This window comes from Melopsittacus undulatus, chromosome 5 (assembly GCF_012275295.1).
Source record: "Melopsittacus undulatus isolate bMelUnd1 chromosome 5, bMelUnd1.mat.Z, whole genome shotgun sequence".
NCBI lineage: Eukaryota > Metazoa > Chordata > Aves > Psittaciformes > Psittaculidae > Melopsittacus > Melopsittacus undulatus.
In genome coordinates, this window is record NC_047531.1 from 45629619 (window position 1) to 45690349 (window position 60731).

General features: G+C 50.3%; 3 protein-coding genes and 1 non-coding gene across 6 annotated transcripts; 2 read left to right on the top strand and 2 right to left on the bottom strand.

The window, feature by feature from the left end:
* Window positions 1-6628: 6628 nt before the first annotated feature.
* Window positions 6629-15416, bottom strand: TAB1 (TGF-beta activated kinase 1 (MAP3K7) binding protein 1). Its single transcript, XM_034063294.1, has 11 exons — window positions 15312-15416; window positions 14389-14525; window positions 14052-14205; window positions 13339-13425; window positions 12636-12774; window positions 12044-12157; window positions 9620-9731; window positions 9367-9511; window positions 8783-9005; window positions 8340-8496; window positions 6629-7297 (listed from the first exon to the last, which is right to left on the bottom strand). The coding sequence occupies exons 1-11, from the start codon at window positions 15342-15344 to the stop codon at window positions 7090-7092; spliced, it is 1509 nt and encodes a 502-aa protein (XP_033919185.1). The 5' UTR covers window positions 15345-15416; the 3' UTR covers window positions 6629-7089.
* Window positions 15417-20831: 5415 nt separating this feature from the next.
* On the bottom strand, window positions 20832-39856 carry SYNGR1 (synaptogyrin 1). Of its 3 annotated transcripts, none has more exons than XM_005150341.4 (4): window positions 39645-39856; window positions 29156-29393; window positions 27575-27720; window positions 20832-25096 (listed from the first exon to the last, which is right to left on the bottom strand). In XM_005150341.4, exons 1-4 carry the CDS (start codon window positions 39741-39743, stop codon window positions 24944-24946), a joined length of 636 nt encoding a protein of 211 aa, XP_005150398.1. In that variant the 5' UTR covers window positions 39744-39856; the 3' UTR covers window positions 20832-24943. The 3 variants fall into 3 exon arrangements, with proteins under 3 accessions (XP_005150398.1, XP_005150397.1, XP_030906004.2); XM_005150340.4 differs by having other exon boundaries at window positions 20832-25162; XM_031050144.2 differs by having other exon boundaries at window positions 25022-26395.
* A 4590-nt stretch (window positions 39857-44446) lies between these two features.
* On the top strand, window positions 44447-51989 carry RPL3 (ribosomal protein L3). The gene is made up of 10 exons (XM_005150342.2): window positions 44447-44512; window positions 45806-45998; window positions 46452-46620; window positions 47518-47653; window positions 48846-49032; window positions 49430-49590; window positions 49850-49951; window positions 50460-50555; window positions 51038-51157; window positions 51879-51989. The coding sequence occupies exons 1-10, from the start codon at window positions 44510-44512 to the stop codon at window positions 51921-51923; spliced, it is 1212 nt and encodes a 403-aa protein (XP_005150399.1). The 5' UTR covers window positions 44447-44509; the 3' UTR covers window positions 51924-51989.
* LOC115946738 (small nucleolar RNA U83B) lies at window positions 49133-49224 on the top strand. The gene has a single exon (XR_004080779.1). It is a non-coding gene; the product is annotated as a small nucleolar RNA U83B (small nucleolar RNA).
* Window positions 51990-60731: the final 8742 nt, after the last annotated feature.

The window sequence follows — 60731 nt, forward strand, 5'->3', positions numbered from 1 at the left end:
TTCCCCCTCCAGACATTTGCAATCGCTCTTTTCATTCCCATCACACCTTTAGCGAGCAGTAAGCCAGTCTGTGTTTTGTTGCTCTTATCTCTTCTCTGAAAGCTTTTATTGACTGCATGTTGGTTTTGTCTCCTCACCTTTTCCATTTCCCATCTAGCCTTTTTCTTGTGTGTGTGCTGTTGCTGTTTCAAGGCTTCAGATCTCAGAGAAGTCCCTTGTGGAGCTGTTTTGGATATTTCTCACGGCAGCAGCTGAGAAATCCTGGAAGAGGTAATGACAGGAGCAATAAGGAAAAGCAGAATTGGCTCCAAAATATATTCGGATTAGAAAGGGGAGCTCAGTAAATTATTGAACTACCTGGATGACGAATTCATATCCAAAAGCTATTTTGCCTTAGTGCCTGACTCACATTTACATTTAAGCTCAAAGTGTTTTGGGGATGAGCTCTGAAGCTCACAGAAAACAGAGAAGAAATATGCTTCTTTGCATATTTCTCACTCCAAACAGAGGGAAGAGCCTCTTCCCTTTCCATACAGCATGTGGCTGCATTTGGAAAATTCTGTGGGTCATGGGAGGGCTGGCTGGGGCCAGCCCCCAGGCTGAAAGGATCAGCAGTGCCGGGCAAGCCCATTCAGAGATGAGTTTTAATTTCTTACCCTCACATATGCATGCAGCTGGCACCCACACAGCAAACCTTTAACTGAGGCTAAAATGGGTGACCTGTCCAGTTCGCTTTGCTTTTCCTATAACTAGGCTCAGAGGCACCCCTTTGCTGAAGCAGGAGGTTGGTGCCCCTTGCACAGGGATTGCACAGTGTGTCTGCGGCAGAGATCTGGTTGAGACAAGGCACCTGAGCTCTTCCCCTCCTCATATGGTCCCTGTCTGCATGATGGTGATGTGAAAGAACCCTCCCCTTGGTCACGGGACGGGGACTGTGCCCAGCTGCCTTGGAGGTGATGGAGGCACCAGGGTTTGGCTGTTTTGCTGAGCAGATTTGCAGCAAGGACAGGGGTCAAGCAGCTCAGGCACCAACGAGGGCAGAGGAGGCCGCAACACGCAGGCAAGCCAGAGGCTACCTGCTCTGCTTTGACTGCCAGCTGCTGTTGGCTGGAGCAAGGGACTTTCCAAATCGCTGATGCATGAAACCACTAACAGCTCAGCTTTGATCCTGAACTTTGAAAGGAGTCCTGAATTTTCCGAAGCAACCACTCTCATCAGAGGTCAGAGGCAGCCGTGTTTGCCCAATTTCGCTTCGGTTGGGAGCCCTGCTCTGCATGTTCGGAAATGCCCAACTACCTCCAGGAAGCTCAGTTTTGGATGAGTGGACTTGTGGCTGCCTTTGGAAACAAACCTCAGTGGCTTCCTGAGATGTTTTGGTGGCTGTTAGCCAGATTAGTTGGCCCCAAGAGCTTTGTGCAGAAGTGTTTCTGTAGGTTCTACACAGGGAGGTGTAAGGTTGGCCAACCTTCTACACCCTCTGGCTCTCCAAGCCTTGCCTTTCCTTACTATGAGTACTTTGGACGTCAAGGCATCTGGTTTGTTGAGGACTTTGCTCCACTGAAAGGGACTGGTGTTGCTCTGTACTGTCACTTGTTTTTTGTAAGGCAGAGAGAAGCTCTTTGCCCAGCTCAGGCAAAGCCAGCAGAAGAAATGCAGTTTCTAGGTCACGCTGTTCTTAGCGGAGGAGGCGAAGAGAGAAAACAGGTTAGGAGACTATAAACACCTAGCAGGGAGAGGGCCAACGCCCAAGCATTGCACAGCTTGGAAGATCAAGTCCTCTCTCACACACCTTGGAGACACCTTCTCTGACCTGCCTCCAGATGTGTCCAGCAGGTCCCTTCTCACAGGGCTCTTGCTGTTTGCAGCCCAACGAGCCTGAGGTTAAGCTGTTACCTGTTTCAGGGAAGTGGTGAGGGGAGGATTCACCTCCAAGCAAGAAGCTGTACCACTGCATCCGTCCTATCTGCTCTGGCTCTCCGGAGCATTCCCAGGCTTTTTCTTTCCATGCTCCACTGGAGTCTAATCCTGCATGCAGAAAATTCCTCATGCTTTTTGCTGTTATTCCTCCAGGGTATCTGTTTTCTCTTCCATTCTGTCTGGCTGTTCAACAGCCTGAACTCAGTTACTCTAATCCCTCCATCTTCAGTGATGTTCTCAGCTCCACATAATAAATATTAACAGCTTACAATGTATCTTGGGGTTCTTATGCAAGGACTCCAAATAGCTTTATGGTTCATATGCACATGGGGCTCACTTTATTCGCCAGCAAAACACAGCCACCGATGAGACAGCAGTTGTTTAGCAACCTACAGCGACAACACACAATAGTTAAGACGGGAAGTGAAGATAAATATCGTATCCATTTGAAACTCCAGGAGGGGATTGGAGTTGGCAGAATAAAAGTACTTGTGCTGAATTTTAGCCAGAATACTCCAAATAGCATTCCTATGCTTACAGAAAGAGCAATAGGATTTAAAATACCTAACCCATCCCTGGTGGTTTATTTGCAACTCACGTTAACAGCACTGACATTTTAGGATGCCAGCAATGCTCTTAACCAGAGAAAGGCAATTCAGTTGAGTAATGAACTATACAGGATTACTCTAAAGCCCTTCCTCAGAATTTCTAGGAAAGAAAAAATCAGACTATTATATATAAAAAACTATTAGCCATCACATTAAAAAAATTATCTATTTTAGGCAGCATCACCCTTCAACTATGGCTGTTTCCATCCCACAGCAACAGGAAGGCAACTGTAGCATCTTTTTCCATGGTGCCACAAACTCTGCTGCTATCTCCTAGCACTCTCCATACCTTAATGTCATGGGGAAAAAAAAGGAGAGGGGAGAGGACATATTCCTCTCTCTTCAGAGCATGGCAGGTGAGGGGGCAGAGACTCTGCTCGAGGATGCTGTATTTCCCCTGCATGGTCCAGGAACCATTGGTGGCACAGAGTGGCATTCACTCACCATGTTCCTCTTCCCTATCGAAAAGTCCAGGTGAGCCGAAAGCAACAAAGTGTTAAGAGGTAAATGGGAACAAACCAGCCTAGTTTAGCTTTCTGTATTGTGGTGGTACTGCTGCCACTCCAAGTAGAGATTTATCTTAAGCATGTTCCTGTAATTTTTCATCAGCTTTCTTTTTAGCCATTTATGTATATATCATCTGGACAACGAAAATAGCTTTGAGCAATAGATTATCTGACGTACAAGGGAATGTATTGATAGGACAGGGGCTAATGGCTTTAAACTGACAGAGGGCAGATTTAGATTTAGATGTTGGGAATTTCCTCCCTGCGAGGGTGCTGAGGCCCTGGCACAGGTTGCCCAGAGAAGCTGTGGCTGCCCCATCCCTGGCAGTGTTCAAGGCCAGGTTGGATGGGACTTGGAGCAACCTGGTCTAGTGGAAGGTGTCCCTGCCCATGGCAAGGGGTTGGGACTGGATGAGCTTTAAGGTCTGGGACTCTGTGTTAGTTTCAGCTGATGCCTCAGCTGCTGGAGAAAACCCAAGCCCTGCATGACTTGCCCACAGACCATGTACCAGCGCTGAGCACTAACTGCTCAGCTCATGCTAATGGCCATGACCCTGCCTGGCTCTCCTTCCACTATTTAAAGATTTTGTTATAAATGGATGTGCTGCTTGGCTAATGGAGAGCTTAAAATAAAAGAGTGCCTGGTGATCCTTCAGTGGCAGAGATGCCCTCAGTTTTAGGTGGCATTGAAGAGCACCCCAGGACTGCAGAACCCCATACCCCAAGGCAGTCTGGGGTTTTTCAGCTCTCTCTCTGATGTCTCACTTCCAGCCCAGCTTGGGGTGGACATGACCCTGCCAAGCATTTTTTGGAAACCATGCTTTTACAGTGCTGCAGAGGCCACCCCGCTTTTCCTGGGACCACAGGGTAGATGGATACGTCTTCAGCTCTGCACTGAAAGCAGCCACAACATGGCCTCCTCTTTTGGTCAGCTCTTTCTGGGGATCCTCAAAGGCAGCAGGGAGTCTACAAAGCCTGTTCCAGTTTTTGTTGGGTTTTCTCCACACCCCTGCCATGCAGGGGGGTGCATATGGCTTTGGTCCTCCCCAGGAGGACATATCGAGTCTTTGCACCGTCTTCATCCCTGCTAAATCCTCAGCACACTGCTTCAGCTTGGTTGCCCACTCACCTCGCTGCCTGTGCATGAGCATGGGGACTGGTACCTTCTTCTTCTCTGTCACACCAGCCACGGCCTGAGCACCTCTAGCAACCTTCAGCCAGTACCTGAAGATGGGCCGCATGGAGCATCCCTGCTGTTCCTGTTCCAGGGACAGGGCTTCTCATTTCTAACCTTGTCTCACATGGGATAACTCTTGAAAAATAAGATTAGCTGCCTTTACAGCAGACTTACTCTGCATATCCAGATCTTAATTTGCCAGCTCCCCTCCAGCAGTCTCATGGTGCAGAGCTGCACTGTTTTTCTTTCTTTCTGACTAGGACTTTATGTTTCGAGTGGTTTTGAATTTCACCACACTGCAAAAAGGCCCCTGCTCTTGTTTCTCCAGATCACTCTGGTTCTGTCCTCTCCCATCCACTCCTTCATTTTAAAGAGGCAGGGGAGAGGAGGTTTTTCCACTGTTGTTATAGCCTGCATCTTCCCATTGCTCCCTAAGGACAATATTAAATACTGACATTCACTTATGAGCCTCCTCCCCCCATACACAATGTTCTGTTTGTTTCTTTGACCTGGACTCCTAAGCCACAGCTTACATTGCATGTACAGAAAACCTATTTTCCTTGTCTTTTTTCCCAGTGGCCATGAAGACACAGCTTAGCATGATCCACCCGCTCCTACCCACTTTATTTTCTTGTACTTCATAAACTGGTAAGTATGCCAAAGGAGAAGTTTGTTTTGCGTGTTCTGCTTTATATAAGTGCGTTTGGCAATTCTTAAACTTTTATCTGGAGTATCCACAGGCTGGAATATTTCCCATTGGAACTGTTCTCAGTATAAGTTAGCAAATACCATAGATAAATGGGATAGGGGAATAAGCAAGAAAGACTTGTTTATACAGCTATTGAAATCTGTGCCAGGTTAGGGAGCACAGAAGAGGATTAAACAGCTTCAACTCCATTTTAGTCCATACCATGCTCCAACCATCCCATTAAATAGCCATACAACAACCTGGAGAAGAGGATAGGATCCCCAGGTCAAACAACATTTCAGAGCAGTCCTGGACAGCAAGGCCAGGCTGAGGTCAGATATCTGAATTCGCTGCTGCTCACAAGGCAGAGGACATGGGTAAGGGTCTGCCAGCCCCTGCCTTGGTCAGCCTCAGGGACAAGACACCAAACCTCACAAAACTCTGCTGCCCTCCACCCTACAGAACGCCACTTCCCTTGCAGAGTCGGAAGGGTCTCAATGGTAGGTGCCCCTGCTGGCACGCTCAGCACACTCAGCTTGCCTGGGACTACAAGAGGGCAGGGAAATGTGAGCCTCTGCAGGCAGCCCAAAAGCCCCACACAATTCACAGGAAACCCTGCAGGGCAGGACTGTGCCAGCAGGACGTGGAGGGGGCAGTGGCAGAGCCACCCCTTTACGTGCAAGGGATCTCTGCTGTGCCTTCTGAGGAAGCAAGCGTTTCTCGCTGCTCTGATCCTGCCCCATATTTCTCAGTGAACTCAGATCCTGCCTCGGGACACTCAGTGCTGTTTGATTTATCCAAAGGGATAAATCTCCATCTTCTCCTTTCTAAGCTGGCACACCACAAGCACCTTGAACCTGCACACACCAGTGCTTTGCTACACACTGGCCTCCAAGTAGCATCCTCTGCTACTTCATCCTCACCCCTTCCCCTCCCTTTCTCCTTCCTAAGGTGACCAGCCTGGAAGCAAAAACATATCCAGGCAGGAATGCACACCAGGTTCCTCACTTGCCTTTCCTGCAGTAGTCGCTCTAGCCCTCTCTTGGTTTGCCTAGTGCCTTGTCGTAACTCCCCGCGGAGGTACCGGGCTCTGCGGCATCCCCGTGTTTGCTGGGGAAAGGCTCCTTCCCCTGAGAGGCAGTGGGGCAGACAGAGGGGAATGGCTGCAGCGGGAAGAGGCTCGCTTGCCGCCTGCCGTCAGAAGCCTGAACTGAAGAGGAAGCTCCGTTCCGCCTGCTAGCCCAGGCCTCCGCGGACGCGATGCAAAAGCAGCAGGACCTGTCCTCTCCTCGCTGCCCAGCTCAGGGTGCACATCTGCATCTTCAAGGCAGCCGCATCCCTACAGAGTTTTCATTCTGTCCACCTATAACTTTCTGCTGTGCACCACCAGAAGCCTGTACAGGAAAACCCTGTTACAAACTCCACCTGACCCTGCAACTTTCCAGATGGCCTAAATGTGCATTTTACCTACAAAAAAAAAACAATAATCTGAATTTATAGTTTAACTGCAAGCAATAATCCAGTGCCAAAGCTCAGCAAACAAATAAATATGGGACAAAGACTTTACCCTCTAAGTCACCTGCAGGGGCTCAGGCCACTTCTACAACAGAAGCTTGCCTGGCACGAGGTACAATCCCCTGTTCTGGGGGAACAGAGGGTTTCACCAGGAAGAGCTGTCACACCCACACACAACTCTGTAAGGAAGAGAGCAAGCCACAGAGGCATCAACGAGTGTAGCTATAAGTTATTTATTCTGCAAAATAGAGGTATCTTCTATGGAGTTGAACACTGGAATCACAGCATTATGAAATCGAGTTGTGGAAACATTATGACAGCTCACATACACACAGGCACACACATGCACACCTCCACACGCACGCACACAGCCTTTGTACAGGCCCCTACTCTTGCATTATCCAGAGGAAGCCCTCTCTGCATCTTTATTTGCATTCAAGACCCCTTCCCCTATTCACAGGGCTCCTGAGGGAACGAGGTTGGTCAGGACTGGGTGCCTGGCACAGGCAACATGTGTGTGGAGAGCCCTGCACACGCTCTCCAGCCCAGTGTTCAGCACATCCTGGGTAGGAGTTAACTCTCAGCAGAACACAGCCCTCAATGGAGCGCTCCCAGTCTTGCCTCAGTCTTTGCTCACGCAGCTGAGCGCAGGGTGGCTGCAAGAGGCAGATTTCCACCTTAGGACACAGTCAGTGCTCCCTGCTCACCATGGTCCATGTTCCAAAGCCGGTAAAACTCTGCAAAATCCACATAGGGCTCCACACGCCCATCTTCGTCTGGCTGGAGGGAGTGGGTGGGCCGGGAGCGGAAGAGACCCCCATCTGAACTTGAGCTGCTGCTCTGCGTGTGAGTATTAGTTGACTGGAGAGTCACAGTTGGGCTTTGGCTATGGAGAGAGAGAGAGAGAGAGAGAGAGAGAAAACACAAGCGTCTTTATTTTCTCCATCTAATGCTTTGGACAAGAAAAGAATGAGAACAAGTGCCAGCTTCTTCACAGATCGAGCTATCCTTAGCAAACTGCAACTTTTTAGCTGTCTCTTGCACTATCAGAGCACTAGAAATGTTGAGAACTGCTTGAAATTGATAAACACCAAAAGACATCCAATTCATATTTATCTGGAAAGCCTTAAGGACAACCAGGCATCCAAGGAACAGAGGACAGACAGCAGGAAAAGTAACTGGGAGGAAGAGGCATGCACTCTGCTGGCCTCTCCATACCCATACAGTGAGGTTTACGGGAAGAGTCTGGCAGCAAGGAAAGCTATTCTTGCGTGACCTGTGTTGCAGCCAAAACAACTCTAGTGCGTCAGCCTCATTGTTTCTGGAGCTACCAGAACACAATAACCAGAGGCTTTCTTCACTTTGCAGCATGTACACACACCACCCTGAGCCAAAGGCTGAACCTAAACCAGAACTGCTAACTAGCATGATCCCACAAAGTGGACCCAAACCCAGTTCTAACCTTTATCCTTTTCATTTGCCCCAGCTTCTGCCTGTGAGCAAGCCAACTGTGCAGTGCAGCCTCTCCAGCCGCCTTACAGGTGATCTGCATAGCCCTTCTTCCTTATTAAAACAGAGGGCACCCACACTCCCTCCACACAGAGCACCCAACATGGCACATAAGATCCATAGAGAACAGCTGCTCGCTGATAGAGTGCCCTCCACGAACAGCAGCAGATGATGCTCCCCAGGGCATGCTGCCAGGGCTGGCTTCAGAGCTGCTTGCTTTACTCATTCCCACTCCTCACACAACTGCTTTCCAGCTAACACATTATGCTGGCTGTCAATACTGCAGTCATGAGGGCCACCCTCTCCAGATAAGGGAATGATTGACAGGTAACTGACAGGTCTCTCTCTGCCTTTCAATCACTTTACAAGGTGTGAGGCACAAGGAAGAACTGCAGGTAGCAAGAGAGAAGGACTTTTACTTAGTGAGGGTGGGGGTGGCTTCATCCAGCGTTGAGCTGCTGTGAGCACCATTGACCATCTGGCCCTGGGAAGGCATGACAAGAGAGAGTGTGACACTCGTCTTGCTTGTGCTTTGGGAGCTGGAATACGGCACAGAGACTGGGTAGACACGGCCTCCTAAGAGAGAAAACAAGAGTCATAAAATGTGGCTGAGACATGAATGACTGGGGGTGTAAATGGCAAAGAAAGGCCAAAGAACCCAAGAATTTATATTAAGCTGCCTTTCTTAGATGCTGTATTCTGTCAAATTGTCACAGACTAGGTCTCAGAAGCCAATAATCCCTTTAATAAGAAAATTCCTTATACACCAAGTATCTCCTCTCCTGATGTTAGGTTAGTGCTGGATGGATCAAGAGACCTTATCTTCCACCCTCCATTTTGTTCCATTATCCCCCCAGCATACCTTGTGTTGGCGTCAGCGTGGGCTGGCTCATCTCACCCAGGGGGTACCCAAAATTCCTCACAAGCAGCGTCATGTCTTCATGCCGGGGACAGAACTTGGACCGTTCCCCACCACTGGCAAAAGTGTCACAGTGGATCCTCTTAACCCGGTCCACTACTGCTTGTGCCACAGCATCCAGTGATGTCTGCTTGGCAAACTCTGTGGCTATCATGGCTGCAATCTCCTGAACACAGAAGAGGAAAAAAAAACACAAGAGGAAGGATGTTTGAGAGATTTTGCAGGAAACCTTTTCCGGCCATCTGATCTAGGAGTTTTGGTGGCAACTCATATGACTGAGATGCTTCCCAGTCTCTCCTGCCCTTGTGCCTTGAATCATCACATTCCCATGAAGGGCCACTCCTAAGGGACAGGCAGCTGCTCAGAAGAACTGGCTTGGCTAAGCAGCTCCATATTATGGAATGGGATGGCACACAGGTGTTCAACCTGGCCAGCACTCACAGGGCAGGTAAGGAGCAAGGTGTGTACAAGAGAAGCTGACACCACTGGAGCGAGTCCATAGCCAAGGGAACGTTTCCCACGCTCACCTGGTTGGCCTGCCCAGGCCCATGAGCTGCCTCCAGTGCCTTGTAGAGCCCTTCAGACATGAGCACCAAGAAGCCAGTCACCCCCTCCAGTGAGTGCCCTCCATGGATTTCAGGCTCTGCTATGATGGGCTTTGATTTAGCAGCACTGGAAAGATACAGTGTTATTTAGTATTTAATGGTAACATAGTAGGTAAGAATGGAGGGATCACAAAGAAAAGCAAGGCTTGAAACCACAAAGTTGAGTTTTTCTGACCTGAGCAGTTCAATATCAGTATAGCCGTATTTGACTTTGTAATCTCCAATTCGCCGAGTGCTTTCCTGTCCACGAATAGTTCCCACTTGTTTTATTTTTCCTGCATCCAAGCCTGCCAGATTGAAAACAAAAAGATTTAATTGACTTTGGGAAACTTGCAGGACTTCCTTTGCTTATACTGTCAGGAATGAGAAAAGAAGTATCCACAGCTAGAGCAACTTGTAAGACAAAACGAGATGCCAGAGAATCATCAGGAGCCCAACAGGGAGAAAAGGAAGTGGAGTTTGCTGTGTTCCAAGGGACACCTTTTCATCAGTTGTTATCTGGGAAGGAAAGAGAAAGAGGGAGATGCACACAGCCCAGCATGCACATTCTGAATGCAGGGGCTGGCCCTGAGACAAAGCCCACATCCTGGTCCAAAGCCACCAGTGGGAGCTGGTCTGGGTGCACAGGCATATGCTGAAAAGGCAGGGGAACACCTGCTCCTGCCTGTTCTGGACTGTAATGGAAGAAGGCAGGAAGGGAAAAAAAAGGTATGTGAAGGATTCTGCTTTTATTTCTGCCTCTTACTGATCCCTGCTCCTAAACTCCGCATGACAGTTTCATCAGTACACTAAACTGCAGAGGGAGAAAAGGAGGACTACCTACAAGAGGCACTGAATTTTCTCAGGTGCTGAAACTGATGAGGGCTACTCCTAAAATAAGGACAACAACCAAACAAGTACTTATTTAAATAAATTTAAGGGGATATACTTCTGGCAGGGGCTAAGAAGGAATCCCACCTCAAAGAAGGTTCTAACAGGAATCATCTGGATGCAGCTACTATTTGAGGCAGGACTCAGAGCAGATAAGCCACTTACCTGGGCTGTTCTGCAATTCCCCTTCCCTGGTTATACCTAGAGCTAACAGGCAGAAAGTGTTATTTTGAGGTTTTATCTAGGGATGACTGTCCTCGGGACAAGGTGAAGGCAGGGGTCCAGCTGAAACTCTCCCCCTGAGTCAAACCAAGCCTCACTGCACAGATGGCTCCACACCTACCCCAGAAGTAAGACACAACTCTGCCATCTGCTGCAGACCAAAGCTGACTCATCAACATGGCCTGGCTCATTTGCCAGCTCCTGGCAGGGGCATACATGCTGTCGACAGACACAAACACAGGGAGGCTTTCAGAATGCCAGAGAGGTTGTGTCTAAATCACAGCAGCACTGCTGGAGCACTAAACAAGCTGCAGTGTGCTGGATGAAGAGCCACAAAGGCGTAAGACCTTCCCCTCCCTTCCCCCAGGAGAGGTCCAACATAGGCACCATCATGACAATCACCATCTTCACTACCTCTTATCACTGTGATTCAACCTAACCCTACAACAACCTCCTTTGGGCCCTCATAACAGTCTGTGCTCACTGGCTTGTTCCACAGGCTCTTCCTTCTGCTGGGACTGCCAGCAGGAGAGCCACTGCTGTGCTAGGTTCAAGTCAGGGATTCTACCAGACCCCTGTTCTGCTACAGACTGTAGCCAAATTCTGTATTTTTGGCAGTAGAAAGACAGTCTTTTTTCCTAGATTCTTGTATTCAGTCTTCTCTTTCACAGCACATACCCCTACTGCAAGAATATAAGTAAAAAAGGAAATGAAAGTGAAATAGAACAAACCAAGACCTAGCAGCACAAAACTACCACATCAATAGCCTCACCATATAAGAATGTATCTACCAGATGAACCTAATGAAGAAAGTGAAGTTCTTCTTTAAGAACTTGTCTGTACCTTTATAATCTACTTAAAGGTACAGAACTATCTCAAGAAGAATTTGGTATTAGCAACCACACAAGTGGTCTGGGCTAGTTCTAGACCAAGAAAGAATGTCAAATGCTGTAAGGGAAAAGGGAAATTGCCTAAAGCAAAATGTCAGCATTAAGAGTTCCATAGTTACTGATGTGAGAGCAGTAAATGCCACTGTTTGGCCTGGCTCCGTCTGAAGTGTAGCTGCTTTTTTTGTAGCAGCCTGTACAAAGGCATATTGAAACACATCACATCCTGAGGGTACAGCAGCACACAGAACTTAACCCAGTATAACTGTGGTTTGCTTCCAAAGAAGCAGTCAGATATTGTCCATCCCGCTTCTGCCCTCTGGCTGCGTGCTTCCACTCCAGCAATCACACAGCTGGAGGGCAAATCAATGGCAGTTTGGCAGCTGGACACAAAACACTTGGAAAAAAAGGATAGTTTTCTGCTGGTTCATTGAGCTGAACTTACTAACTCTGTAGCCTCACAATAGCTAGATATGCAGAAAGAGAAGGCACTGAACTTGTCAACTGAAAACACAGTAAGCTTTTTGTGGTCATTTATTGTTTCCAGTGGCTTGAGTCATTCCTGGTACCCCAGATAAATGGAGGGATTCTCAGATCAGAACAAGAAACCCAACACTCACCCAGCTGGGAGAAGCGGAAAAGTTCATCCTCATTCTCTGTTGTATGGTCCACGTTGAGCTGAGTCACCTGCAGCCCGTCCACCGTGGACTTGCATAGCAGTGCCCGATTGGTACCTTATGTGGGAAGAGTGAGATGAGGCACCAGATAACTTTGCTGTTAAGAGGGGGAACATATCCAAATGGAAAAGGGAAAAGGGAATAAAGGCAGAAAAGAAGAGAAAGCCTCACGTGCTGACTCATGATTATCTCCAAAAAGTAGCCTTGCTAGCAGCATAGTAAGCCTGCTAGGCAGCTCTTCAATCAGGCCTGAGCCAGTACCTCACAAGAAAGCACTCAAATTCTCAGTGAACCTGCACTACTGCCTCTCAGCCCTTTTTCCTCTCCGTTCTTTGGTCATAACACATTGCATCAGCCAACATCTGTAGAGATAAAGAGCCAGGCTGATTTCAAATGCTTCTGTAAGTAACAAGCATATAATTTCTTGGCCACAGAGCAAAGAAACTGTCCCCCCCATTCAAATTTCTTTCACTTCCCAGAATCACAGCCATCCTGAGAAACACCTAGACTGAGCTGCTGATAAAAAACAACTCACCCACATTGGCAATATAGAGCTTGTTGTTGAGAACAACAGCCACAATAGCCATGGCTCCTCCAGAGATCTCCTGCTCTACAACCTTCAATCTCTCCACAATCTTCTGGTACTGAGGAGGCAGCTGGTGATGAGGGACACCCTGGAAGCCAAAATGAGGGAAAAACTGAAACACACAGTCCACAGTACAGAAATCACACCTGGAATCAAAATTCTGTAGGGAAGGGATTTATCTTGCCATATCTTAGCCTCATGCCAAGCCTGGGCAAGACGTAAAATTATTTGCTCAATCCTAACAAATGACATGGCTCCAATAGGTTCAGGAAACAACAGTCCTGTTCACTTGAAGAAGAAGATCCACATCTGCCCAGATGCCATGCAAATCTGAGGCCTTGCCTCTCATCTGTGTCATATGGTTTTGTCCTGGAAGAGCCATATGTACAGGCTGAACTTCTCTCCATGATATATCCACTCCTTACTAACATAAGCAATAATGGGTCAAAGTAGTACCAGCATGAACAGTGGGAACTCTGGAAGATGGACCAAGGTGTTTGCTTCACTTCATGCAAGCTCCCAAAAGAGAGACACTGAGAAATAATTTTCAGTTACAGCCTCCCTTGGACCAGACTAACAAATATGCCTGTATCTCATCCAGCAGCCTGGATGGTGGGACCTCCAGCAGTGTCTGTTCTTAAGGCTACATTACCTCTGGTAGCTGGGACTGCAGGCTGGCCTTCTCTGCCAACGCATCATCAATAGACTCCAGGAAACTTCTTTCCACCACATCAAAAGCCTAAAAAAGGCCACAAAATCAAACTAAGCTTTTATCCAATGCCTACAGACCTTTAAGGCTGCCCAACACCACCTCCCTAGGACAAGCTCATGAGGGTGGATGACCACTGTACATTCGAGGATCACTATATCAACATTGAAACACAATTATTTCAGCACAACTAGGTAACAGCTTGTAAAAACAATCTGCAACAACTCAAAATAGCCGACAAAAACATTGAAATCCTGCTCACAGACATGTCAGAGACCTATCTGATCTTGTGTGCTGATTGTAAGAACTTGCCTGTCACTCAGGAAAGCACACGCACAAATCCATCTCCCCACACATTAACTTTTCCCTTTCACCCACTGCCATCTCCTTGGCAGGCTGACTTGTTCCTACATGTCCAGAGCAGACTAGCTGCAGCTTTCTGGAGAGCTCTCAGCAGTGTGCTGAGACAGCCAGAGGGACAGATGGATATGAGGCGGGAGTGAAACAAGGCCCCACAGCTGCTCAGGATGAGTGCAACTGCAACCATTGGCAGATGTTTCCAACCCCCACAGAAACCAGATGCTGCTGCCCTGGAGGCAGAAAGAGGGGTGGGTAGTGTGAGAAGCAGGAGCTGTTCAAAGCCAAAGCTTCTTTACCTGCAGCAGAACTCGATGCACATCAGTATCACTGTGATCTGCATGTAGCTGACCCAGCAGCAGTTCTGCAGAAAGCCTCTGACCCACAAAGTTGGTGACTCGGTTGCCGTCGTAGCCATTGAAGACACCATAGAGGTAGCAGTTGTTCTCGCTCCTGTCAAAGACAACAGAAGCAAAGAGGTCACAGATGTCTGAAATACAGTAACAAGTTCCTCCACACACCTCCTGCACACTTAGGCCCCACCCTTGTCTTCCCAGTCCTGTGTGACAAACTAAATACTGCTTTTATCTGCCCTTGTGTCGGCAGGAGCCCGTGTCCCAGGTGCAATCTGCTTACCTGAATTTTAACCAGTTGTCTTCCAATGGGTGACCCTCTGTCCCTTTGCCATCAGCACTGTAGGAACGGTTTGGAGCTGAGCCAACCCCAGAGAGATGGCAGGATGGTAAATCATCTGTCCAACTGGGCTGCTGTTCCTGGGAGACAGAGCAAAGATAACGTAAAAACACCAGGCAGCCTTAAGTGCAGACCCTGGTCTAGTACAAGTCCATCCCCACCCTCCTCTCAACCCTTCTCCCTTTGTTAAGGGGGCAGCACACCACCCCAGCCAGTAACTTTGTATTCTCTGCTGCAGAACTGCATCACTTACCACTTCCTTTCCCTGTGAAGCTGAGCTCTTGCTAACACGAAACCAGAAGTGAGATTTGCACCCGAGTTTCACACTCCGTACAGCACTATACTTAGCTATACACCTGGTGCACCAGACCTTCACACATCCATGGCACGGCAGGCTCTGTTCCCCGCTGGAGTCCACTCTGCTAGGACAAGGGACGGGGCCCTGCTGCTGGCAGCCATCCCTGGGACCCCCACCTCCTTGGCGCACACTGCCAGGGCACACACACACACGGCCTGCAACCCCCAGCTGCCCTCCCCCACAGTGGAGCACCCCCAACCCCGCAGCACAGGCACGGCCCCACAGCCACCTGCTGCCGCACAGCGCTGCAGAGCGGCGGCCCAGCCCGGGCTAGTGATCACGACCACGCAGGGTCCCCCGCAAGCTGGGACCCCCTGTCCTCAGGCGGCACAGAGGGCAGGAGGACAGCAGCCCACCTCCCTGCTGAGAGGGGACGCTCCCCACCCTCGCCGGACCTCCCCTTTCCCCACACGGCACCGCAGGGGACAGACGAGAGGGAGCCCCGAGTACCCCCTCGCACCCACCTGGGGGGGTGCGTGTGCATGGAGGGGGGAAAGGTGCCACTCACACTCTGCAGCAGACTCCTCCTCTGCGCCGCCATCTTGGAGCAAGAGCCACCTCCTCCTCCCGCCGCTGGCCCTGTCTCCCCCAGAGCAGACAAGTCTGCAGGGTAGAGCGGCCACCCCTCGCGACCCCGCCCCCACCGCCCCGGCTCCGCCCACCTGCGCGGAGGCCAATGGGCGGGAGCGGCGGTTGCGCTGCTGTGGGTGTGTGATTCCGTGCTGCGGCAGTGTGTGAGCGGGCTCTGTGGTGTGGGTGCTGCGGAGCTTGGGGTGTGGTTTGAGCGGTGCTGTGCGGCTCCCGACGGGGGCACCCCGGGAAGCTCACCCAGTTCCAACCCCCTGCCGTGGACAGGGACACCTTTCATCAGACCAGGTTGCTCCAAGCGCCGTCCAACCTGGCCTTGAACACTGCCAGGGATGGGGCAGCCACAGCTTCTCTGGGCACCCTGTGCCAGGGCCTCAGCACCCTCACAGGGAACAATTTCTAACCTAATGACTAAATGTACCTTATTTCAGTTTGAAGCCATTCCTCCTGGTTCTATCCCTACATGTTCTTGTAAAAAGCCCCTGCAGACTTCTTGTTTCACTTTAGGCACTGGAAGCTGCTCTAAGGTCTCCCCAGAGCCTTCTCCAGGCTGAGGAGTCCCAACTCTCTCAGCTCGCAGGGAAGCAATTTACACCTATGTATCTAGCTAATCATACATTTAGCTGTGTATGTAGTTACATATACATTTATATATAATATTATTAGAAATATCCATTTCTTACCTTAAAGCCTTTAGTCATGTGAGAAAGAAGCACCTTTTGGCCACCATGGCAAGTATGTGTGGAGGGGAAGGGAAGAAGGGCAGGGCTGTGAGAGTCCTATTAAATGGGGTCATTTTGGGAACCAGAGCACCCTGAGGGAGCCTGCTGATGAAATGTTTTTCTTAGCACCATGTTATGCTGGGGGTTGGACTAGATGACCTTTGAAGGTCCCTTCCAACCCAAACTATTCTATGATTCTATGCTGTTCTGTGCAGCCTCTAGGGAAGACCAAGAGTCCAGCTCTCAGTCCCATTGCTTCTCCATAGACATTACAACAAGCACACATTTTTCTTTGCTTGGAGTCTCTCCAGCTGAAGCAATCCACAGCTCTTCCCACTCTTTTGCAGGTCATAACAAGGATGTAGCAGAACTGTACCCTCAGGCCATCTGTGGGAATGTGTGTAGAACAGCTGACAGGTGGTTCTCAATACCCACCGCACTTTGGAGCAGTCCTTGATAGTCCTAAATCAGGCCCAACAATCACCTCTTTGCTTGTCTTAACAAAATAGACAAAGCCAAAGATCACTGGTTTTGCCCTTCTGTACGATCTTTTCTAGGCTGTGGTAGCCTGTTTCAGGAGGAACAGTTTCCAACTGAATGAGCTCAGCTGGAGCAGGAGGGAAGACACAATAATCATTCCCACCACTTTCTTAAGATTATAAATCAGCGAAAGAGCCCACCAGGTGTGTGAGTGACAGAACTTGAAGTGAGCAATGGTTGGCAGAGAGGCTGCAGCAGCGGGGGGCTTGGGGAAGAGCACGTTTCCCTGTGTGGATCAAAGCTGAAAGTGCTGCAGTGTGAGAGACGTGCAGTTTTAGCCATGTGTAGCAGTGCAGCTGTGGTGAGGGTGGGAGTTGTAAGTAGTCTCGGCTTCCAGCAGTGGCTTGATACTCTTTTAATGACATCGTTGTGGCAAATATATTAGGTTCAAATGCACTTCAGAAATTACCCAGTTAATTAACCTCATTCTGTGGAACAATGGTTTCTGCTGCTGGGGATCCTGCTGGCTGGAGTCTTCCAGCTCCCTTTCCTGTAAATCCTTTTTCTATTGCTTTGTTACATCTCTTTCTTCCAAATATACAAAGATTACAAATCCCTCCCCGCAAGGTTCACAGATATTGAGCCATTCAAGCAGGCTTAGGCACATGGGCAGCATTATGTTTTTAAAAGTTATATTGGCCAAAGATAGAAGAAAATGCTAAATGTAAAACTTCAGTCTACAAATATGTTCTCACATGTTCAGCTTTCTGTGTAAGCTTGGTCTCACTGATGTCATTTGGAGGATTCCTGTGGGCAAAGCTGCGAGTGGGTACAAATAATTACAAGAATGGGACTCAAGCCTGCATTAAAATCAAAAGTAGAATGGACAGATTGAGTGCCGATAAATCATGTTTTCTTACCAATATCAAGAAGAGTTCCTGGTGCTGCAGAAATACATGTAGAATAGCATTGTCCATGTCATTAAGAAGCAACAGGCAAGTTTGTTGGCTTTAAAACACGGTGACAGTTTTCCAGCATTGCAGCACAAGCTTATGCCTTTTTAATGACATTCAAGGTTGCAGTCATGCACCTTGATGAGCACAGGCAGACCCTGTCCTTGCTCAGAGCGCCACTGAAGTCAGCAAGTATGCTTAGAGACTGCCAGAATGTATCGCATTGCAGGACTGGGAATTCAGGAATCATTCCTGTCTTCTTAAATCCGTAAGTGGGTCCTTTTGAGACTACCAGGAGCAGAATCTGCTTGTGGGTGTGATAGGGCAGAATGTGACCTCAATGCAAGAGCAAAACAATGTTCCTGAAGATACAAGATAAGAAAGCTGCCACTTTCTTTGTTTGTACAATGACTAGTCACCTCTTGCAGTTAAAAATGTGCCCTGCTCCTAATTTAAATGCCCGGCTTCAGCTCATAGTCACTAATCTTTGTCATTCTGGTTTATTTTTTTCCTGCCTCTTTGAGCTGGAACACAGACCTGGTGCAAAGTGTTTCTTTCCTTGGTAAAAATACTTGTCCCAGATTCTGCCTGGTTATTCCTGTGGTTGTGTCACTGAGCCTCCACCCTAACCTTGAGAGAGGCAGTTAACTACTTGGCCTGCAAGAAGTGAGTAGTAAGATTTAACAAATGCAGCTGTTTGCAGTACTAAATGCATATTTGTCCAGCATTTCACAGCCCTCTGAAGAAAAGTGCTACTGAAACTGTTGTGCTGCTTCATGAATATCTCCTCATAGCTTTATGCAGCACTTGCAAGATGAAATACTGCACTGACAGAATCTTTATTGGCTATATTGATCAAGCTTATTTTATCCTTTGGTCTATTTATGCTTCTTACCTTCTGTAAATCCTCTCAGAAATGAACTGTGTTGTATTCTTATGCAGCCAAAATCTCCCCAAGAATGTGGGATATTGGTCACTGATCCTCATCATCCATGCACCAATAAATGAATTATATGATTCAATGACTACCAGATCCACAGCTCCCTCTCTCATGTTAAACTCCCACATTTCTTATTCCTCCCTCTCACCCTCTCTCCCTCCCTGCTTTTTATAGTTATTCTTTCTCACTGTTTCTTTGTCCCCAGTGCTCAGGATTATACACATGGAATTGCTGGTGCCAGGCTGTACTGCTGCCTTCCTGGGTTTATTAATGTTTTCTCTGTAGAAAATGAAGCAGCACGGTCATTGCTGGGCTGTGATATCAAACATGAACAACATGACATGAAAAACATGTCCTATGCTCCATGGGGAGCCTGCAGCATGGGGAAGTCCCAGAACAGTGCTCATGTAAATGCTCAGAAACCATAAATGATGGGAAGAAAATACAGGATTGCCAGCATTGACACTCATTTATTTTCTCTCTATTGATCACATGTGAGATATGTGTAGGGAGATTTTTATTTTTTACTGCTTTTTGGTCATGATGGAGATTGGGGCTGGAAAGGAAAGTCATGATTTTTGGCAAGGCTTGCAGGAGGTGATACGGAAAAAAAGAAGGGTCTCTCTAGTAGAGCCAGTTTGCTGCACTTGCTCTGCTCCTTATGGCAGAAGGGGATGTTGGAAGGGGTGGCATTGCAAGCCCTCACACAGCTCCACTCCCAGGTTTCCCCAGCTCCCTCTACCAACTTTAGCCTGATGCTTCCCACAGGCACAGATGCTCCTCTCTGCAGGCCACTATTTCCAGGTAGGCTGGAATGGCAGAGAAACAGAGAACAAGCATTTTGGAAGGAGAGCTGGAAACAGCAGCTTCCTTCCCCAACACCCTCCAGAGAGTTAGAGAGCCAATGTGGAGAGCTACTGTCAGGGGAAGGGGGAATGGTGAAGAAGTGCTGATCCCCCAAGAATGAGCCAAATATCACTGCAAAGCAGTCTGTACAGAGCTTTAGGCCATCTGGATTTTTGAGGCAGCGAAACAGGGTTGATTTAGTTGTGCTGAAACATACAATTCTCTTGAATTCCTTGATACACTAAACAAAGTCTCATCTCCTCGAGTCCTGAGATTTTGTGAACTTTAGAACAAACAAACAAACCCCCCCAACATGTTCATAATAGAATTGTGTTTCTAGATGTCACAGCTGCTGGGAGAAGCTTCAAACATGACTCATAAAAGTTTGAAATACCAGCAAGCAAAATTAAAGAGATTTCAGATGATTAGAAGACACAAACAAACTAGTAATGTTGGAGTCTTACTCATCTCAAATCCTTTTGGCAACATCTTGCTTCACCAGTTTTTAACTCCACCTGTCGCTGACACAGATACGTGCCTTTCTGTGGGCACAGTATCTCCACAACGCTCCCACCCCAAAAACTGGGGCTGTAGGAAGGGTCTTTGTCCAAACAAAAGATTAGTCAAGAAACAGATGGGTCTATCAACGCTTTTGCATATAATCTGATGTGAAGCTGCAGCATGTTAGTGCTCAATTGTGGCCCCAAGAGGGGTGACACTTTGGAGGACTGGATAGAGCCTGTTCTCTGTCATGCACCTCTGCTTCCCGGCCTCAGACTGCCCATGGGCTGGGAAATGTGACACTCTGGGTACTAGAGGGATAGTTGAAAGGGGATGAGAAGGAAGCTTTACTTAAGCATTGACAGAGGGTGGGATTTTGATTTTACATTGATTGCAGAACCCACTGAAAGGAGATCCTTTTCAATGGTGGGTTTTCAGTTACCAGCTGCTGGAAGTGCACTGAGCACTCTTGTTTCCCAGCACATGGTTATGTTTTGCAAGTGTGTGCTAGGCTGGACACCCAAGTGATGGTCACATGTGAAAGAACAGAGGTAAAGACACATCAAAGGAATAAACAGGTCTGCTTGCCCAGGTGTGGAAATACAGATGTTTTCATATAGGTTTGTATCCTATATTCCTGTATGTCCCCCACCCACACCTCCTGTAGCCATACCCCTTTCACAATGAGAGGCCACTTGGAATACAGCGTGTCAAGCTTCTTCTTATGTCTTCCTACTGGGTAGGTAAGAGACACTTGACGGTGTGTGTGTGATTTGAAACTTAGGCCAAGCAAAACAACCAACCCTTAGCTCCCCCTGAAATATCTGTCTCAATAAGGGCAGTTCTTTAGGTCTTTTTCCTCCATTTAAGCCACTGACTGTCACTAAACTTCCCAGCTGGCCATGCAGGAGCACAGAAGCCATGCTGTCATAGCAAACCGAGCTAAAAAAGCCATCCCTCCCCCCCAAAAGAAAATCCAGACCATGTGTTTTTCCATATAGTTTGGTTATTTTGAACATTATAGCTTTATTGAGACACCAGTAGTTACCACCTTCACTTTGTTAACCACAAATATATAGGACATTGTAAACACAGGTGCCGAGGTGGCGGTGTTCACTGTAGTTGGATCTCAGAACGGACAGGGTCGAGGGACAGAGGGGAGGAGGGTGAAGGGACATTTGGGCTTAGACAAGACCACTCAGGGGATCCTGTATGTGGCAGGCCATCCATGAGTCATCGTATATACGTATATATGTATAGCTTTATATTATACATCTTTTTAAATATATATATATAATATATATACTATACACAGGCAGTAATGTGGCAGGGGAAGGGCCAGGGCAGCCCAGGTGGTGTTACGGATGCCACGCAGGCAGCAAGGATTTGTCTGGAATGGATGGTTTGGACTTGCTTCATGAGGTGGCTTTGGTGGGTTCCTTGCCGGGTTCCTTGCCTTGTACCTGCTCTGGGGACCAGAGCTGAGGGTCCTGTGGGAACCACCCCACAATGCTGCCTTCCCAGGTCCTCCCAAGTGCTTGCGAGGGTGCAGGGACAAAGATGCCTCCTCCCCTGAGGGAACTGCCAGGAATAATGTGGAGGGGAAGGGTGCATGATGAGGTGAACAGTGTGGTGGGGACATGGGTGAGTTGGGGATGGGGTAAGTCAGGAGACTGAAGCTGCAGGTAGAACTGGGGCAGGGTTTCATCATCCCTTTGCCCTTCACATCCTCTGCTTTCACAAAATAGTCCCTTAATGGGGGGGCTTCATAAGATAAGAAGACATCAAGGGGCCACTGCTCCCAATAGGGGATGTGTAATCATCTGCAATCTGGACAAATGGCAGAGGGGAAAGAAAGCCACGTTATCGTTTTGCTTATACAGCCTTCCCTCTGATCTACTAATCCCTAGAGTGGGGCTGATCTCACCCACATTTAAGATCTAAAAGGGACATGTTCCAGCCAGCTCCTCAGGTCTTGCTTATGATCATCAGAAATAGGCCTTATCAGAAGCACCTAAGATAAGATAACCAACCATTTGGGTAGGTCTGTATCTCTCCATCAGTTGCAGAACCAGCCAAATGCCATGCGAAATCGCATTTTAAATTGCTGCAAGCAAACAAGGAGAGTCCCACCCCCAGGTCTGTCACTACCATGCAAAGGCCAAAAGCATGTCAACCCAAGGAGAGTATGTCTTCTCCCATGAGCCACAGCAAGAAGCTGCCCAAGTATCTACTGTTGTAGTGACCCATGTCACACCAACGCCTTTCCTGTGAGACAAAGCAAGGGACAGAGAAGTGGGTAATTACCCAGGATGAAGCCACCTGGTTCACGTCTCACTGAAGTGCCAGCTCTGAGGGGGAAGGCTCATTCCTACCTCAAGTCCACTGGAGCCCATCAGCTGGTTACATGAGGGAAGCAAGCTAAAGAGGATAAAGAAAAGCTTGCTCATTAGTCATCAAACCCAAATGGTGCTTAGCCATCTATATAACTCTGATGGGAGAAAGGACATGTAAAATGATCCTGTGCTACATCCCAAAGCAGAGCCCCATCTAGATTCTCCACATATGGTCCGTATGTCTCCTCATGCACCAGGTCCCTCATGCCCTCACCAAGGACTGGGGACAGGCAATGAGCAGTTCCTCCCAAAAAGTACAGCATATATTTGTGCTGAGGCCTGGGTATTTATAGCTGCCTCCTCCTCTTGGTTCTCCCCCACCCCCAGAATGAAAACATGAAGGATGACACAGATGAGTCTGGGTGAGTACAAGTATTTTTTTTCCTCCTCCACCTTTGTCATTCATTCTTTCCTCTCCCCCAGTGGGAGAGATGGACTGGAGGGAGCCCCCCCAGTCATAGCAAACTTCTCTCAATAAAGTAACCCCCTCCCAAGCCTAAATATTAGGCTGAGCTCACAGAATAAGAAGCCCAAGGGGCTTCCCTCCAAAAAATAACCCTCCTATTTACAGTATTGCTTTCGCTGACAGCCACAGGGCAAGGGATGCATTCCCAGTCCCTCCTGGTGCATCCATGGGGTTAGATGGTCCCCCTCTCCTATCCTCACCACTGGTTAATAACCACCAGCAAAGGGGTGCAAGCCATGGGGAGGACAAGCCATAGGGACAGCCACCAGCAGCACAAGTCTGCGGTTAGAAGCTGCTAGAAACAGTGCCTATATACAGCAGAGAACAACTACCCCCTTTCCCTCTTGGGGCCTGCAGCTCTACAGTTTCTACCCCTTTCCTATGACTGTGGGGCAGCTGAAAAGGAATCACACTGGGAGAAAGGGATGGCCTGGTAAGATGTGATGTTCACACAGCCACAGACCCGATCTGTGTCCCATCCTCCCAGCTCCTAAGGGTGCTACAGGGAATAGGCTGGATGCTCACACGGAGCACCTATGGGTTTTAGATCTGCTCCTGATCTCTGCTACTGGGGCCAGTGTTGCATGGTGCAGGGTAGCTGCCTGGAGGATGATGCTCCTCACCGCTGCAAGGCATACCCTGCTGCTTGTGCTCTGAGAGATGGGCTGGGGTGAATTGTCCAAGTGACTATTGCTGAATTACTTCCCTTTAGGGACCGTCTTCACACATAGACCTTTCTTCTGTTTTGGAATAAAGAGTGTGCTTCCACAGCTGTGTCTTTTTACCTGAAGCAAAATCATGAGGAGTGTGTAATGATGTGCATACAAGGCTCTATCTGAGAATCACTACTGCCACCTAGGCGAGGCTTTAAAGACAGCCAGGAGCTGGGATGCTGCAGAAGACGCATTAGACTATGGCAAGTACAAGACGACCAGTTTCCAGAGAGCTAAATCTGTCCCCAACCAAAATTATGCAGACCAAGACCTCTTCCCTACCTGAATGGGAGGCAGAGCACAGCCATGTGAGGCAGAACTCTTCCCTGCCTGGTTGCACCCCTTGTGCAAGAGCCAGACATCCCAGCAGCAGTACTGCTTCCCAGCGGAAGTCCTGCTCCATTCCTGTGTACTATAAAGATGGTGTCAGCAAGAGGCTTTGCAGTGTGGTAGCAGAGGAATGGAGGAGGGTACAGCAGGACGTGAAGAGATAAACTGGCTTTCTTATATTGTCCTGCCCAGGGTGAAATGTCAAAGTTCTCCTCCACAAACCAGCGCAGTTCGGGACAAGGGCTCTCAGCACCCCTTAGAATCCAAACTCCTCCATCCTTCCCCCCACAGGCACTGTGTCTGGGGGCCAGGGACTGGACATGACCCCCCTCCTGCCTCACCAAACACCAGTCTGAGAAGAGCTGTTAGCAGGACATAGAGGTGAGGGGAATCACCTCCATCTCAGTCCAAGGGAGCTGGGAAAGGAGTGACTCTCATGGCAGTGCCCCTCTGCTCTGCTGAGTCTCTTGCTGTAACCTACAGATATGCATGTGGTTTCCGATTGTACCTGCAAATCTTCTTCCTTCCTTCCCATTTTATCTCTTTGTACACCCCCCCTATACCACTTCTCCCCAAAACTTCTCAAAACAAAGCACCCCTCCTTCACTAGCATGCGGCAGAGAAATGCCCCTCTGTCTTTGCATAGGGGATGCCATTTGCACTCCCCCCCCATCCTCACACTCCTGCACGCTGACTCCAGAACCATCCCTCTCCCTGAGCCACCAAGCCCTGCAGCCCAATTCGGATGCTCCCACATCTACTCCAGCCTTTAGCAACATCATCTCTTCTAGGAAGATCCCTTTCACTCCTCTTCTGCCTCCAATATCCTCTTCCTTGATCTGCTGGTGCTGTAGCCCCTCTCCTGCCCACAGCCAGACTCTCCCCTCCACAGAGAGGCAGGTGGGAGAGGAGGGAAGGGGAGACCTTCCTATAACAACGTGGTGGCAGATTTTGGAAGAATTTGGTTCTGGCAGGTAGTTTTGGCAGGGAGGAGAAGGAAGAGGTGATGGGGAAACCTTTTTTCTTCTTTTTTTTTCTTCCTTTTTTAAAAACAATAAATAAAAACAGATGACCCAGAAGGCTGGAGCATAGCTGAGAGCCACCTCTTGTGCCATTATGCACGTGTCTGGTTTGTGCCTCGGCTTTCTGCCAGCAGCGGGAAAGGGGGCAAAAGGGAAAGAGGAAGGGGAAGGGGCATTGGTGGCTCAGTAGTTCTGCGTCTGGTACCCCTGTGTCTCGGTGTCAAAAGCATCTGCTGGAGGGGGCTGCTGGTACGTCCCCACCGCATCTGTAGCATCCTCCTCATTCGTGTAGGGAGCATAAGGCATGCCGGAGTCCTGGCTTGGGTCCATGTAGTCCTGGGAGAAGAGGGCCGAATCGGCACCCAGCCGGAAACGCTGATATGCCAGGAATGCCTGGCCCACCTTTAAGGGAGGAGGTGGAGGGAAAAGACAGGAAGCAGAAAGGGGAGGGGAGAAAGAGAGGGGGAACATACCAAGAAAGAGAAACAAACAAAAGTGGGGTTAGTAGTGGTTATGGGTTAGTGAGCAAGGCCCGCGGGGCAGACCGCGGGTGAAACACCCCTGAGGTTCAGATACCCTATGGAAAGCATGAGCCACTGGGAGAGGGGAGGGCAGGCAGGGATGGCTGCAAGCTCAGCTGCCTGCCCAGGCTCCCTGCTGTCTCTGAGGTGTACTGGGCACCTCCTGCCCGGCAGTGGGCTTTCACTACATGGCACAGGTCGCAGAGGCTCAGTTGGCATGTGGTTATCCCATTAAGCCCCTCCTGCCCCTGGGAAGGCAATGTGTTTCAGCAACACAGCAGACGGTTCACCTGCTGGGCTGGAAGTACAGAGCCAGAGGCCAGGAGGGAGAGCAGGATTTGACCTGGAGTAGCGAGGTAGTGGTCATCCCCTATAACCCCCTCACTGGCCAACATCCACAGGGTGCATCACAGATCTTGGGAAGGAGCAGCAGGAGGCAAAGTGGCTGCTTCCCAGACAAGGGGACGATTAGCAAGCATACTGCTGCCTCCTACGCTAGGCACTTCAGTCACTGTTTGGTGGACTGAGGGAGTACAGGGATGGGTTCTGAATCACACACCCCAGCAGGTATGGCTTCTTGTTCCACAGCATCCCTGATAGAGGTGACCAGTCTAGCAGGTGATGGAGGGAGAGGTTTTTGGGGAATAAAGGCTGGGAGGAAACGGAAGAGATAAAGTGGTTGGGGCAGAGGGCATCTCCTGAAGTATTAGGTCTGAGCAGTCATCATAAGAAAGGCACAGCAAGCAGTGTTATGCAGTATTAGTTAGGGTACAGGTAAGGGAGAGAAGGGAGCAGAGGAGGAGGAGAAGAAGAAATTGCCAGTTCCAGCTCCCTGGAGGGAGATCCCCCTTCTATGGACAACCCCACTCCAGTTCAATGGCCCATGTCTTCCCACCCTGTGCCCTACAGTGACTACACATCGATGGTCAGGGCATTGGAACTGTCTCTGCTCAGTAACCTCCTCCAACTGCATCCCTCCATCCCTTCCCTTAAATTCCCCCATCAGTGAGGGGCGCTAAGGCAGCAAGGATGGGGAGTTAGGGAAGAGGGTGTTGTACTCTTCCTGAAAAGTAATGTCTCTGAGTCTCCGGAAAGCCAGAAATATGAGGGAAGCCTGTGAGGAGAGAGAGGAGTGTGGGAAGGATAATCAGGAAGAGCAAACCAGAATGTCTGACTGAAATAAACCCCCCAAGGATCCGGGGGAAGAGGATGCCTATTTATCCACTTGCAAGCCCACATATCAGGGAAGACCACTGGAGATGGTGGCACCTCCAAAAGGGTCCTGAGATTCCTCTTGCAAAGGCCTTGCTCCTTGTCACACTTTCTGCTGGAGCTTGCAAGAGGCTTTAAGGAGCACCTGAGTGGAGGGCACAGCTCATGGGACATACACACATGCCGCTGTCCTTGCCTCTGCTTGGTGTCACCTTGGTGAGGGTGCTGAGCGCAAAACCCTTTGCAGCCCCCCTTCCTCTGACAGCTTCATAGCCTTAAAGCACCTTTCTTACCTGGCCTCTGAACAATGTTAGGGCCTGCAGGGAGAGGAGAAGATAAAGGCACAAGGACTTATGCATAGAGACTGGCCTAAAATATTTTTCTGCTTGGCACTATCCTGTGACTTTGGACAAAAATCACGTGGGTTTCATGCTTTCAAAGATGGGAGGAAATTGTGAAGGATGTTTATATCACACACCATTTTTCCAGGGAACTAGCAATACAGAACTGCTGGGGAAAGGGCAAACAGCACCATGGCCTTCCTAAGAGGTGATCTAGTGTGGATCCTAAGGCAGTGCTGCAGTGTGGGTGCAGATGGAGAGCCCAGAGGGACTCTCACTACAGCCTCTTGTGGCCACTGATGACTTTTCATGTGATGGGAGCAAAGCAAGGAGAGAGATGAGTGCATCCACAGACCTGGAACTCCCTTCTCTGTTAACGTCTGTGAGGAGAAAATGATGTTAAAGTCCTCTGATGCACAGGGACAATGATGCTTGGGGTGCTTCCTTGCCCAGGGTCATATTACAGGTTTGTCAAGGACACTCCTTACTGGGATATGTGTTCCTCTTTCCCACTGTGCTTATTAATGCTCTAGCACCTTCTAACAATGTCTTTCATGTAAGTTTTTGAGTCTTTGTTTCCCAAGTTTATCTCCTAGCCACCTCCTCCCTCTTCTTTTCCTTCTTAAAACCATGTGAACTGAGATCTGAGAGGCAATCACTCTAGTCAGTCACCTTCCATTCCCAACAAACTAATACAGTGCACAGGACACTTGATCCAACATCATGGTTGCTGTACTCACCCAGGTGAAGATGGAGAAGAATGAGAATGTGATGGCTGCTCGGGCTGCATCCCCTCCCTCATTCATTGGGTTGTCCTCTTTCTTTGATGCTTGCCACTGGTTGGTCAGAAAGCAGAAGCCAACAAACCAGAGGAATGCCCAAAAGGCTGGGTTGGATGACCACCAGCATGCCAAAGGGGAAAGGGAGAGACATCAATAAGGCATGTGTGAACAGAACATAAACACACCACGTGTCTCTGGAAACTGCAACTCCATCAGACCCACCAGTGTGCTGCAGACTGGGCTAAGCTCTGACTGTGCAGCCTGTCTAAGCCCCAGCAAGCTAGCATGTGAGCTGACAGCTAAATTGTCAAGGTGACGATAGGTGTCTGCAGAGAGCACCTCAGGAGAGTTTGTTTGCTTGTGTTTGGACTGATCACAGGACTTGCATGTGGCCTTGGGAGGGAGCCTGAAGGGCTTCCAGTACACAAGCAATCACCTGGGCTCTCTGAAACAGCCACTGCTTCACAACCCTGTGCTGCAAGGACGAGCAAAGAGCAATTCCTCCCAAGGGAGTTGCAGAAGAGTGGGAAGCAGCCATCCTGCAGTTGAACAGAGACCAGCTTTTGCTCAGGACAACACAGGCTGGGGGACTCACACTGAGGAAAGGTGCTGAAGGATCATTAACATTCTGTACCCCTGGGAAAGCAGTGAATATGGGAGGAGTGGGACTCATCCTCTTTGCCAGGCACAGACAGCTACCTGGTAGTGAGGGAAATGGGCACTCCTAAGTGGCAGCAAAACAGGGCTCAGTCCTTCCCCTCCTCCTGTTAGCTGTACACAGGACTCCTCAGCAAGGGGTTAACCATGAACAAACTTGCAAGCCACAAGTCCTAAACAAGTCTAGGTGCTGCACCCAATCCTGCCGTCGCACCACTGCTGGCCCCTTTCAAAAACTGGGATGGGGGACAGCCTAATGTGGAGAAATTTGCCTCTATGGCTGCTGTAAGCCAGGAGAGTAACTCGGGATCACAGCCTGACAACAAAGCACCTCCTCATGATGCTGTTGACTGGTGTTAACACATGTACATACACATGCACCATGACTCTGTCACTTCAACACAGTACCAGGGATGGAGAGATCTCACTGTAAGTACTGACTTTTAGTGAGCTTCAAGCTGCATGTGGTCCTGCACAGCTATTCACATGGGGAATGCCACATAACCTAGGAGGACTGGTTTAGTCAGTCTGCATGAAACCCTCAACTTTTTTTTATGTTAAAATATATAGGGTTCAATCACCTGGAGCTGGAAAAGAAGGAAGTACCATCTCCAGAGGCATTAACACTTGGCCTTAGCAAGAACAAGCATGCAGGGAGGCAAGACCTGCTGATCCTAAAGGCTTTCCTGAGCTAAGCCTCGCAGCAGCAAGATTGGCTGAGAAGAGAAAGGGGAAGAAAACAGAAAGAAAGCCTCTTGAAAGAGCAAGGAACTAAAAGACCTCCCTGCTAGCAGGGACCTGGCCTGCAGGGCAGCAGAAACCCCCTCCTCTCCCTTGCAGTGGTGGAGAGGGGCACTATGGCCAACTGGCCAGGAAGCTCACCCGAGACTCCGATATCCGAGAGCACTGCCTTCTTGCGGTCCTTGACGCTGCTGATCTGCGGGAAGTAGGCATCCAGAGCCAGGTAAAGAAGGCAGCTGAGGAAGGCGAGGACACCCACCGTAATACCATAGTTGCAGGCATTGCGATTGCGGTTGAAAATGCAGTGCTCTTGTGTCTCATCCGCACGGTTCACGTACCCTTCATTGACAATGGAGCCAAACACCACGATGGAGAACACCTGGTGGGGAGGGAGAGAGGCAGGAGATAGGTCAGGGCAAGCCTCACCTCTCTGGACCAGCACAAAGGAGCAGAGCTCTGCGGGGAACAAACCCTTCAGAGGCAACTCTTTGCTCTACTGAGCTCATATCCTGCTGCCCGGGCTGTAGCCATGAGGAATTTAATGGGGAGATGGTCTCATTTTATTTCTGAGGATTAACTTAAAATAGGACGCTTTTAGATTGAGAATTTTTATTCATCTGATCTAAAGCAATGGAAAGCAGTCACAGTCTGCAGTAAGGGTGGCTTCCCACAGACACACAGGGAGGCAACATGGAGTGTAAATTGGGATATGGTTTTGGTACGGATGAAGGGCTCCAAGTAGTGGAAATCCTCTTAGTCTGCACTTAATTCTCCCACCCACTCCTTTCCCTTCTAGGAATTCATTGTTTCTACCACACATTTGTTCACTAATTTTATCTATTCAGCTACTATGCTCTTTTCCCCAACCATCCTCCCACAATCCACAACCCTGCCTGCTCTGCAGCTCCATTCTGCTGGGCTCCTGCTCTCGCATCTCCCAGTTTTCCATCAGCCCTGTCCATGACACCACCTATCCTTCTGCCTACTGACCCATATACCAACACCCTCGAACCTTTGGCATGGATTTCATGGGCCAAACATTCCCCCTTCAGGTCCACTCGGCAGCGCCACCGTGAGTCCTCCCTACCCATCACCGCTACTGCCACTGCATGTTATTTTAAATCAGGTAGAATTAAGGATGAGTCCAGGTAGAAATGCCATAATCCGCACTTGCTGGTCTAATCTTCACTCATGGGCTTAGCCTTCATCGCCTGCCACAAAGCTGTCCCTCTTTGACACAGCATGTTCACCAAAGCAGAGAGCTATTTACAGCAGCCCTGGTCCTGCATCTCAAATAAACAGCTTCCCCTCACAGCCACAGGAGAAAGAGGGGAAGATTAAGGCAGCATGTACACGTTTCTTTGCAGGGCATCTTGAGACCCTCAGTAAGGACAGCCTGTTTGCAGGCTGCCTGCAAGGGAGCCAAGCAGAGGGGAAATGGGACCTCAAGCATGGGGTGTACATATGAATGATGTGCACTGGGACACCATCAGGGCACTCTGCTAGCCTGGGAGCTGTATGAACAACAGGAGCCTGGCACCCTTGGAACCACCACCCAATCCCCAAGGAGAAGCTGTGCACAAGAAGATGAGGTGCCCAAGTCTCCTGCAGGGAGTGGAGGTAGGTCTGGCGGTTTGCTAGGTGAGAAGGACCCCAGTACCACTTAACCCAGACAAGCATTAGAAGAGGACACAACAGAAAGTGGAGAAGCAGCTTTGTGAGTGCAAGGAAAATTAGCCTTTGATTAATGCCAACTCAATACACCACCTGTCCTTGGTGGTCTCGGATGTCTGAGGTCCACAGGACAGACCTCTGCTGTTTGACCTAAACTAAACTAAAAACACTGCAAGCCAGAGTTTCTAAATGTGGGGACTGTATGAGTTCTCTGAAAGTTCACAAGAGCTTCTTAAGCTTACAAGTGAAACAATTGATTTGTCCTCCTTCTTCTTGAAAATTGAGATTGATTATACTTTGCATAAATTGCCCATGAAAATTAAATAAAACTCTCCTCTGCCTGAAGCAAAGGCCTGGTGTTCAAAATTTCAGCATGAATGGCTTGGAAAGCAGTTAAATTGCACACAATTACAGCCAGGCTGTTTCAGTGGGAAACATCACACACCTTCACAATAGGCTGTACAATATAGGCTTCACAATAGACCATTGGTAATAACACTGGGATACTCTAACCTGAGGGGGAGCTGACAGGCTGCTGAAGTGACATCCTGATGTAAGGCTGTGACCAGCACCGATACTGCCACTTGAAGTACTGACCTCCATATATTGGAATTACAGAGCAGGTGCCCAAATTCCCACAGCATTACACAGAAAGTGTATCTTCTCTTTTGAAGATTAAAAACAGCCTCAAAGATGGCATAGTCTGGTGTTCAGTTTTGGTTTAGGACTCAAAACCAGTAAAATGCTGATTCCCTGAGTCAGGTCAACCCCTGAAGTTAGCTGTATAGCAACTCTCTGCTTACTCTTTCGAAATGAATGAACTTTTGTAATGGCCTGTTCCCAGAGACATCTCTGTTTACCCTGCTCATATCCTGCTACACATCTTTCCCTCTGCTCTTACCTTTGGGCTTGCTGCTGACCTGGGAGAGCTCTCATCTGCGAGGGAAAGAAGCAGAATAATTCCTTTTGGCATTTGCTCTTTCATACCTTTTTATGCTGGCACATATGCAAATATGCAGCTCAGAGTCAGAAGACCAGAGGGACATCTCCCTCTCCATAATTGTTAACGATGCTTCTCCACCTTAGGTATCCTATAGTAGAGTCCCAGGCTTTAAATCCAAGAATGCAATTTATTTGAGTGCTAGAAATATCTTGAGCTGGGTGCCTCTGGAGAGGGACCCCAAACAAAGAAGTCCCTTTACAATTGAATTTTCCTATCTCTCATGCAACTGTCCAGTCCAACAACATTAGGGTCTGGAGTCTTCTCCAGAAGGGTCTGGAGACTCCACTGGGTCTCTCAAAGTCTCTTATCTATAAGGCTGCCGCTTCTGCCGACAGGGGTAGTGGCCTTCCTTGCTTCCTTATCTTCTGGAATGAACTGGCTCTGGGGCCTCCTTTTACTTAATCGTAGAATCACAGAATCATAGAATACCAGGTTGAAAGGGACCTCAATGAACATCTGCTCCAACAATTCTTGGCAAAAGCACAGTCTAAACAAGATGACCCTGTCCAGCTGAATTTTACAATTCCCACTGTTGGGGAATCCACCACTTCCCTGGAGAGATTATTCCAATGGCTGATTGTTCTCATTGTGAAAAATTTTCCTCTTGTCTACAACTGGAATCTCACTGGGAGTAACATGTACCCATTATCCCTCATCTTTTCCATGTGACTCCTTGAGACAAGGGACTCTCCGTCTTCATTGTAGCCACCCTTTAAATACTGGAATATAGTGATAAGGTCCCTCTATTTCAGTAGGTAAAAACCTCAGTGTATCTATGTGAAAGTTCACAGTCTGCAGCCTGAGGCTTCAGCACATCTAGCTGCTAATGATAAACAAGTTACAGTAAGGGACTAATTTCCTTTATTTCTTTACACTAATTTTCAAGCAGATGTGGCACTCCTAACTTCCATTTTTCATCTTTGGTCAGTCAAGATGCCACAACTCTTTCACAGCCTGGAAGTGCCCCAGGTATGACTGGCCAGCAAGCATCTGATTTAAGATGATATGAGGAGTTTTCTGGGGAGATTCCACTAGGGTATTCTCACTTGTGAGAAGAACAAGTCACTGCAGATGCTTATCTTCTGTGTCATGAGACAGCCACCCCAAAGCACTCTTTGTCCTTAAGCACAGTAACTTAAGGGATGTCCCATTCTCTCTGTGTTTTCCTCACCACTTGTATCAGCTCTGGTCCATGCTCTGCTTGCTGGCTCTGCAAAGAGGGCAAAGTCAGTGTCAGTGGATCAGGCTTGGTCCCTTTGTCAGCTTACCACCATCCTCATGGCACAGCAACACGCTGTGAGGATCCACTGTGCACAGCAGCTTTGACCTGTGCTGGACAACCCTGACCAGGCTAGAACAGGCAGGTTCAAATCAGAGGTTTCAGACCGGCAGATGAGCTGGACAGCAGGAGAAGAGGCAATTGCTGACAGGCAACATTGCCCATTTTATCCTCATGGTGTCTGTACACAGAAAGTGTTGCAACAGATGCACAACCAATTTTCTAGAAAAATTGTAATTATGAGAGCCCAGATCTTGCAGCCCCCAGGAGAAACTGTTGCAAACTTAATCCGTGGCAGCTACTTCTTGTTGGTAAGGGCGTGGGAAGCTCATTGATGTGGCAATTCATCTTAGAAAGAGCAAGTCTTTACTGTTTCCTTGATTTCACAATTCATGCCCATGCAAGGATGATGCAGGCAGCAGGTGCAGCATGAATGTCTGCCTGGATTACAAAGCACCAAGTTTTCAAGGATGAAGCATTTAGGTTCCTGCTCCCATCACATCTGCAGCACTTGTGAAGAAATGCCAGCTACCAGCAGCACTGGCACAAGCCTCTTGACCTCTGCATTATTGCTGCTTGTTCCTTCTACCCCAATCTGGCATAATGAATTCTTGCTGCACGAAGTCATGCCTACAACCACCAATAATAAAATGGTCCAAAATGTGTGTCCAGCTGCAAAGAGGAGGTGAGGAGAAGATGGTGGAAGTCCTCTCCTGACTAAGCACCAAGATGCAGGGAAGTGACTTGTCTGAAGGTTGACAGAAGGCAGGCAAAGCACTGCATCCCAATGCTCCCCAATACAGGCCATCCTTCTGCTCCACAGGGAGAGTGTGTTAGCCTCTCTCCTACACTCAGCGACAAAACCCATCCATCTATCCTCAGCTTTGTGCACCTCAGCGGCCTCATTTCTTCAGCAAGGCTGCTTAAGCCACAGAATCATTAGGGTTGGAAGGAGCCTCTGGAGATCATCTTTCCAACCCCCCCTGCTGTGAAAGGGCCACCTAGAGCAGGTTACACAGGAACGTGTCCAGGTGGGTTTTGAGTTAACAGGACTTGAAGTAACTAGATTTTTAGGTTGAGATGGTTTCTTTAAGCCTCCAAGAACAATGTTAACAGGTGTTCATCCTGTCTGGAGGTCCACATTTAATAAGTAATATATTTGGCTATGCTCAGAAAAGGGACAGAAAACAGCACTTGGAAAAGACCTGACCAACTCAGCATTGCTGCTGGGACTTAGCTTTTCTTGACTTACTGGTCCTTAAGCATTACATCCATGCAGGTTGCTGCAATGATCTTCCTAAAATCCTGTTCTCATCAAAGAGCTCTGACACACCAAGCAAAGGCCAGAGCCAGATGCTTTGCAAGGATGACAGAGACAGAACAACTTTCTGGAAGACACAGCAGAATTAACTTAATGCTAAGCACTGCAAGGAGGAGATGGGGAAAGGCTGGGAGATTTCCTCTCCCAGTTTCTCAGGAGGCTCATGCTGGCTGTTACAGGCATTTAAGGGCTCGCTACAGAGAGAGAAGTAGTGAACTTCTGCATCCCACCATAAAAGACCTTTTATTTTCCTCACCCTAAACTGGGTGATCTGATTTTGCCAGAGGCAAGAGTGAAAGATGAGTCCTCAGAGGAGAGGCTCTTATGTCGCTCCCCACCTTCCCACAGCAGGCTCAGCCCTCCAGAATGCCAGGAGGAACCTCCTGAGCATCATGTGAGGCTTTGCACCATGCTGCCCATCCCCAGCCGTGCATCAGATGCTCCTGAGCACCATGTGATGAAGCACAGCACGCCCAGTCTCCGGCAGTGCACTGGGATTTTCCCGCACCTCATCCCAGGAGTTTGTTGTGCTGCCTGCTCAATTTATCGCTGAGATCCCCTTGATGGCTGTGGTGGCGATGAGGCTGAAGAGGGTTTCTGCCAAGCTGCCTGCATGAGCTTGCTGCGGTGTCCTCCAGTTACAGCCTATGTCGCACTGCGTGTTGCCTCTCCCTCTCCCACACCCCCTTTTTATTCTATTAGAGAGAGGAAATAGTTTGGTGACATAATATTCCTGGTGGGAATTCAAATCAAATCCACCTCAGGCAGAATGAAGCAATAACGGCTCCTGTGTCTGATCTGGTAATGGCCAGGAATAAATCTGTTTTAAAAGAAAGCAAGAGCAGGGGAATAGTGCAAATGATAAACTGACAGAGACCATAAGGCTTTCGCTTTCTCCAGCCACTCGCAAATGGAGTCTCTGGAAAGCTTTGAAGAGCTCTGCACAGACATGGATTATTATTATTATCATAATCATCATTAAATCTACTTGTATTTAGCTCATTTTGATGAAAACATATGCAGCTTTTGATATGCATGGGACTGGCAGCTTGGAAACAGGCGGCCTCTATTTATTCCCTCCAGCCGGCACCATGCAGGTGGCAAACGACTCCTGCCCACGGTCTCGACAGCATGTCTGAGTCCTGTGCTGGTGCTAGAGGGGACCAGCCTCCCTGTCCCAATTTATACCCAATTCCACAGAGCATGGGACAGGGGAAGAGCGTGGGTATACCAGCATGTGGCACCGGGTCCCCAGCAAGAGCTGATCCGTAGCAGGTGATGGAGAGGAGAAAGGCTCCACATCCCTAATTCCTGCCACAGGATATGGGACAGGCTTTCCTGGCTAGCCAGCTTTTATTTACACATGGCTTGGCAGCTGACAGGCTGGCCATTAACCCTTCTGCTTCCCATCAGACCCATGCCTGGGGTCAGTATTTCCCACTTCAGAGCAGCCTGAGCCCCAGGTGATGACTGAGCCAGCAGCCAGGAAACCTCTAATGAGAATAACATTGCTGTGCCTGCCACCCCACAGAGAGAGGAACTTTGCCATAGGAAGGTGCCCACTCGTGTAACTGGAGGTTGTGTCCCAAAAGGCAACTTCAGGAAGCTCTGTCCAGTCCTGCAGGTCTGGTCTAGTGAACCAGGAGGGTTGGAACCAGATGATCTTTAAGGTCCCTTCTAACCATAACTGTTCTATGATTCTATGATTCATTTGAGGTCTCACTCAAGTCTTCCTGTGATCAAACGGCACCTTCTGTCCCAACACTACTAGCGACAACTCCCCATGGGCACACTTCCATGGTGGTATCCAGGTCCTTCCATGCTTTCCAGATGGTCCCTATATTGCTAGGCCACTGCTTAGCAAAGTGACTGCCCAAAACTCACATCTTTTTCCATGAGGAAGATGCCTTACCTATGTCTCACCATGGTGTGGTTTCTCTGCCCCTCACCTGTGTGTCACTCATGTGTTGAAACAGATTACATGATTATTGTAGCTTTTGCTCATATTTCTGACAGTCTCTGGTCCTTATGTGCTACTTCTCATATTTTTATCTGAAAATGCCATTAATGAGAGATTTGTTCCTGCTCCAAGACCCCTTCTGGAAATGCTATGGCTGGAAGCAACACGACCTGCTATATCCAACCCCAATCACCACACAGCTGCACACATTTATTGTTCGTCTTCTGACATGGCCTCTCACCCAATCCCAGTGACAGCAATCCCTCAAAAACCCTTCTGAAGCCCTCACAGGGAAGGGGATCCCATAAAGGACTGTACCTCAGGCTTGACTGAAAGTATGTGCTTTGAACTGCCATGTTTCTTTCATTGTGCATCAACATACCTCACAAGAACACAGCCAGCAGTGTTGCAAGGAGCAACATAAATAACTTTGGGTCACCCCATCTGCTCCCGAATCTGCAACTCTCCCTGGAGATCTGCCGCCATCTCAATTGGTCTGCAAACTCCCTGGGGAGGAGCCAGTTTTGCTGCCTGTTGGTAAAAAAGCCATAGGCACCCCCATGCCATTAAAAAGTCTGCTATAAAGCAGCCATGATCTGAGCACAAGGTCACTGCCTGCAGAAGCGATCAGGAGAATTTCTGCTCTCAGTGACAGCTCATCACATGAAACAGGACAAAAGGAACCTCCAGTTTGCCCTGGGAAGTAAATGGACCATCCATACCACGGGCAGGATAAAGGCAAATGAGAGCTCAGGAGAGTGCTTCCAGTGTGGGCAAGTGCTTCCAGTGCTTCCAGTGTGGGCAAGAGCAGGTAAAAGGAAGGACTCTCACAGAGACCATGGGGGGGGAGAGCCCTTCGCCACCAGAAGAGTTTGGCTTGCAGAGCCTGGCAATGGAAAGGCTGAGTGCGGATGTGATCGCAGTCTATAAATACACCCCTGGGAAAACACCAGGGAGGGAAAAGCACCATTTAAACTGAAGGGCACAGAAGCACAAAAGCAAATGGATAAAAACCCAGCCATGAATAGATTTACAGTGGAAGGCCCTGACCATTGGAGTTGCTGAACCCTCTCCCAGAGGGAGTGAGAAGGGCAAAACACCATGAACTAATCTGGTTTTCATTAAAGTTCAATCAATTTATGGAGGGAGCCATAAAGGTTGTGATGCTTGTGATAGCCTGAAAAAGGACTTCAGTGCCCATAAGGACTCCTCTTGGTCTTGAGTTAAAAGAGAGACCAAAACCACAACTAAATATCTAGGGTGAGCTTGTGGCTCCCTGGCTTTGCAGAGGGAAAGATGCTCAGGATGATGCACAAGACCAAGCTAATGGAAAAGCAGGAGAAGAATTTGTATTTTGGGAGAGAAGAGGTGCATGTATAGCCTTACGCCATTGACAGCTGGGCCAGCCTCCCTTGCTGGACCACTGACCTGGTGCATCTCCAGCTCCTGCAAAAAGCCTTTAATTTCCACAGCTAGGTGAAATGTGCAGGTATAAATCAGGGTAAATCCCATCCTGCCCCCTGCCATCTGACCAATGGGAAGGGGGAAACACTGAGAGGTCCCAAGGAGCAGCCAGTGCCTGCAAATCGCTCCTTGCCTGCAGAGGCCTTGTGGGGCAAGGAGCTGAGCTCAGTGCGCAAGCCGATGGTGTCTGAGATAACTCTGAAGCAAAGTAGGTGCTTAATTAGAAAAATAAACATAGTTCATGTTCTCTCTCCCTCACCTGGTGCCTCTGGGAAGCCAAAATCCCGCAGTGCTCAGATGAATGGGAAAAAATACCCAAGCCACCAGACCGAGAGGGAGAAAGCGGAAATTCTGCCACACAGATTAGCAACGGGAGAGCCTTTGTAGGTCACATCACGTCCATCATCCCCAGGCATGCAGGCTGGCTCCACTCCACCCTTGCGTACCCCCTCGCCCGGTGCTCGGCAGCCAGCCTGCTCCCAGCGTGATGTGCTGCTCAGTAAACAAGCCCGGACAGACGGACAGACAGATCGCCTGCGTTAATCACGTATTGAGCTGTCCTGGGGCTCTCCAGCTGCCCCCCGGGTCACAGCCCTCAGAGGGGACATTACCCACACCCCAAGCCGGGAGCACAAGAGCTGCCTCCCCTTTCCCTCCTCATTCCCCCCGTCTGGCACTGCTTCTATTTCCTCTTCCCAACGGCAGCCTGACATCTCTCCTCCCGGCTCCGGTGCGCATGTGTTTCTCTCCCTGCCCTCCCTTCTCCGCTCCCGGCTGAGACCTCAATCTCTCCCCCACCAGCTCTGTGCTGCAGCTCTCGCTCCCTTAATCCCAATGACCTTCTTGCACATACGCGCCAGCCCCACAGGCAGCCATGGGATCATAGTCACGGGAAGAGGGAAAGACCTTCCCCCTGGCAGCCCGCGCCCTCCCCACCACCTTCCTTAGACCCCCCTTTCCGTCTGCCTCCTTCCCCACAAATTACACAGAGGAAAGCATTACAGGGAAAGGAGGTTGGCAGGGTGACAGGATAAGGATAAAACACAGAGTAACATCCAGCCCTCATCGATCCCCCAGCTTGCCCCAGCACAGCCAGAACCCCCCAAGCCCTGACCCACTGAGGACTCACACCAGGACTGCAGCATCACTGCCAGCTCCCCCTGTCACCCCACGTCCTGCTGCCTCCCTGTGCCTGCCATAAACTCACTGGCATGGGGATGAAGGGATGAGAAGACCCAATCACCACCCCCAAAAGAGCAGAGACGGGGTCACAGTCCAACCCAGCTCACCGCTTCCCTCCCCAGGAAAGAAACCCCAAACCAGGCTGCTCTCACCCCATATGGTCCTATAACTATATGGCCCTATATCCACACACACGGATATATTTATATACATAGAGCTGTGTGCACACATATGTGGCTATACATATGGGCATATATATATATGAAGGTATATAAATCCAGAAATAGATCCATATATCCAAACATACATGCATATACGTGCGGAGATACAGCCATAAATGCTTATGAAGGAATATCCATATTTTTCTCTGTGTGTATGGATCTAGATGTGTGGATATGTAACGGATATAGATGGATATATATGCATATGTAAAACGTAAAATAAGATATAATACATAATAGCATATTATACTACTATATAATATAGAACGTATACAGCACAGAATCGTGTAATATGACACAGAATGTATACGATATAATACCGAATGTATAAGGATATACAATGTATATCGCATATAACATAATCTCATGTATACAGACATACGCAGGCATGCAGAAAGGTAGGGGTTGAGGCGAGTAGCGGCTGCCCGACCCGGAGGGAGCCCCGCGCCCCCCGCAGCCCGGCGGGACATTCCCCGTCCCCCCCGTCCCCCGACCGGTGCAGTCCCCGGTGCCGGCGGGGCCTTACCCACGAGAGGAGCCGCAGGAGGGTCTGCGGCTGCCGGATGAAGGCTTGCGGGTCGAAGGCGCCGCCGGCTTTCCCCGCTCCGAAGGCGCCCCCGTCCATAGCGGGAAGCGGGCGGGAGGCTCGACAGGCGCTGCTGGGCCGTGCCGACACAAGTCGAGCCGAGCCTAGCCGAGCCGAGGCGCGCAGAGCCCAGCCGAGCCGTGCCTGGCAGCCCGGCGGCGGCGACGAGCCGCGTGCACCCGCCCACGGGGGCGCGCCGGGAGCGCGCAGCCACCCCGTTCCCGCTGGCGGCGGTGCGGTGCGGCAGGGGGTGTGCTGGGGGGCTGATGGAGACCTGCCAGCCCGCAGCCCCGTCACCCTTCTGCCACACAGCCCAGACCAAGTGTTTCCCCGCTTGCAGCCCCCGTAGGGATAAGGCTCGACCCCCAGGTGAGACCCGGCTAGCCAAGAGGAACAGGCAGCCGTGCTCCACGTCGAGAGCTGCCTGCACCCCCACCGGGCACCTGCTCTCAGGCAGAGGGTCCTGAGGAGCCCCAGAATAGCCCTGCAGCAAAGCCTCGGGCACCCATCTCTAACATCTCGCACCTTACATCCTCTCACCCTGCAGGCACCATGTCCCTGGGAGGACACAGCAGGAAAAAGGCCCTTTGCCTTTGAGAATGTGGGGAATCCAGATTTTGGGGGACACCCGCTGGTTCCTGGAGGCAGAGACTGCAAGATGTGCACCTTGCATCCCTGAGGACAGTCCTGTGAGGTACCAGTGTTTCCCCAGTGTCCATGGAACCACCATGGCTGCCAGCACAGCCTGGGAGAAGCCATCCAGCCTTAGGGGCTACTGAAGCTTCCTGCATGTGCTTTTAGCTCACTGCCTTCTGCACTTCATTTCCAGCAGGCACACCACAGGACATCTTTGGCTGTTCATTATGGAGATACTCAATTCAAACCGGGCAGCAACTTTGCTGGAGGCAGCCATCCAAGGGCAAGGCAGGAATGCTGTGAGCACTCTGTAAGGGCTTACAGCACCAGGACTTCTTCGAAGGTCTCACATACAAAAGTCCCCACGTTGAAATCTAAATCCCCATGAATGATGGGGGAGATGAATTAACAAGAAGAGATAAATGAAAAGTGGAGAGGGTTGGTTTTGTGAGATATGTGTCTGAAATGCTCTGGTGTTCTGGAGAAACAGGGTTTGGATCTGGCCAAACAAGCCAGGTATGCAGCAAAACTGGCTGCTTCTGCTCTGCACCCAGGAGGAGTTATGGTGCTGCACCAAACCATCAGCACGTAGGCGGCTGAGGAAGCAGAATGACTGGCTGGATGGCTCATGTGCTGCTCACCTCCAGGTCACACCTATGCAGAGAGTCAGGTTAGCAGCAAGGCAGCAAAGGGAAGAGCAGCGGGATAGGGAACATGCTTGATCCCTTCTACCACCATTGCATTCTCCCTGAGTCTCAACCCATTTTCTTGGCAGAGCCTATGAATGGGCTCCACAACTCAAGAGCACAGTGCAGGAGCTAGAGGCAAATGCATGGGGAGATAAACAGCATTTAAAGTTCACCCTTCATCATGCATTAGGAGTAGAACCCTAAAAAGTGAGCAGCCATTCTTCATCCTTTTTGAGTCACCTCCTGTGGGGCAGGTTGGAAGTAGGGGATGGACACCCCCCCATCACATCCATCCAGAATCAGAGAATAGTTTGGGTTGGAGGGGACATTTAAAAGTCACCTAGCCCACCCCCCTGTACAACTCCCCTTGCAATGAACAGGAACATCTTCAAACAGATCACATTGCTCAGGGCCCAACCTTGACTGTTTGCAGGGATGGGGCAGCTCTGTTTTGGGAGGATGAGCTGGAATGCCAGCACAGCTGGACCCTCAGCCCTCCAGTTCGTATCTGTTCCCTTCCCACTGTCATCCAGGTTAGGGCAGGCAATTAAATGTCCTCCTAAAAAAACACCTCTCAATCTTGTGCAGACTTTTGCATGCAGGCTTGGACAGAGAGTCCCTCCAGCAAAGCCTCCAGCCCTGGCTTTAACTTAACCTGCAAGGACCAGAGCAGGGCATGGGTGGCGGAAGGTCTCTGGGAGTTGATTAAGCATGTTTAACACTTGGATATGCTCTTCTTAATTACTTCATGCTAGCTGTGTAACCATCCTCCCTGCACTGAATGCCTTAGCTGTTACACCGCCGCAGCTCGTGCTGGGATTTTACTCCATAGGTAGGTGTTTGCTCAAACTGTTTAATTAGTGTTTGCAGTAACTCGATACAATCATAATGTACAGCACTTATATCACATTTACAGGTCAGCATCCCTGCCGTGAGAATTGGGATGGCTTCTTCGTGGTGTAGTGGTCCCTGGGCAGGGAGGGAGGAGGCAGGGCAGGAGATACTCTCGGTAGCACCAACCTCCCCATGGTGCTGTGTTTGTCAAACACATCCTTCTCTGTCAGCCCCAGGAGATCCTGAGGGCAAACGCTGGAAGGTCCAGCCCACCCAGCTCTGGGTACCATCATCTTTATGGCCTTGGGTTTGCATCCACTCTCATTACCACAGGCAGAGATGGGTTAAGGCCCATGTTCCTTATAGTAACATAAAAATATCTACTTAGCCTCTGGATGTGGTGGATATTCAGCAGTTTGGCTATTTTCCACAGGTAACCTCATGGTTATATCTGTCGCCACCTCAGCCACCCCTTGGCTTCATTGGCTTTCTCACTTTGCTTGTGTCCTGAATCTTCACTCCAGTGAGAGGCTGTATGCAGCAGGATGTGGCCATCAGCTGCACTGGCTAGGCTCTTACCAGCCATATGATGCCTGATGCTGTGCCAGTTACTGGAAGCCTGGGTTCAGCCCATGGTACCTCAGCTGAGGCTCTCAGACTGACCTGAGGGCAATGTGACACCCCAGCATTTTGAGTGAGTGGCCAGAAACCATTCATCCAAAGGGACTAGCCTTTGGCTGAAGAAGCACAGGGTGGATAAAGACACACACACACACTTCAGAGGTGGCTCTGCTCCAGGTCCTTCATGGCAGTCCTCCTTCCCCCTCCTCAGCTATGAGCTGTGGAATTCATGGCTGAGCACCAAAGCTGCCTCAAGGGGCATTTCAGCCAAAGCTGTGCATCATATCTGGCTGAACATGAGCAGTTTGTGCCCAGGCAGCCAAGAAGGCCAACAGCTTCATGGGCTGTACCAGCAATAGTGTGGCAGCAGGGCCAGGGCAGTGATCATCCCCTGTACTGGGCACTGGTGAGGCTGCACCTCAAATCCTGTGTTCAGTTCCGGGCCCCTCACTAGAAGACATAGAGGTGTTGGAGCAGGTCCAGAGAAGAGCATCAAAGCTGATGGAGGGTCTGGAGCACAAGTGTGATGAGGAACAGCTGAGGGAACTGGAGGGGTTTAGTCTGGAGAAGGCTCAGGGGAGACCTTATTGTGCTCTACAACTGCCTGAAACCAGGATGGAGTGAGGTGGAGTAGGTCTCTTCTCCCAAGTAACAAGTGACAGGACAAGACGAAATGGCCTCAAGCTGCTTGGAGGCAGGTATTACTCTATATTAGGAACAATTTCTTCACAGAGAGGGTGCTCAGGCATTGGAACAGGCTGCCCAGGGCAGCAGTGGAATCACCATCCCTGGAAGTGTTCAAAAACCCTGTAGATACAGATACCTTAGTGACATGGAGTTGGCAGTCCTGGGGTAACAGTTGTGCTTGATGATCTTAAAGGTCTTTTGCAACCTAGCTGATTCTATGATCAGTTATCCTGCAAGGACGCTCATACAGTTCCCAGTGCAGGGAAGCTTAAGGGAGCTTCTTCACCTGGATCCTATCCGATTTCCTGGTGTCAATGGAGGGGAAGTGAATAATTTATCTGCTGTCCCCCTTTGCTCTCCCTGCTCAGGTTTCACCTCAGCTCTGCTTCACCCCTTCCCTGACCAGCCACTCCGGTGCCAGTTCCTGTGCTGGTGAGTTCCAGCCAGCCAATGTATCCCAAGCCACAGCTGGCACTGGTGATGCTTATCCATGTTCCAGAACAATGGGAAGCGGAGCAAGAGAAATGGCAGTGTGGATAACAACAGCCCCAGACAGCTCCCACAGAAAGTCTGGTTTGCAGCTCCTCTCTCACAGCATAACCTGAGCATCGCCATTGTTTTTATTGTTCATTATTAACTCAGCAGGAGCACACAGAGGCCCTGATTGAGTTTGGCGCTGGGCTGTACCAAGCACCGTGGGGATACGCAGCAGACACAGCCCCCGAACAACACACAATCGGCCTGAGAGCACGTCCCCACGGCACAGAAGTTATTTCTCTGTGTTGAAATACATGTGACAGTAATGGCTGCCAGTGTCAGCAGTGAAACCTATTTTATCTTATTCTTTCTTTCTTGTTACTGCATTTCTTCACATTGCATAACATCTCTTACAAATTACAACGAATATTTGTCAGGCCTCAGGGGTCATTACAGCTTCCTATGGCTCCGGAGCTGTTCAATAAAACCATGTCAACACCACATTGGGATGCTCCATTATGACAGATACTCCCTGCTTGGAACAAACCCATTATTTCCATGGAAAGTACATATCAAGCCTATTTGAGGAGAAGCACTGCAGTGGGACACACTGACATTATATACATCTGAACCATGACACGGGGATGTCATGGGTTTGCCTAACGCGCACGATTTTCCCGCACATCCGCTGCCCGCACCTTTTTGGCCCCGCTCCTTACCCGTAGCGCAGCGCGCTCACCCTCCCTTAGTAGGTCTCGCGAGGCCCTGCGCGGCACGCACCTGCGTCACCCGGGGGCGGGGCGACTATTAAAGCCGCTCGCTCGGCAACTTCCGGCCCTTCCGGCCCGGCGCGGGGACAAGATGGTGGGTGCTGCTGGCGGTGGCGCTGGCCGGGCCTGGCCACGCCATCCCTTGGGCATCGCCGCCATCCCGCCACCGGCGGGTGCCCGGCCGTGCCTCTGCCTCCTCCTTATCTTTCGGGAGGCGCTGCGGGGCTCATTTCGGGGCTCGGCCGCGGCAGGCCCGGGGGGCGGGAGATGTTTTGCCTTAGGGACGCTGGCCGGGCCTGCTCGGAGGCGCTGGGGTCTGGGTGGCGGTGTGTCAGGAGACTTGCGGCGGAGTTTGCTGGCCTTGTTGTTTTTGAGAAGGGCGCAGCTCATCTTTAGGGAGCTCCCGGCAGGAACGTGTGCCTGGCCCGGCACTCCGGTCACTGCGCGTCTGGGGCCGGGAGCGCGGGCGGAGCGCGGCTTCTTCGTAAGGTCCTGCAGTGAGGCCATGGCGGGGGGTGGTGTGAGCACGTGGAGGAGTCAGTCTGATAAGAGGGTTCACCGCCTCTTCTCTACAGGTGACGCTTCGTGTTTGATCGTGTCACATAATGCGAAGGCATTTCGTGTGGTGTCAAAATTCACTTCTGCTCTGACCTGCCACAAGATTCATAATCCTAAAAATCCCTTTTGGGGCTGGTAAACTCCATCTGCTTAAAGCAGTTTGTGTCCAGTTTTATTTAGTATGACACATTTGTTAGCTATTGGTTGTTCGCTGATTGTACAATATTTGCCTTAAATCTGGATACAAGATTGGATGGGTAATTCTTTGTTGGGCTGAGTTCTCTGGAACCCAGCCATGGCTCTCTGGTTGCAAAGGGAGGCTGCCAGGACTGTAGCTTTGTATTTTTACTGCGTTTCTATTCCAAATGACTTAATTCAAAGGTGGATGTTGAAATAGTGTTTTATTGCCACTTCAGACTGAAATGCCTATTTTTATGTTTGATTCATTGAAACAGATTGTGAAGTTATCTGGGCTTCCTCATTGTCTAGGCTTTTAGGAGCACTGAAATTCTGGTGGCATGCTGTGGTCAGATGGCAGCTTGTGTCGCTCACTGACTAGAGTGGGACTTGATGGTGTCTTAAAATAAGCTTGAAAGGGAGGGGTTGCTGAGGAAATCGAGGAAGGACACAGTTGGGGCATAAGGACTGCATTCTCATGTTATAATGTCATTTAGAAGCCAAACAGCTGATACTGAGAAAGATTCCTAGAATGCAAAATACTTTATATATATATGCAATATTAATGTTCCAAGGCAAGAAGAGGATTGGCCTTGGGCCCTTGATTGTGTGTAAGTGAAGAGCAAGCACTAAACGTTTGTTTTCTCTCCAGTCTCACCGCAAGTTCTCAGCTCCGAGGCATGGCTCTCTGGGCTTCCTGCCCCGTAAGCGCAGTAGCAGGCACAGGGGCAAGGTGAAGAGCTTTCCCAAAGATGACCCCAGCAAGCCTGTCCATCTCACTGCTTTCTTGGGCTACAAAGCTGGCATGACCCACATTGTCCGTGAAGTTGACAGACCTGGATCTAGTACGTATTGATGTTCTTCCTTAATAGAGGAGGTGTATTTCTTTTCTTTATGAGTGGTGAAAGATTACCTCTCTGGTAGCTCTGGATTTTAGTCCTAGCTTGACTTCACTCTGTTTAAAGTCCTTGAATGGGTGAGGTATAAAACACCCAAACCGTTCCTCCTTCAATGTGAGTGATGATGCAGCAGCCACACCTCATGTCTAGCAGTGTCTGTCTTGTTAATGGTCCTGTTTCTAAAAACAAGATGACCTGATGATTGAGTTTAGCTGTACTGTAAAGAGTCTACTTGGGATGACCTCTTATTGATGGGCAGACACAAGTAAATTGCTTTTGGGTTTTTTTCCTGGTTCTCCAGTCCTCAACGTGGTTTTACTGCTACCATCCATTTTGCCTTTGGTGAGCTTCAATAGCTGGTGCTGGTGTTAATTGTGCCGTATTTCTGCTTTCATCCAGAGGTGAACAAGAAGGAGGTGGTTGAGGCAGTCACTATAGTAGAGACTCCTCCCATGGTCATTGTGGGCATTGTGGGATATGTGCAGACTCCTCGTGGTCTCCGTAGCTTCAAGACCATCTTTGCTGAGCACATCAGTGATGAGTGTAAGCGTCGCTTCTACAAGAACTGGTAAGGAATCAGGGCTTCTGCTTATGGCCTTAATCTTGTGCCATGGTTTTTTTCTTCTAGTGCGTTGAAGATTATGTTAATATAGTGTTTTGAAGAGGCTCTTCAGCAGTTAGTGTTTGGCCTTGATGAATTGGCCTAATAATGGGATAGGCTGTAGAAATGGCTTTGGGAGGAGGGTAACAGCACAGTGTTAGCACCCTTCTTGGCATGGGGGTGACAGTGTTGGTTCTTGCCTGAGATTTCGTTTCACAGGCTACACGTGATGATACTTCGACGGGCGGACATAAGGAAATCGCCTCTGGCGCTTGTTGTTGAGTGTCGAGTCCTGACTGTAGCCCTGTTTTCTCAGGAAAGGGGAAGACAAGTGTTACTTCTGATTACTGTTCCAGGCACTGTTGTGATTCAAAGTATGCACATTTGCCCAAATGTGGCTCCAGTGTGTCTAGAGCTTACAGCCTGTTTATGAACTTTGCAGGCTGAAAAGACGTCAGAGTAGAGCAGTAATGATCTCAAGGGTGTTACAGTAATGACTTTACTGTTGGGCATAGTTTGGGCTTACAAGGGTGGGGAGATTACGGTATTCTGCAGCAAATATCGTGAACTTGACAAATGCTTTAAAGATGTGTTTTTTTTCTTATTGTTTGACATCTCTCTGCAGTCTTTTGTCTTCTGTACTGTGAATGTTAATGTGCTTTGGAATTCATGGCAGCTCCGCTCAGCTCTGGCAACTTTGCCACTGCCTGATGAGCTCCAGGCTCCGCTTGCCAGTGGAAAAGAGTCCTTAGAAGCTGGCAATGAGCCAAAACCAGCTGAGGTGGCAGTTCCTTCCGCTCATCCCCACTTCCCTGGGGATCGATGAAGGGCTTAGCCAACCTTGTCTCTGCTCTGCTCCTGAAGGCACAAGTCCAAGAAGAAGGCCTTCACCAAATACTGCAAGAAATGGCAAGATGAGGAGGGCAAAAAGCAGTTGGAGAAAGATTTCAATAGCATGAAGAAATACTGCCAGGTTATTAGAGTCATGGCTCACACTCAGGTAAGTGTCTGTGGGACTCAGATGTACACTGGAAACAGCCAAGGGAGGAAGCATAAAACTTGATCCATCTCTGCAGGGAGATGGCTGCCCTCCCCTGCAGCCTGGTGCTAGCTATTACAATACAAATACTAGTCCTTTTCACCTGTATAAGGTGTGTGCTTACAGAATGCTTGAGGATTGTCCAAAGAGACTGAACCCTGGCAGGAACTTCTTGCCTGTCCTTTGTTGGTACCATGTAGGCCTGGGCCCTATTAATTCCAGAAATAAATAAATAAAGCAGGCTGTAAACTTAATTCGGGGTTTGTGTTGTTAGCATCCTTGCAGGCTGCATTCTGTAGGGACTGAAGACACTCGGAGGCTTTTGGTGGCTTCTGTTGCTCAGCTAGAGGAGGTGTGATGGTGTCTCACCAGCCATGAGAGCTTGCTTGGGAGGTGCAGTTAAATCTTTTGAGTTGGCTGTGAGTGCAGTAAGAAGTCTAGTTATGACACTGCTGATTTTACTAAATTGTATTTCCATGCCAAATAGCAAAGATATTGCAGCTGCTGTTAATAGCTGTATCAGTCCCCATCTGCTAAATACAGAACTGTAAATGTGACCCTACTCAAAGTGTCCTGCAGTGTGGCAGGATGTACGAAGAATCGTAAAATGGTTTGGGTTGGAAGGAACATTTAAGGATCATGTAGTGCCACCCCCTTGCAGTGAGCTGGAACACCTTCCACTAGATGAGCTTGCTCAAAGCCTTATCCAACCTGGCTTTGAACACTGCCATGGGTGGGTCCATCCACAGCTTCTCTGAGCAGCCTGTTCCAGTGTCTCACCACTGTCAGTCATAAACAGCTCCTTTTTTATGTCCAATTTAAATCTCCTTTTTTTAAGTTTAAAATCATTCCTGTCATTATCTGCTGTTCTTCCTGGATGGAGTTTGGCTGGTGGCTGTGGGGATAGAGTTCTGTGTTCTGTGGATGGCATATAACTTCCAGATAATGTGACTTGCCATTTCAGCTACAGTAGAGCCTAGAGCCTTTCTACCTGGTGTAGGGCCTTTGACTTCAATACGTTGAAGTTTATCTTGGGAAAGGATGTATTTAGTTAAACAGATTCAGCCAGGGCTAAGAGGATACAGAGCTACTGAAGGTCCGTCTTGGAGGAACAGGGGCTCAGGGGCTAAATTTCATTCTTCCTGTTTCCTAGATGCGTTTGCTTCCCCTGAGACAGAAGAAGTCTCATCTGATGGAGATCCAGGTGAATGGTGGCACAGTTGCTGAGAAAGTGGATTGGGCCCGGGAGAAGCTGGAACAGCAAGTGCCTGTGTCAACTGTCTTTGGCCAGGATGAGATGATTGATGTCATTGGAGTCACCAAGGGCAAGGGATATAAAGGTAAACGTATAGAAGTTCTCCTGTTTGTGTTTGGATACAGTTTTGAGTCTTCAGAAGTGTGTAGACTAAGAGCTGAGGGGGTGAATCCATCCTGCTGTCATGGTTCAATGATGAGACCATGGAATGAGCGCTGGGCACGGCGCCTGACATCTGTGAGGAGTCATTCCATGCTGCCTTCCTTCTGAGAACACAACCAAGGGACAGCTGGGGAGGGGCTGTGGGCAGTTAAGAGGCAAGGTGCTTCACCTGGAAACTGGGTGAATTCCTGGGATGTGGGTCTGGGCTTCCCTTTTGTGGCCTAGGACAGCAGCTTGAAAAATGGCTTAAACACCAGTTGAACAATTAGATGAATCTCTTTGACAGTAGTTAGTGACAGGGCTGCTTTGGCTTCTTCCAGGTGTTACCAGCCGCTGGCACACCAAAAAGTTGCCCCGCAAGACTCACAGGGGTCTGCGCAAAGTGGCCTGCATTGGCGCATGGCACCCTGCTCGTGTGGCTTTCTCGGTGGCCCGGGCTGGTCAGAAGGGCTATCACCATCGGACTGAAATCAATAAGAAGGTTTGTTTCTCTGACCTGCTAGGAAGGAGCAAGAGCTGGCTGGGCTCACTTGCTGCATGACAGTGAATAGAGTTTTGCTTTGGATGTTTAGCTCTGTATGTAATCTCAGGGCAGTAATGTTGAATAACCGTCACAAGACACGTATTTTCAAAGTGCAGTAGACATTTTTCTCCAACCTGGTGTAGAACAATTTGTGCTTTGGCTGATGACAATACCTTTCTCCTATCTTTTAGTAAGTAGAAGTTGTTATCATTTTTAGATCTACAAGATTGGCCAGGGTTACCAAATCAAGGATGGAAAGCTGATCAAAAACAATGCTTCAACTGATTATGACCTGTCTGACAAGAGCATTAACCCTCTGGTGAGTTGTTGAGCTCTGTGGAGGGAGTTTGCTTATGAGCTGCAATCTTAACAGGCAAATGGGCCTGGTGTATGCTGCAGAATGATTGAATGAAGAGCTTTTGAGATACAGCTTGGCAGTTGTGGGAGGCAGTGTTGCTTAGTCATTCTCGGTGTGGACTTGTGTAACTTGCTAATTGCGTTTGATATGTGGCAGTAGTAGAGAGAGATGTTACAAACCTCTACTGTAGATGGTACTTGTAAATAAGGATTAACAGGGAGAGCAGCTTGTGCTCTTCTTTTGTTAGCTGCATCTTTTTGCTGCTGTAAGGCGTTTGCCTTTTTAACCTTGATACAGCTAAATTCCTGTATTAGGGAATTTGACCAGCAAAAGGTAATACTGGAAATGCGTTTTTAGTGAATGTGGTAGTGGTTGAGACCCAGAAGTTAAGTGAGAGCATCAAGCTGTAGGCAGATGTGATAATTGGTCCTGCTTCATACAAAATAATAACTGCTCTCTCCTTGCTCAGGGAGGCTTTGTCCACTATGGGGAGGTGACCAATGACTTCATCATGCTGAAAGGCTGTGTTGTTGGGACCAAGAAGAGAGTCCTAACCCTGCGCAAGGTGAGTAGTGTGACCTTCTGTCAGTATTATGACCTGCTGTCAGATGAGCTGGTGCAGCTTAAGGCTGCTTTTGGTACAGGTAGTGGTTGCTGCTAAGGGGACTCCATAGCCCGCTAAAAACAGCCTCATGCATCCAGATGCACCTCTTATTAGTGACCTCCACAGCAGTGCAAGATCCTTTCTGAAGTTCATTCAGCACAGGGCTGTTTGCAAATCAGGGCATGCGTTAGGGTTGAGAATTCTTGTGGACCATAAGGACACTGGTGGGCAGGCTCATCTGCTGGTGTGATCTCACCAGTCTTCACTCTTGAAAGCCAAAGGTGCCAGCTAGCTTAGTGGCAAGCGCCCCTTGCACGTTGTAACAGCAAAAGCATGAGGTCAGGGTGACTTAGGAGGGTGTGGAAGTGATCAGAAGTAGCCAGCATACTGGCAGACTGAAAGGGTGCTGCTGTATGCTCACTCACCTGGTGTCTCTCTTGCAGTCCCTGCTTGTGCAGACCAAGCGCCGGGCCCTGGAGAAGATCGATTTGAAGTTCATTGACACAACCTCCAAATTTGGCCATGGCCGCTTCCAGACAGCTGAGGAGAAGAAGGCTTTCATGGTAAGGACATTTCCTGAAGCTGGGCAGCTTTGTACTGTGTATTGCCTTGTCAGATAATAGCAGTTGGTAGCCTGACCCTTGGGCTGCCACAGGGCTGGGATTCCTGCAAAATGAAGTGTGTAGCTTCAGTTGAGAAGGTCCATCCTCCAACTTGGTTATGACCACAGGCTGGACTGGGGTCATGCTTCCCCTATGGCAGCACTTGGTGCCCTAGGGATGTTGCCATGTTTGAGTACAAGTCATCCAGTGATGAGGTGTGGAATAAGCACTGAACACTGACACATGGGAAGTCTCTGCACTGCATTTCTTCTGAGAAGCAGCTCTGGATGGTGCTCACAGTGGGCTCTGGGTTGTGGTCTCATTGTCACTTGCTGGAGAAGGCAGGGCTGGAGTCCCGGGTGTGAGGCCCTTGCTGGGTCCGAGCATGGTTCAGGTGCCTGGGGGCTGCACACGCACTTCCCCACAAGGTGGCACCAGCATTTCTTTGTTCCGTGTGGGGTTATGGATATGGTGCACTGTAGCTGTGCTGAGTTCAGCTTTACCCTGAAACCTGGAACTGGGGATGGGGCTTGCAATTTCCAGCAGGCTGCAACATTGAAGGGTTTTTTTGGCCTTAATTTGCTTTGCAGCAAGGGGAGAAGAAATGGCAGGGTTGTGATTGGGATGTGATTTGCTCTTTGGTGCAGGCTGCTGTTTACATAGTTTGTTCTCTTTTTTTTAGGGACCACTCAAGAAAGATCGCATTGCTAAGGAGGAGACAGCTTAATGTCTGCAAGGGTCTTGTGGCCTGTGTGCTCTCAGACCAAGAAAATAAACACTTTAAAGAAGTTAACTTTGTCTCTTGGTTTATGCATAGCTGCGACATGTCTCGTACTCTCACTGCAGGCACCCTGTGCAAAGGAGCAAGTAGAGCTCAAATTCCTGAACACCCAAATCAGCAGGGTTCCTCTAACAAGGAAGAAGCTACCGTTACTGGTTTTTGAGAGCAGAGATTGTGGGGCACAGAGCAAGGTTTCTCTGCTTGATTGAAATAGCAAAGCAGCAGGAGCCCTATATGTGTTTGCCATTTCAGAGGCATAATTCCTCATATTAATCCTCTGCTGGGCGACTAAAGAGCTCCTTTGTATCAAAAAGGTTTTGAAATAAAGGAAACTCCTTCACAGAACTGAAACATTACTAAATCATAGGTGGGTGGCTGTTGCTGTGGAAACCCTCCTCTTTCTCTGTGATGGAGGGTATGTAACCTGCACTCTGTTTGCCAATGCAGTGTGCCTCACATAAGGTGGGTATTCCAGAATCCTGTCCCCTGACACATTCCAGCCTTGCAGCAGCTGGGTATTCCCAAATTCCCAACCTAGAAGGCTTTGCCTGGTGAGAGAAAACTGGCTGGCCTGGCAGGGGAGGAGGGTGATGACTCTTCACATCCCAGCCTCCAAGGAGGAGGGAGAGTTGCCAGTGCTACTCGTGCTGTATTCCTGCGTGCCTCAAGATCCTGGGGAGACACTTTGGCTGGTGTTCCAGTCCAGTCTGATGGTAAAGGGCAGATGAGATGGTGCCTGTGTGCAGGGATCAGCTCCATGCACAGCACCAGTCCCCACAGAAGCATTGTGTCAGGGCTGAGGCCTTATACCAAGAAAGGCAGTGGCTGCCCCCAGTGCTTGTCTGCCTCCAGCTGCAGCAGTGAGATCACCGGCGCTTCGGGCATGGCCCGACAGAGAGCTCGTGTAAATTTAGATAACGGCGTTGGCGTGTCCTTCACTGACCATAATTGGAGACATGGCAACAACTCTATGGATCTACACGGCAAAAGTGTGGTGCTGCTACGAGACAGACTCCTGTTTTGATGCCATTTGCTCAGACTGAAACAGGGAAAGGTGGATGTAGAGGGTATTTCCTGTGGGAATGTGTTAAGAGCCCTCTAAGAGTTAAAAGGTGGCGAGAAGGAGGAAAAACATTTACCTTGTTTCCCTAGAAACCAGACTCGATGACTGCACAAGCTGGCTGGCTCCCCCTCAGCCTCCTTTAACACATGAACCTGCTGGCTGATTTCAGCCGAGTGTAACAAGAGAGGTCTCGCTAGCTGATTTTATTCCCCCTCGAGTTTCAAAGGTAGCAGAGAGCCTTAAAATTAGTATTCCCCTGAAGAAGGAAAGTGGGATTTTCAACCTATGTACATCTTGAGGCTGCAGTTCCATGAGCAGCTCTGAAGAGCAAGCTTTTCCTGCCTGTTGGTAAGCCTTAGGTGGTCTTTTCCCTAAGCTGTTTTAAAGCATATATGTGCTAGTTGGCTAGCAAGTACACAGCTCTAGGCCAGCCCTGTCTGCTCCTGCCACCTCTGTCAAACCAGTTGGAATCATCCAAGGGAACTGGGTTTATGAGGATAAACTGGGATGTGTTGGGGATGAGCACTTATGCTAAGCTATGCACAGCCTTCATGAAAATTTGTACAAGTACCCCATTTACCAAACTGTGCCTTGTGGTGGGAGCTCTGTTGGAGGCTGGGAGCTGGTGGGTGCGTTTTGAGGTGGTGATGGTAGTGGAGGGAATTTTCAGTCACATTAGCACCCAAGTAGAAGGAAGCATTCCTGAGCTGCTGCTGTCCTTGTTTAGGATGCTCAGCATGTATATAGCAGGAGGAGCTGCTTCAGCTTGGAACCCAGTTCCAGACTTGGGTTTGTTTACTCTTGAAGTATGGTTGCTGACTGATAAAAACACTGGAGGGGGAAAACCCCCACAAAAGTGGTTTTTACTCCTTTTCCTGGAAATCCTGGTGACAAGAGGACACCCAACGTCAGGAGGTGGCGCTCCTGCCTCTGTAGATGGCTTGTGTGACACTTGTCCCCAAGAGCTTGCTGGTGCTGCTGGCCTGGAGCAAAGCCCTGCTGAACTGAGGCTACCAGGGCTATGTAGTCCCTCTCAGACCCTCCAATGGCTCCCTGAAGGCCTGCAGTGCCAGTGGGCAACTGGCAACTGTAAACCAACCCTTTGCTAAGGAGCTCCTGGTTCCAGGTTTAGGAGGTCCCCATCAAGCTCTGTGGGTGGGAGATAAAGCCAGGGGATGCCAAGCTGGCTTTGGCAAAGCCTCCCACTCCCAACACATCATTCCCTCCAGCCTTCCTGCTCCTGCAGAGCATCCATCCTCTACTTTGGGGACAGTCCCCAGGGCCACAGTCAGCAATTGGTGGAGGTCACACCTGAGTACAGCAGCTCCCAAGAGCCCATAAACTGGTTTTAGGGTGGCTTGGGTTGATTTTTAAACCAACTTCCCTTAATGTTGAGCTTTTTCTCACTGGCGTGGTCATCTCACCCCATCCAGCCCCTGAGTGCCATGTTTGGTGCTGCTTGAGCCCATCTTCCCTGCTCCAAAATGGCCAATGTTATCCCTGTTCACCCACAAAAGATCCCGGTCCCTGCTGATGCTTGGACCAACCCGAGGGCAGTGGCAGGACATGCACAGCCCTGACCCTGCTGAAGCAGCACTAGGCACCGTGGGAATGTGTCTCATCCCAGCTGGCGCCGGGAGGCTGTGAAACGGGACCGGGTTTCACCCCCAGCACTCGCTGCTCCCCAGCTGCTAACAGCACAGGGGCTGGGACCTGGCATTCCCGGGGTGGGGAGCAGCTTTTCCAGCCTTCCCGGGGCGCATCTGGCTCCGGCGCTGCCTCCTTCCTTGCTGGAGATGAAACGAGACGCAGCTGCGAGACTGGAGCAGAGATGTTAGAAGCGTGTAAGGATGCCGGGGGGGGGTGGGGTAAAAAAAAGCGGGTTCAAGTCGGAGGTCTTGGCTCCAGCAGTCGGCTTCACAAGTGGCCCACCTGACACCCCTGCCTCCCCCCAGCCCCTGCCTTTGATCCCGGTGACAGGCGGGGAGCCTCAAGTATGCTTGGTGGGGAAGAAGGGCTGATGAAGGTGCCCCGGGGGACCCGCAGCCGGGTTCACACGCTGCGCAGCGGCTCTCCGGCTGCTCTGCCGCAGCAGCTCTGCTGCACTCTGAGAGCGGCACGCGTTTGATTCGCAGCAGCAGCACCACCACCCCCCCCCCCCCCCCCCCCAGCCTGAGGACTGGTTTCGTACCTGACAGCTCTCTGGCTTCCCACCAACCCTTAGAAGTCCTCTGCAGGACCCGGGGGGAATGGATGTGGTGGGGAGATGGGTCCCTCCCTGTGCTCTGGGACTGCAGTCCCACAGGCACCCTGTGCTAAGGCAAAGCCAAAGCAGAATCTCCCCCATCCCCATGGCCACCACAGCCTCCCTGCTGTTGGGTGTCAGTGCTGCCAGTTCAGCGTTGCCCCCTGGCTGAGCACAGGGCTTACGGGAGCCCACGTGAGTTTAGGGAAGCATGATGCTGGGGTGTCAGTAGGGAATATTATATTTATCGTTTGCTGCTTCCCAGCTTCCCCAAAACACAGCCTGGGTCTGCATTCCCTTCGTGGTGGGCACAGATGCTGTGCCAGGGGCACTCGGGTTGCAGCAAAGCCCCAAAGCACCCTGATGCCAGGCACCAAATTCAAACCCGAGGACTAAAGTGGGAAAAGTTGTATGCCCGGATCTGGCCCGGGGCCCTAAGGGACATGGGACCACCTCTTCAAGGCTGTCCATTGGGCTCAGGTAACACTTCACACCCAGCAGCCTCATCACAGGGTGTTTTAAATACATACATTTTAATTTCTTTATTGGCACCACCAGTGGCAGAGACTGCATTAAACCAACAAGGGCCATGCACATAGCCGTGCATGCTGCCAATGGGAGAGTCTCCCCCCCCCCCCCCCCCCCACATCACCCTGCAGGAACAAACCCCCCCCAGTTGTGTGGCTGGAGCTGTCTGCCGTGTGCTCTGTTCCACTGTGGTGCCTGAGGACTGGATGGAAACCAAAGCTCCTTTTTCCCCTTGGGACTCAGCCAGCGAGCGGGTCGCAAGGAGCTGCTGATGGCAGGAGGTATTCATGTTTGTTTGGTTCCAGCGAGGCTGGACGCCCACTCCCACTTCCCTCCATACAATAAGATCAAACAGCTCCGGGACGTTTCCTCGCTCCTCGCAGATGAAATCCCTGCATCTGCCGCCCCACTCCGCCCTGCCCGGGGCTGCAGCCTCTTCCTTCGCCCAAAGACCTGGATGGTCATCGCTGCTGTTTCTTCTGCCCCCAAATGGGGGATTTTCTCGGTTTTGCCACCCCCACGTCCATTTTCAGGGCTAATGGGCAAGGGATGCAGGAGGTCCGGGACAGTGGCACCTTTCCAACCATGGCTTCATCCCCTCTCCCCCTTCTAAGGGACCTTGGTGAGGACCCACACCACATCTGATGGCTCCCATGCAGGGCATGCAGGCTGTGCCCATGGATGTCACTGTGGCCAGGGCTGGAAGCAGGAGCACTCAAGCTCCTGCTGAGTAGAAGGTGCCCAGCAAGAGCTTATTTCCCTGTCCCACACCTCCATCCTCTTCCTCAGCACCTGGCCCTTGCAGGAATAAGGGGAGGGTGAGGTACCAGAGTGTGGTACCCAGCCGCTGCCAGCAAAGGGGGCAGTGGGTGAATACCAGCCCCCCTGAGAGGGGCTTCCCTGTGGGGCAAGAGGACACCCTGTGGATGCTGAGCCTTCATGGGGGGCTGCAGATGACCATATCCGAAGCTGTGCTGCACTGTCCTGCCTGTCTCCTGAGCGGGTTTCTGCTCTTCTCTCCCAGCAGATGCCTTCCCCAGGTGTCCCTGGTGCCGGGGGGCTGCTGGTGCAGTGGGGGGATCTTGGCCACGGGCAGGGGCTGCGGCTGCTTTTCATTTCCCACCCTCCCCAGCCCTCATGCTCACTCTTTCAGCAGGTCCCTGTGATCTCAGGGGTAATTATGGGTGTCAGGTTTGGGGCAGCCAAGAGGGAATTTGGGAGGGGGGAGGTAGCAGGAAACAGCAGCAGATGATGAGGAACCACAACAGGACACAGTTAGGGGGGATGTTACTGGGAGTTCAGCACTGTTTCACCTGCCTCTCATCCTGCTCCATGTCAGGCTGCCCCAGCAGTGCTTCACCCCATGCAGTTGGGTGCTGCCTCCTGTTTCAGGGTCTGCAGCTTCCATAGGCAGCATCTATGGAGACAAGGACACTTCAGCTCCATGAATTGTGGCTCCTTGTGTGCAGCCTGGCCCCGTCCTTTTCTGCACACATGCAGCTCCTGCCCAGCACTAGCCAAGGCTGGGGAGGGAGAGTGTGGATACAAGATCAGCAGCCCCCAGGGCAGTTCCCCTCCCTTGGCAGCACATCTTTCCCCCGTTCATTGCATGCTGCTCTGCTTCTTGCATCCCAGAGCTGGACCTTTAGGGCATCTCCTCCTCTAGTCCACTGGGGTGTCAGTCTGCACTTGGAGGACCAAAATGCGTACATCCCCCCCACCTGGGCCCTCAGCATCTCTTCTTCAACCTGAGCCTTCCTCCCAGGGGAAAGCCCTATGTGAGGGCCCCTTCATGCCTCCTTCCTCCTCCTTGTCCCGGGGTGCAGAGCTTGGTCTCACAGGGATGGGGACACGGGACAGGTGCCAGGAGCTCAGCCACCAGAGGAAATGGGGGAGACGGAGGCGAGGCAGGAACCCAGGTGTGAAGCAGGGCAGGTAGCAGGGCCATGAGTCAGCCATCCAGGAGAAAGCGGCTGTGGATGGGAGGGCTCTGGCGGGGAAACCAGACTGCCCTGGGGCTGCTGGGGTACGGGAGCACTGAGCTTCTGATTCTGGCTTCCATGGGGCAAAGCACCTCTTTCTCTTAGAGACTCCAGGGACTTACAAGTCCCAGAGCTTTTCCACCCCCATGGCCAGCCTAATGTCAAGAGTCTGATGGGGTCCGATGGGTCCCCCCATCCGATGGGGACACTGTAGGCAACATTCCCTTTTCCTCCCCTCTCTCTGCAAAGAGTTAAATCTCTCTCCAGTTCAGCACTTCTCCCCTCCCTCCTGCCCCCCTCCCGGGATAATGGTTAACCAAGCCCATTGCTAATTAAATATCGATGACCTCAGGCAGGTTTTGTTATCGTCTGGAAACACCTGATGCATGTGTCACCAGCAAGAGCTTTTCTCGTCTCAAGTACACCGGCAACCCTTGAACTTGCCTTGGCTTTTCCCTTCCCACCCCGCCACCGGCTGCCTCTGCCCGCAGGCACTGAAGCTTCGCTGGCTGAGTGGTTGTGTGGGCTTGTCATGGCTGCTCCGAAGAGCAGGGGACAAACACAGTGGGAAGGAAAGGTGTATTCCTCCTCTCCCTCCCCAGATCGCGGCTGCTGCTGCCCTCCATCCACTGCTGATCAGGCTCAGCTTCAGTTTAGGGGACCTCCTTCTTGTGGCCTGAACCTGAACTTTCCTACCTCGTGTGAGCATGGGGACAGCCTGGCTGGGAACTTGGATCTCCACAACACCTCCTGGCTTTCCTGGCAGAGCCCCTCAAGGAGAAGGACCCCAGTACTCTCTTCCCCTATCCCCCAGGGCAGACCTGGGGCAACACCACCGGCCTGGGCAGGGCAAAGCTGAAGCCCTTAAAGGCTGCGATGGAGAATGGGATAGAGAAACAGGGGGCAAAAAAGGCAGAACAGGGAGGCTGGGAAGGGTTTGGAGATGTCCTGTGAGGGGGCTGTGAGTCCATCTTAGGCAAGAAGGACTTTTACAGGGAGAGAGCCATACCCTAGAAGGGTCTGGGACCAGTGGCTTCCAGAGCAGGGTGCATGGAAGTGGAGGGGACTCTTTGGGAATGGCAGCTGGAGTTTCCTGCCAGCTCCACCAGCCTTGTGCACAGCCTGAGTCCTGCTGCTCGAGGAGGGCTCTTGGCCCTGCAAAAGTCCTCGGGGCTGGTTCTCTTTGCAGCAAAGAGCAGAGGCTTTGCTGACATCATTTTCACACTGCACGGTATAAATAGCCAACCTGAAAAACAAAGGAAAACTCCCCATGAAGACCATGTAAGGCAGAGCCACACTTGCACCACTTATTTATTCGCTCACCATAGCTATTTCCTGCCTCTGTTGGTCACAGACCTCCTGTGTTGGCCAAAAGTCAGCTTTTCCTCCCTCACCAGGAATTTACGGATCAGCAGCCCCGCTGGTGATTGGGGGATTACAACCCCTTGGCCCCTGGCTCATGCCTATGGTTGGCCTCAGTCCCACCAGTTGCTCCAAGGTCCTGGACATCTGCTGGGCATGTACAGGGCAGGACGATGGCCATCACTGGTTAGAGCAGCAAGGGCTAAGGCTGGAGGGATCAATAAGGCTGGAAACTTGCTGGGTTTTGCAGCAGGCAGGACTTCCTTGAGCTCCTTCTCCTCTAGGGTATCTCCTGTGTTGCACCACCTCCAAGGTACCCCACAGCCGCAGTGGGAAGCAGATGCCCTGTTACAGTGGGGAGCATCAGTGTGGTTTCCAGGCTGTAAGCCAGGGGGATGTCACTTGAATGGGTTTTATTGCCCAGAGTCAGCTTTTCCTGCTCCCAAGCAGCAGGTCCCTGTGCAGGCAGCACTAGGTTGGGGTGGGTGAGCACCTGCAAGGGGGAGGCAGTGCAGACACTGCTGCGTGCACAGACCCGGCTTGTTCAACAAGCTGGAGCAAGGCTACAGATGTGTCTTCATCAGGCTCCAGCTGCGCTCCCGCTCTGCAGCTCCTTCCCAGCACTTGCTGCTGTCTCCAGACCTGCAGCAGATTGGTCTGTGCATGTGCTTCTCTGCTCGCTCCAGGCACACGCAGCCAGCCTCGCTCAGGACCCTTCTCCTCTTGTCTCAGCTGTGCACAAAGGAAAGCGGGTGATGCTTCCCCCCATGGCTCTACCAGTGTGCTGCGAGCAGTGGCCAGCAGCTGGGGATGGGACCTCCTTCAGGAGGTCCAGGCATGGTTTTGGGCCATGGGTGTGAGGGTTGTCCGAATTTCAGATCTCCATTTTTGATGCTAACCATTCCCAGCTCAGGCATGAGGAGTGGAGGGAGGGACACAAAGGTCCAGGGCTACTGCTGCACAGCAGCATGTCTGCAGGCATTATGTCCCTCAGTCCTGCCTGCAAGCCAGAGCTGCCTTCAGCTCTGCTCACAGATGAAGCCGGATCACAATTGGCCTTGGCTGCTCCCAAAAACACTCTGTTCCTTGGTAAATGGAGCTGGGTTGGCAAGGGAGAGTATGGCATGGTCCCTGCTGCTCTGCCAACCAGTGGTGGGGACAGGAGCTGTCATGGGGATGATGTGAGAGCTGCTGTGGCAGCGCACCATGGCCAAGGTGTGGGGATGGAAGGACCTGCTGGAGGACAGTGGGTCACCCAAGATCTCCCCTTTCTGGCTGCTCATTCCCCTGCCTGCAATCCCCCTCTGTGTACCAGCAGCCCCAGGGGACAGGGAAGAGGGGATGCCAAAGGTTGGCGTGTGCCGGACGGGGCCCTGCTCGGTCTGTCTCCTGGGAGGGTCCCATCCAGCGGAATGTCTCCTTGGTCATTGTTATCAGGGTAATTCTCCAGCAGCTCAAATCCTGTTTTTGTGCTGGTGCTGCCTGGCTCTACGGGAGCAAGGGGGGAGAGAGAAACACAGGAAACGGCAGCGACGGAAGCAGAATCATCTCCTGGAGGGAGCGAAGAGCCGCTG

What these genes read in the sequence shown, in the direction of transcription:
- TAB1 (XM_034063294.1), bottom strand. Translation starts at nt 15,344, where the DNA reads ATGGCGGCGCAGAGGAGGAGTCTGCTGCAGAGT. An exon ending in GGAGGAGTCTGCTGCAGAGT is followed by an intron (nt 14,526 to 15,311) that starts GTGAGTGGCACC and finishes TCTGTCTCCCAG; the next exon opens with GAACAGCAGCCCAGTTGGAC. An exon ending in GACAACTGGTTAAAATTCAG is followed by an intron (nt 14,206 to 14,388) that starts GTAAGCAGATTG and finishes TGTCTTTGACAG; the next exon opens with GAGCGAGAACAACTGCTACC.
- SYNGR1 (XM_005150340.4), bottom strand. Translation starts at nt 39,743, where the DNA reads ATGGACGGGGGCGCCTTCGGAGCGGGGAAAGCCGGCGGCGCCTTCGAC. An exon ending in TCCTGCGGCTCCTCTCGTGG is followed by an intron (nt 29,394 to 39,644) that starts GTAAGGCCCCGC and finishes CCTCCCCACCAG; the next exon opens with GTGTTCTCCATCGTGGTGTT. An exon ending in CTCGGATATCGGAGTCTCGG is followed by an intron (nt 27,721 to 29,155) that starts GTGAGCTTCCTG and finishes CATCCAACCCAG; the next exon opens with CCTTTTGGGCATTCCTCTGG.
- RPL3 (XM_005150342.2), top strand. An exon ending in CAAGGGCAAGGGATATAAAG is followed by an intron (nt 49,033 to 49,429) that starts GTAAACGTATAG and finishes GGCTTCTTCCAG; the next exon opens with GTGTTACCAGCCGCTGGCAC. An exon ending in GGACTGAAATCAATAAGAAG is followed by an intron (nt 49,591 to 49,849) that starts GTTTGTTTCTCT and finishes TATCATTTTTAG; the next exon opens with ATCTACAAGATTGGCCAGGG.